Consider the following 72,089-nt stretch of genomic DNA (forward strand, 5'->3'; position numbering starts at 1 on the left):
AAAATGTTAAAAAGTATTTAAACAGTCGCATACCGCCACACCCGCACGAATGAAATACGGTATGCGCGCGCTCTTTAGTGAGAATCATTGATATAAATAAACAAAATATATTATATTTATATAAAATTATAAATATTTTTAATTAAGTTGTGTACATATGTGTGCAAGCTGTGCATCAGAAAAACGCCGCGTGACAAGAAAGTCCTACAACTCTGTTTCAGCTTTTTTCTTATTAAGGTACTAGCGTACCCCGTCGCGACGACGCTCAAAATATAGATGTAGCTTCACCCGCAATGCTTTTTTAATAACAAATTTATTTTTGTATAAATTAAAAATATTTAATCAGCAATATTATATTTAGATTTTCATTAAAACCTGATCAAACAGTAAATAAAAATTTTTATGAAAAATACTGAAGGAATATACGATAAACAATAAATTGTTGCCCAAAAGATAAATAAAGCAAAACAAAAAAAGGAATTTATGAAAATTAACAATATTTGTTAGACTATTCCATTTTATGAATGAATTAAAATAGTTCAATATAAAAGTCCAATAAAGATAAACAAAAAATTTATTATAATCCCAAATCTAGCACGCTCATCGGGGCTTCGCCCGTGCTCTATGGTTACTTACGCTTTCCATCACGATCAGAGGGTCATGGCTCGCTTCGCTCTCCCTTCCCGTTTGCCTTTCCTTATCCCGTTTCTCTTTCCCTTACTTTCCTTCCCCCTTCCTCTTTTATTTTTTCACTTTTCCTTTTCCATGTCCTTATCCCCTTCTTTCCTTTTTCGATTTTTCCCTATTTCCGTTTTCAGATTTTTCCCTTTCTCCCTTATTCCCCGGTTTTCGATTCCAGTTGGTTTTCGATGAATTTCGGTATAGGTTCATTTTGCCGCTAAGCAGAAATCATGGTAAAATTCTTTGTTATTCTTAATTTAAAAACGAAGCCTTTTCCGGATACATGTTTATTTAGAACTTTTTTCATTGTTTTAGACAGAGAAATACAGCTATAAAATTTAACGGCATTCTTCTGGAGCACTCACACACTCATTCTGTCGTTCTAATATTTGCGCGCACATCATGTATTAATATTACTTATTTAACAGATTTAATGAATTACTTCATTTCCATGCTTTAACTTCAATGCTTCAATTATTTGCTTTGCATATTCTAATTTTTTAATTCCATTTTAATTTAATTATTTATTTATTTTAAATTAAATTTAATATTATTTTGTTAATTTTCATTAAATTAATTTAATCCCCTTCATCTTCCCCGACTTCCCTTTCCCTCTTTCCGTTTTATTTTTTCTCCTTTTCCATTTCCTTTTCTTCGTTTCCCCCTTTTTTCCATTTTTCCCTATTTCCCTTTTTCAGATTTTTCCCTTTCTCCCTTCTTCCCTGCCCGTAAATCGGTCAAGTAATTTTTTCATCAATAGCGGACACACATATCGGAAACATTGCAATGCAATCGTAAAATATTTAGTACAGCGAATGTTATTTTTGCGTCCAACAGATAGCGCTGTTAACACGAAATTTAGTTTTTTATCGATTTGAACCCCTTAAAATAAAAATTTCGCAAAATCCTTTATCAGTGCACGCCTACTTAAAGATACGAAGGTACCCTGAAAATCTTAAGCCTCTACCTATAATAGTTTTGGCTGTACGTTGATTATGAGTAAGTGAGTCAGTTAGAACATTCTCTTTTATATGAGATCTGACTAAGTTTGATCAAAATCGGTTGAGTAGTTCTGGAGATATAAGGGGATTTATAGGGAAATACTGAACACACACATGTACGTACGAACATCCAAATTTTCATTTGGTTTTTTGGGTTGCCCCTCCAATATTAAAGCGACCATTGCAGGATGCCTTAATATGTAGTCTATACGTCTGTCTCTTCTTTTAATTTTATTTTTCTAAATGTGCTTCTTTCTTCATCAATTTGCCGCAACACATCTTCGTTTGTCACTTTATCCACCCATCTGATTTTTAACATTCTCCTATAGCACCACATTTCAAAAGCTTCTAATCTTTTCTTCTCGGGTACTCTGATCGCCCAAGTTTCACTTACATATAAAGCTAAACGAATAATGAAACGGCAGAACGGAACAGTAGAACCGACACCGTCTCTTATACTGACATTCAGTGTTCCTATTCCACTAGAGAAAATTAAAGTGGGTTACCTCTCCGTTCGGGTACGCCCACTCATACCCAACCCACGGCGGTGTTTCAGATGCCAAAGGTACGGTCACACTACAGCATCATGCTCGAGAACGGAGATCTGTGCTCGATTTGTTAACGAAGGTCACAATGACACTAACTGCGAGGAAAGTGTAAACTGTGCGAACTGCAGTGGTTCACATACGGCCCGCTTCCGATATTGCCCAACCTTTAAGGAAGAAAAGGCAATTCTCAAGATCTGTACTGAGCAGAAACTATCTTTCCCAGCTGCACGCAGGGAATATAGGAAGATAGTTAACTCACGGAACCACGTAAAAACAGATGTATCTTTCGCCACCGCTGCGTCAAAGCAAACTCCTTCAAATGTTCATAATCCGCAGTGCGGATCCTGCAATGAACTTAAGAAACTCGTTCAGATGCTTTCTGATCAAGTTACTTCGCTTACAGCCGTTATTTCAGAGCTGATAGATGAATAAAAAGTCTACATCGCAGTAAATGAATCCAACAGTGTGGTCCATACGAAAGTTCCTGCTCCCAAAGTACTGCCGGTACGGGCAGAGGCTACCACGTCTAGCAGTAAGCCAACTAACAAGCTGTCAATAGCGACATCCCATTCTCATAAGTCTCCTCCACCATCACCCCATATACTGGAGGATATGGTTGAAGAACTTCCCGACCCAAAGGCGTCGGAGTTATCTAAATTAAAGAACACGAAAAAGAAAACAGAATCACATACAACTAAATTTTATATGGTTTCCTAAGTATATTTATTATTATTATTTCTTTTTTTCTCTTATTTTTTTTTGTTTTTATTTTTTCCTTATGAACATTATTCAGTGGAATGTTAGAGGTCTACGGTCCTACATTGAAGATATTGGAGTACTGGCGCACGTACATGATCCGATAATCATGTATTTCCAGGAAACTCACCTTCTACGATATGACCCAATAGCACTCGTAGAATACTTCTGTGAGAGATACGACTGTATAGTAAACGGTAGAGGGAGTTGTGGAGTGGCTATGAAGGATGAGGTATCGGCTACAAGGATTCAACTAACCACTCTCGTTCCTGCTATTGCAGTAAAGATAGACTATATCCCCTTCAAGTTACATATCTGCAATCTCTATCTCTCACCGAACACTGAGTTCAGTGCTCTAGATATCTCAAACCTCCTCACACAAATACCATCTCCATCGTTAATAGTAGGAGACTTCAATGCCCACCATGTTTTCTGAGGCTCGACCTTCTGCTGCACTCGAGGAAATATAGTACACAGTGTGAGACAAGACGTAGACCTTTGTTTGCTGAATAATGGATCTCACACATTCATGTCTTTATCATGTGGTACTATGTCTAACATCGATCTCTCCATATGCTCACCGAATTTACTCCCTCATCTTGATTGGTTTGTTTGTGATGACTTTCACGGCAGTGACCACAAACCAATTATTATTGGTTTCGGTGGACCACGAGATTTAGAGAAGGCCACGGAGGTGGATTGTTGAAAGGCTAGATCGGGATGGATATCATAAAACCTTCCAATCACAGTATGACGGCGGTGCGAACATCCTTGAGCAATGTTCCTCTTTTACGTCCATGATACTTGGAACTTCCAGTAGATATATCCCACAAACATCGGGTAATCCTAAACGTCCTTCTGTTCCATGGTGGAATGATGATTGCAAATGTGCTATTAAGAATCGACGGCGGGAACTACGCAAATTCAATAATAGACCTACAACTGTGAACATCTAAATTTGTACCGCAGAGCTAGAGCGGTATGCTCTAGCGTTCAAGAAGACCCGACTTCTTGAACGCTAAGAGGAATTCATGGACGAAATATGTAAACACCATCTCACGTACTACTCCACGTCTACTGTGTGGAAAAAAATCCATGCAATTTTCAGATCGCCAAGGCAATCTATTCTCGGTCTCATCGATGAAGGAGAACTCCTTTTATCATCTTCGGCTGTAGCAAATACTTTAGCAAAATCGTTCCGCTTGGTGTCTCTCACTTTATCATATAGTAACGACTTTCAGAGGTACAAAGCACAGATAGAAATATTGGCGTTAAACATTGGTGATTCGGTTGGTGAATTGAACACTCCATTCTTATTTAAAGAATTGTTGCACGCACTAAGAACTCACGTGACATTTCCCCTAGACCAGACAACGTTCGCCTTTGTATGCTTTCACGCCTTCCTAACTCAGCACTACAGCATCTTTTGGATATTTACAATGGTTTATTCTCCGAACAAGTCTTTCCGTCCGGCTGGTCAGAGGCATTTATTATACCAGTACTAAAGCCTGGTAAAGACAAAACCGATCCTTCAAGTTACCGCCCTATTCCTTCAAGCGTGTTGTGCAAAATAATGGAGAGAATGGTAAACCGTAGGTTTACATAGTACTTGGAGAAACATGGCTTTCTTTCTTCGGAACAGTGTGGTTTCCGACAAGGACGATCTTCTATTGACCATTTAGTGTCAATGGAAACAGCCATACAAAACGCCTTCCTGAACCGCCAACACCTTGTTGCTATCTTCTTTGAAATAAAAAAGGCGGACGACACGGCCTGGCGACGTGGTATTCTTAACACCCTCAAGAGATGGGGAATCAAGGGCAATATGCTTGCTTTTATCCGGGGATTATTAAATCACTCAACGTTTCGTGTTCATGTAGACGATTCACTTTCAGACAGTATCGTCTCAGAAAATGGAGTACCTCAAGGTGTGTATTAAGTACCACCTTGTTTTCTGTAGCCATAAACAGCAATACCAATTGTGTACAGGCTCCTCTCTCAAGTTCTCGATTCGTTAACGATTTTGTTATTTACATTGCGAGCCGTTCAACACCCACTGCAGAGCGACTGCTACAGAACACTATATTTCGCCTTGAGGCTTGGTCCAGAACTACTGGTACACATTTTCATCCAACAAAACGAATTGTGTAAGTCTTTTCTCGGCTACGGAACCCTTCTATTCCGCGGGGTTTTCTGAACAGAGAGCTTATTGCTATCTCTCCTTACGTAAAGTTTCTAGGTTTCCTTTTTGATAGCCGTCGTACTTGGGTCAAACATATAAAGGAATTGAGGACAAAATGTTCCAAACTTTTAGATATGATGCGAGTCCTTAGTAACACCAATTGGGGAGCCGATCGGTCATGTATGTTACGTTTTTACTATTCCCTTGTTCGTTCCCGTTTAGATTATGGTTGTGTTGCCTACTCTTCAGCTCGTCAAACCGTGCTTAAAATGCTAGACGGTGTACATCATGCTTTTCTTCGGCAATCCGCAGGTGCGTTTAGATCAAGCCCTATCGCAAGCTTACTTGTAGACTGTGGCGAGCCATCACTTTGGGATAGAGGAGACCATCTTTTGTTACCTTATTTTGCCCGTCTCAAAGGATAGCCAAATCACCCGGCTTTTGACCCAGTTCTTAGGAATCCTAATTTAAGGAAGTATGAGGACCGTCCACGCTATGCTGCGCCTGTGAGTGTCCGTCCACGCTATGCTGCGCCTGTGGGTGTCCGTCCCCGACGTCTGCTGCAGCATATAAATGTTGACACTCCCTCGTTCTTTCCATCATGTCCGTGCTCAAATCCTACGGGGAGAATAAACCTTGTAAATTTTACATTTGACCTTACAACATGCGATGAACAATCAACACCATCTACTATTTTCCGGCAAATGTTTCGGTATATTCTCACCAAGACGAACCCAAACGTGGTGATATAAACTGATGGATCGAAACAAGACGATTCCGTTGGTTGTGCTTTTGTTGTCAATGAAAGAACTTATATGTTTGGCCTACCCGGTACTACGAGTGTGTTCGCCGCTAACTACTCGCTATAAATAAGGCTCTAAATATCGTTAACCTTAAATATAGAAACATTCTTATTTGCAGTGACTCGTGTAGTGCTCTCCAGGCGTTAGAAAACTTTTATTCCAAAACATCCTGTCCTCATTGAAATGTACGATGCAATCGCTGAGTTAGGTAATCGCAACACAGAAGTAAGTTTTTGCTGGGTCCCTAGCCACGTAGGGATTCCAGGTAACGAAATAGCGGATTAAGCTGCCAAAGAAGCGTGTATTCAACCTCCTTTCACCACCCGAGTTACTACCTTTGATTTTATTAATCGTGTAAAACAATCATTGAGAGCAAGGCGGCAAAGTGACTGGGCGACTACCGTCGAAAATAAACTCCGACGGATTAAAGATTCAGTGTTGCCATGGGGCTCCTCTTGCAGAAAAACTCGTCGTGAGGAAGTGGTCCTCTGCCGGTTACGGATAGAACATAAGAGGATCACACACGAATACCTAATGTCAGGAGGAGTCCCACCCCTATGCACACGATGCAACTGCCGCATGACTGTGCAGCACATTCGTGGACTGCGTATGTTATGCGGCGTTGCGTCGTAAGTTTAATCTACCTAGAGACATCCTTGATATCTTGTACAATAATAACGAAATTTTGGACCGGACGTATCTGTTTTTGCACAGTACCAGGATACTGCAAAATATTTAATATTATCGTATATAGTTTAATGCTAGAAGAGTTTTTGATAATATTTAACCTTTACTTTCAATTTTGATTTTTTTGGTTCTATGTCTTTAATTTTACTATCCGAAAAGGGGGCCTTTTGCACAACCCATCGAAATTAGGTAAGTTTTATAGTTTCTTAATTCCATCATTTTAACTTTTATATTTTAAAGACTTCGTCTGCGATATTAGTTTTGAGTTTTATTTTACTTTCTTGACTTTTGTTTGAATAAATTTTTATTATATGATTAATATTAATTTTACACCTTATAAGTTTTATAATTTTGGAGTTACTTAACCCTTGTATTAATAAATTTCCGGGCGATGATAATGCCCAGGCGTTTTTCGCCCACAAAAAAAACAAAAAAAAAAAAAAAAAAACAAAGCTACGTTCCAAACATATAATTTCAAAAATGTTTTCCTGATCTTTAAGTTAATTTTTGACGTAAATAGATTATATTTCTTATTGAAGGCACGTTTCGCCTGCGGTATTTGGCATTTTATATCACTCCTGCTTCGTCCATCTTTAGTAATTTTACTTCCCAAATAACAAAATTATTCTACCTTCATAATCTTTTCTCTTCCTATTTTCTCATTCAGTGGTTCATCTACTTTATTTCTACTACAGTTCATTACATTCGTTTTGTTCTTGTTTATTTTTATGAGGTAGTTCTTTCGTAGGACTTCATCCATGCCGTTCATTGTTTCTTCTAAATCATTTTTACTCTCAGCCAGAGTTACTATATCATCAGTAAATCGTAGCATCTTTATCTTTTCACCTTTTACTGTTACTCCGGATCTAAATTGTTCTTTAACATCATTAACTACTAGTTCTACGTAAAGATTAAAAAGTAACGGGGATATGTTACATTCTTGTCGGACTCCTTTTATTTTTACGGCTTGTTTCTTATGTTCTTCAATTATTACTGTTGCTGTTTAGTTCCCGTAAATTTTAGCAATTGTTCTTCTATCTCTGTACTTGAATCCTAATTTTTTTTAAATGCTGAACATTTTAATCCAATCTACGTTATCGAATTCCTTTTCTAGGTCTATAAATACCAAATACGTTGATTTGTTTTTCTTTAATCTTCCTTCTACTATTAATCTGAGCCCTAAAATTGCTTCTCTTGTCCCTATACTTTTCCCGAAACCAAAATGGGCTTCTCCTAACTCTTCTTCCACTCTATTCTCAATTTTCTGTACAGAATAATTCAAAAATAACGATAAAAAAAATATCAGAAGTTATTGATGAAATAAAATTCTACGTAATTTTCATTTATAAACAAAAGTGTATATGCAATGTAATATGCGTACAGAAAAGTCATATGGTTTCCACATCAGATTTTTATAAATGGAATATCAATTTCATCCGCAAAGATATATCATTACTAGTATCAGTATGTCGGTGTTATCAGTTTATTTGTGGTAAACTGTTTCGTATTTCTAAATCAACGGATGTGGAATGGATATATGTACTGATTACATACATAGAGAAACAGTTTTTTGATCATTTGTTCTAGTTATTATCGTTGCTAACAAATAGAGACCGGATTACATGCAACATAAAAAGCTTGAAATATGCATGAAAAATGCTTAAGTATACATGAAAAGTTTCAAAATATGCAACTTTAAATCATAACAAAAAATTGTAATTTTTAGTTTTATTTTTATTTAAAAATCAGCATACAATTAGAAAATAGTTGAATAACATATCGATAAATTCTATAATTAACAATTATTTAACATTTTTTTACTTTTGTAAACATAAACCATCAGATGGACTGTTCCGCGGCTGCTAAATGGACCACTCTTGATGACTGTCCGGGGACCCGTTCGTGGGTAATATAAAAAAAAGACCGAGACCTGGCTGGATCCCTCCCTAGGGAGGGGGCACGGTTAGAGGCAGGCATATAGAAGACCCAGTCCCGACCTACTGGGTGAACGACCCACGCGGGGAACGGTATAGCCGGGTCCCGCGGGATATCAGTAGAGGCAAAGGCAACCTCTGAGGGTATGCAATGTATTGCTGGCTCACCCTCCTAGCTATGGGAGAAAAAAAGTGCGTTCTAAGAGCCGTGCAGCTAAAAGGTTTAACCCACCGGCTTGGTCTGGTGATGAACGCATCTTCCCAAATCAGCCGATTTGGAAGTCGAGAGTTCCAGTGTCCAAGTCCTAGTAAAGTGAGTAATTTTTACACGGATTTGAATACTAGATCATGGATACCGGTGTTCTTTGATAGTTGGGTTTCAATTAACCACACATCTCAGGTATGGTCGAACTGAGACTGTACAAGACTACACTTCATTTACACTCAAACATATCATCCTCATTCATCCTTTGAAGTATTATCTGAAAGGTAATTACCGGAAGCTAAACAGGAAAGAGAGAGAGAGAGAGAGAGAGAGAAAGAGAGAGAGAGAGCTAATAGGTTTGGCCGCTAATAGATTAGGTAATGTAATCTTACAACGTAAGATTTCATTTATTAACAACGTACCTACCGATAGATATTGTTAATATAGCGAAAATATGCATAATCAAGAAAAATATTCAATAACCAGTGAGAATGGGGATAATATGCAAATGCATATAATCCTTTCTCTACTAACAAATGATTAAACTGAGCTGAATAAAATATATAAATAAATTAATAATTTTGTCTACGATAGATAATAAATACATTATATGATTCACGTCAGAAATGAATAGATTTCTTAATCCATGGATAAATAAAAAGGTAAATGCCTCAGCACTTATCTGAATAGATAAGTGCTGAGGCACTTATAATTTTTGATAATGTGATTTTATTTCAACGATAAGACCTGCATCAAAAAATTCAAACTAATAAAATAAGCCGGAAATGATATACATAACTTTCCCGGCCACGCTAATCAATTTAACAATTAATTTTTCAATTAAATTAATTGAATATAAATTTAAATCCATTTTGATTTTACGGTAAAACTTGCTAATATCGGACACTGGTCGGGAACATCATTCGTTCCGGTATTAGAGGGTTCCGTTATTCAAAAAAATGTAAATAAAATATTATGTTCGGTTAATGAACAGAAAATAAGTGTGAATGGAATATCAATGTTACGTATTTTTTTCATGTAAATTAGAATTAATAGAAAACAATAATTTTTTAATCAAAACGACTTTGTAAAAATTCAAGTTTTTTTTATTGTTTTTCTGAAAATATTCATCTATATTCATCTCTTATATAAAAGAGAATGTCCTGACTGATTCACTGACTCATAATCAACGTACAACCAAAACTATTATAGGTAGAGGCTTAAGATTTTCAGGGTACCTTCGTATCTTTAAGTAGGCGTGCACTGAGAAAGGATTTTGCGAAATTTTTGATTTTAAGGGGTTCAAATCGATAAAAAACTAAATTTCGTGTTAACAGCGCTATTTGTTGGACGCAAAAATAACATTCGCTATACTAAATATTTTACGATTACATTGCAATGTTTCCGATATGTGTGTCCGCTATTGATTAAAAAATTACTTGACCGATTTACGGGCAGGGAAGAAGGGAGAAAGGGAAAAATCTGAAAAGGGAAATAGGGAAAAATGGAAAAAAGGGGAAAACGAAGAAAAGGAAATGGAAAAGGGAAAAGAGAAAAAATAAAAAGGAAAGAGGGAAAGGGAAGTCGGGGAAGATGAAGGGGATTAAATTAATTTAATGAAAATTAACAAAATAATATTAAATTTAATTTAAAATAAATAAATAATTAAATTAAAATGGAATTAAAAAATTAGAATATGCAAAGCAAATAATTGAAGCATTGAAGGTAAAGCATGGAAATGAAGTAATTCATTAAATCTGTTTAATAAGTAATATTAATACATGATGTGCGCGCAAATATTAGAACGACAGAATGAGTGTGTGAGTGCTCCAGAAGAATGCCGTTAAATTTTATAGCTGTATTTCTGTCTAAAACAATGAAAAAAGTTCTAAATAAACATGTATCCGGAAAAGGCTTTGTTTTTAAATTAGGAATAACAAAGAATTTTACCATGATTTCTGCTTAGCGGCAAAATGAACCTATACCGAAATTCATCGAAAACCAACTGGAATCGAAAACCGGGGAATAAGGGTGAAAGGGAAAAATCTGAAAAGGGAAATAGGGAAAAATCGAAAAAGGAAAGAAGAAGAAAAGGTCATGGAAAGGGAAAAGTGAAAAAATAAAAGAGGAAGGGGGAAAGGAAAGTAAGGGAAAGAGAAACGGGATAAGGAAAGGCAAACGGGAAGGGAGAGCGAAGCGAGCCGTGACCCTCTGATCGTGATGGAAAGCGTAAGTAACCATAGATCACGGGCGAAGCCGCGATGAGCGTGCTAGATTTGGGATTATAATAAATTTTTTGTTTATCTTTATTGGACTTTTATATTGAACTATTTTAATTCATTCATAAAATGGAATAGTCTAACAAATATTGTTAATTTTCATAAATTCCTTTTTTTGTTTTGCTTTATTTATCTTTTGGGCAACAATTTATTGTTTATCGTATATTCCTTCAGTATTTTTCATAAACATTTTTATTTACTGTTTTATCAGGATTTAATGAAAATCTAAAAATAATATTGCCGATTAAATATTTTTAATTTATAAAAAAAGAAGTTTGCTATTAGAAAAGCATTGCGAGTGAAGCTACATCTATAGTGTGGCGAAGTCGTGACGGGGTACGCTAGTTACTTTTATATATGGGGTAATGATCCCATTAAATTTTCAACTTAAAAGGTCAAGGGGATGAGACTGTAGAGCAAGGTCACCCTCAGTATCTCAAGATTTCACCTAATTAAAGTCTTATTTTCTTAGGCACATATGTTAACAATTAAAAAGTAATAATATTTGTCCCTCACCCAAAAAAAAATGTTCTATACTAGTGGTTAATTGGGTATACTGCATCAATAGTATTCCCTGTCACCACAGTGAATGTTAGTGTAGTACTATGATGTTTAAGTTGTGTATCAATGTGTGTGTGGTCCTTCGGCCCGGAGGACCTAATATAATGTACAGCAATCACAGCCTCGATGTAATACCTTTTTTAAACTGTAAAATGAAGTAAGTACCGGATATACACAAATATTAATTGAACACTTCCTTTATTCACTTTAATTTACAATATCTTTAATTAAACATTACACTGAATTATATTATTTATATTTTGTAGTTAAGTGTACATATAAATTATATATTTAACATCCTGTCTAGCTAGAACAGTTATAATAATATGTTTTATTTAACATTTAAAAGGAAAGTGTCCATACAATTAAAGAAGTATAATAATGTTTAATATCAACTGGTTCAGTACATAATAAAAACATTATTTACATTAAGTAAGAAAATAAAGAAAATAAATTAATCTTAACATACGAGATCTGTAAATAAAATAATGAGACAGATTCAGACAAACCTTTAATTTACAATCCAATTATACATGGACCTTCGAAATAGTTCCCTTGGGAAGCCATGCAACACTTCAAACGGTTTTCTCACTCTTCATAGCAGTCTTGGACCTCAGAAACCGGAGTATCTTTCAGATGATCGGTTACATGTTTTTTTCGTTTTCTACTGTTCCAAAATGGTGTTTTTTGAGGTGTATTTTTAAAGTCGGGAACAGGAGAAAGTCTCAGGGACTCAATTCAGGTAAATAAGGTGGTTGAGGAACTATAGGAATGTTTTTCTTTACCAAAAACTCATTAATTGAGAGTGCAGATGTGACAAGGTGCATTGTCATCATGCAACATCCAGTTGTCTTTGATGGCTGGTCTCACGCGGCAAACACTTTTCTGCAGTCTTTCAAGAATTTCTCGGTAAACATATTGATTTACAGTCTGTCATCTAGCCAAAAACTCCTTATGGACAATGCCATTACATTGAAAAAACAAATTAAAAATGGTTTTGATTTGCTCATTTTTACTTTTTTGGGACGTGGTGAGTTTGAAGTGTGCCACAACTTGCTCTGGCGTTTTGTTTCTGGGTCATAGTGAAATATCCAAGATTCATCACCAGTAATAATATTATTTTAGAAAATCAGGATCAATTTGCCCTAAAAGATCGCGGCACACTTTCACCCTGTTGTTTTTCTGTTCAACAGTGAGGAGTTTTGGGATCAATTTTGCACAGACCTTTTTCATCTCCAATTTGTTTGTCAAAATTTATGGACTGTAATATGATTCACATTTAATTATTCTGCAATCATTCTGACAGTTAATCGCCAGTTGTATAGTATCAAGTCTCTGATTTGCTCAACATTGTCGTCACGTTTTGATACAAATATTCTTCCAGAGGGCAGATCGTCCGCAACTGATTCCCGGCCATCTGAAAATGCTTTAAACCACCAAAAAACTTGATATCGTGACAGAGCGTCATCTCCATTCGCTCTTTTCAATTTTGAAAATAGCATTTTACCGAGTTTAACACAAAACTTGATTGTACAATGTTGCTGGTAATTAGTATCATTCATTTTTGTAACGCACAACAAAAAGTCGTTTCACGAAAAGTTTGTTTACGTCTCAAGCAGCAACGATATACTAAAAATATTAATATATAATATAAATCAACTGTTCATATAACCATATGTTTATTAGTAACTTTTCAGTGTTGCCACTTTGTTTACCAAAAAAACTAGTCTCATTACTTTATTTACAGACCACGTACTGACTGAAAAAAAGTTCTTGTTTTTTGTAATAATAGAAGAATATCAATATAACTGAATTATCTGATAAGTTACATAAATATTATGGTAATACAAATATAAATTATACTAATAATATGATTCAATATATTTTTACAATGTAACAGACATAGATAAACGAAATATACTGTTATAATACAGTTTAATACATAGTAAATTTATTTTACATTTAATACCAATATGCATTATATAATAGTGATCACAAATTAATAATGATAATATATAGTAATAATAATCATAATGCTCATGATCATATTAACCTTGTTATTAAATACGTAAATATATAAACATTTTTGCATAATTTTGTACCTAAAATCATACAGACTAGGATTTCTTTAAAATATGTCGTTCGTGACGCACCTAATGCGAGAAGATGTGTCCAATGGCCAGAATTATCGTGATACCATTGGCTAATTAAGTGTAATAGTAATGTGTAACCACACCGGAGCACACCATATACCACTGTTGTAGGTGGGATGATGTTTAACAGGAGCTGGGTATGACTTGGCTTACTTCAGAGAGGACTCTGAGTTTCTACGGTTTCTAGTAGCCAGGCCTGGGGAAATGTGGAGAAGCTAACTTCTAGAATATTGGAGACAAAATTTCGTGACGGTTGGAACCTCGATCGTGTGGAACGGTGCGTGTGTTTAGTTAGGGAGGGCAGCTTCGATCAGGAGAGGACGGTTTGCCGAGGTGGGCCGTTCTTGATGAGGGAATGGGGATCCCCTGTGGTAGTTTTTGAATAATGACAACTGGAAGCTGGATAGTCTCATATAGCATCACTGCTTACGAGTTTCAATTATGAATTTTTTCTAAGTGCTGATGACTGTTATAAGGGGAATTTCTCATATACTTTTTATTCCTTTCCTATCCCCCGTGAAATTTTTTATTGCATTTTCGGAGGAATATATTTCACAAACCCCCTTACCTCCCCGACCGCTCTTTATAAGTGGTCATGTGGGGGGTACGGAATTGACCACCCCCATGAAGAATGTGTGTCCAAAACGTTTTTTAGATTTTTTTCGGAAGTGTGAGAATTAAACACCCCCCCAGAACCCAGAACTTTGGGGACTCAACTAGGTGAACCCCCTCGACATAAAGTGGTAATCTTGACCACAATTTTCCCCGCAAGCAGATGCAGTGAACCAAACCTCAACTGGGTTAACTGGAAAGACGTGGATGCTAAAAAACTTAACAGGAAGTGGGGTACTTTAATGGGTTTCTTACTAAATAATACGAGGGTAAATCAATTATTATTCGCAATTTAGTTATATTTTTGTTTATATTTGTTTGTTTTGTTGTCGTGTTGCGTAGATGACGCATGCGTGGTTTAATTGTTGTTATGTCTGTACAGGTTTGATGCTGCTAGGTTAGTTCCATTATCGCTACCCTGCCGTTAACCATGACTGCTCCGCTTTCTGTTTTCACCAAAGAAAAGTGATACGTTTTTTGAAAAGTGATACGTTCAGTGATACGTTTTTTGTGGTCGGAAGGTGTATCAGGGGCCGAAATTCATCGTAGACTTTCGGTACAGTACGGGAACAGTGTGTTGCCGCAACGGAATGTCTACGAACGGATTGAAAAATTCAAAATCGGTTGCAAAAGTGTCGTCCGGCTCCTTCGTCGTGCGTACGAAGGAGCCGGACGACCGTTTACCGCCACAAATGAGGAAAACATTGAGCGTGCAAGTGACATGGTTTTCTTAGACAGACGAGTAACTATTGATGAAATGACACATCGTCTGCAAATTAATCACGGGTCTGCCTACGAAATCATCCACAACAGACTTGGGTTTCATAAAGTCTGTGCAAGATGGGTCCCAAAACAACTCACACAGTTGCATAAACAAACGCGCTTGGACATCTGCCAAAAACGTCTGGATCGCTATGGTAACCAACAGGACATCTTCTTACACAGAATCATCACTGGTGATGAAACATTGATCCTTCATTATGAGCCAGAGAGTAAACGACAGATTACGGAATGGAAACATCCAAATTCGCCCTGCAAAAAAAGGTTAAAGACCTAACCGTCCGCAGGAAAACTGATACTTACGGTTTTTTGGGACTCACAAGGTCCAGTACTGGAACATTATGAGGAAAGGGGCACGACAATAAACAGTGCGCGTTACAGTGAGATGCTTACCGCCAAGCTGAAGCCTGCAATTCGAAGGAAATACCGAGGACTGCTGTCGAAAGGTGTTGTGTTGTTACACGACAATGCCCATCCACATACTGCTGCCCGCACTGCTGAAACGCTCCAGAAACTCAACTTTGAAGTACTGGCTCATCATCCGTGTAGTCTGATCTTGCCTCTTCTGACTATCACTTGTTTGGTCCACTCAAAGAGGCATTAAGGGGCTGTCAATTTACCTCGGACGAAACAGTGAAGAAGCGGTGCATTCCTGGCTAGCAGCTCAACCAAAAACGTTCTTTTATGAGGGTACTAGGAAGCTTGTGCAACGATGGACCAAGTACGTTGAAATCCAAGGGGACTATGTTGAAAATGATGTACATGTAAGTTTCCTATTTGTATTGCAATAAAATTTATAACTGCATTGCGGATAATAATTGACTTACCCTCATATAAAATAAACACCGACCGGCAGCCCGTCCTGCCATGCCGGACATACTGCCGGAAGGTGGGAAGGGCTGTTACAGTAGAAAGGACACCCCCTAGGCTGTTCTATGCTTAATTGCAAGTCCGGCGTAGGGAAGTAAGGAAAAAAGAAGTGTAATCTCTTGCGCCTAAAATCATATAGACTATATGATTTTTGGTACAAGATTATCATCGGAGAATTTCAAGAATTATATATTTTCTGGTCATCCGGCCTGGAGGACCAAAATATATATATGATCGAATAATATCCCCCTTGGTTAAGGTAATTATTTTATGTAATTACCGCTGGTTTAATTAGTAAATAAATATAAACAATTATCACTTTGTACTTATATATGATTCTTAAATATTTGAATGAATATATATAAGATTATTTTAATTGTAAATGAATATATAATATGCCGTTTAATGAATCCACAAATGAAGCATTGTTGAAGAATATGTGTAATTTACTATACGTACATGTTTACTGTATGTATGCTAAATTTCGAATAAATAACATTAGAATTAAATACATTGTTATTTTATTTGTATAAATATCAGCGGTTAACAGGCCAACTGAATTGTAACTTATATACTATACATGAATAGATTTTTTTTATTATTGTGATACGAGTTCAACATTTTCAGAATTTTTTTTAATGTTTGGATTTCAATAAAAATGAATTTTAAAAATTTTATTGACGTCAATTTTTTAGAATTTTATCATTTTTACTTTCTTGTACGAAGTAAAGGAAGTATTGTGATCGCGAAAAATTGCGGTTTTCCGATTTCAAAGAAAGTATCCAATTTGACCATCCCTGAATCCATTTTGACTAGTTTCGGCGTGACATCTGTACGTACGTACGGATGTATCTCGCGTTACTAAAAACGATTAGCCGTAGGATGTAGAAATTTTGGATTTACGACTGTTGTAACATCTAGTTACGCACCTCCCCTTTTGATTGTAATCGACTGGACCGAAGTATCCAAAAAATCCCAAAATCCTTGGATTTTGAACTTTTTCTTAACTGTAGTATTAGGCTTTATTGAGAGATTGTCAACAATATATCATAAGTGGTACTTATTTTCATTGGTTCCAGAGTTATAGCCAAATGAAATATTTATCTTACAAGGGGAAGATACATCGGTTCCAATCAGACTTCACCTCCATTTTTTTAATTTAAATGCATTGATTTATTAATAATTATTAACCTCTGATTGAAAAAGCAATTACGATAAATAATAAATCAATAATAACAATAAAAAAATGTATGAAAAAATATCAGAAGTTATTAATGAAATAAAATTTTATATACTTTTCATTTAAAAAAAAAATGTGTTTATGTAATTTAATAAGTAAACAAGGAAGTCATGTGGTTTCTACATCAGTTTATTTTTATTCAACATATCTTACATCATTTTCTTCAGAATTAAATTCTCTGCAAGTTGTTTTAATACCCATTTAACAAAGTTATCGTACGTCAAACATAAAAAAATAAGATTTTTACCCCAATTTATTGGGTTTCACCCCAGATTTCTCAAAAACTACTCTACAAACGGTTCTGAGACTTATTTTATTTAATTTATCAGATCAAAACCCATAAGAAATCACTAATATATATAAGAATTGTATCGTAATATATTGCAACACAGCTGAACAGTAATGTTACGAAATCAGTTCAGTTTAACGTTGTATGTAGGGCAAACACGATCTTACACGTGCGCACCAAAATAATGTCAAAGTGGCAATGACCTGCTTATCTTTAGCTACTGTTTGTGTTTAGTTACTATGAATTGTATATACCAGCGTTTCTCAATCTTTCAGTATTTGCGAAACAATTTTCAGTCATAATTTTAATTACCCCTCCCCTCTCATACAACAATGTATACATTAATAATGAATTTTGAGTATTTTGACGGTAGAGCGACTTTGCGATCTTAATTACACACCTTACAAATTATCAAGAATAAGTAAATTTATTGATATTTGGCAACACCGATCGCTGCATTGACAAAAACAGAATCGATGCCTCTCTATTGCTCTCTGTCTTACGTTCACTATATCGGACATTCTTCGCGGTTTCGCGAGAAGTTCCGATTTGTCTCGAACATTCTGGAATGTCTGAGCAAATGTGTATAAATGCTATACCTCGTTTCATTCCAGCCAGTTTTAGTCGAGTAGATCCTTCTATTGCTATCGAATCTATCGTGAATGTATATGTTGTAATTTTCGCGTTAATTGCAATGGAAGGTATTAAATATTCCCAGTATTACATTTATACAGAATTATGGGATAAATTTTTAAGTAGATATAAGTTACCATTAGACGATAGTGAATCATCAAGTGCACAGAGGAGCGTGGTTCTTAAAATAAAATCAAGAAAATATTTTCAAGTATATGTAAATTTTGGGTTTACCAGTACTGAAGTAAATGAAGAAGAAAGGCCCCCGTGTGTCATTTGCTGAAAACTTTTGGCAGCAGACAGCATGAAACCTAATAAATTTATATCACATTTAGAAACGCTTCATAGCGCGTACGTTAACAACCCCCCGAGAATTCTTCGAATTAAAATTAAAAATCATATGAAAAGCAAACATCATTTTTAAAAACAAAATTGTCTGTGAATGAAAAAGCTTTACGTGCCTCTTACAAATTTTACACCATTGGTTAAGAGTTTATTTTGCCAGCTGCGATTGAGATTACAGAAAATATGTTTGGAGATAATTTTTCCAAACAACTGCAGTCCATACCTCTTTTCTTTTTTGTTAAAAAAAAAATGGTGAAGGTACCCCATTTACGGGCGCCTAAGCAGTGTCGGGCTTGCTAACACGTTCCGCCAGTTATAACCAAGGGCGTATGTATAACTGCCCACTACCAGCTAATCTCCACTCCTAGCTTCCCCCATACTGGTACTGCTTATAAAAGCATTTTGTCAGAAGAAGTGGGAATTGCCCGTACACACAGTCTTAACAAACCAACAGATATCACACACAACACAAACAGCACCACTGGAAACAACACATACAGCACATCAAACACAAACACCGACAATATCATGCACAAGAATCATGCATAAAATAAAACAAAGCTTCTAACATTCACGCGATACACACTCACACAACAGTCAAGACAGAAATCTCAAACACTCATACCACGTACCAGTGGCCTTTACTTTACTTTCTCCTGTTTAGCCTCCGGGAATCACCGTTTAGGTGTTACATCAGAGGATGAATGAGGATAATATTTATGAGTGTAAATGAAGTATAGTCTTGTACAGTCTCAGTTCGACTATTCCTGATATGTGTGGTTAATTCAAACCCAACCACCAAAGAACACCGGTAATCACGATCTAGTATTCAAATCCGTGTAAAAATAACCGATTTTACTAGGACTTGAACTCTCGACTTCCAAATCAGCTGATTTGGGAAGACGCGTTCACCACTAGACCAACCCGGTGGGTTACTTACCAGTGGCCAGCATCAGATGCACGAACAGAATGTCCCCGGCATCATCGGACCCAGGCGACCACCACACGTATGGGGGACCCCCGAGGTACTCAGCCAAGAACCTGTCCGTCCCCGCGCCTCCGGTGACATTCTCCTCTGCGGGTCTCCTCATATAATTGGAGCTTCTTCATGACCATCCTCACCAATCTTTCCACAGACTTCCACTGTGCCTCGTAATAGGACTCGTAGGATATCTTCAGCGCGAAACATGTACTCACTTCTCAGGCTGCCGAGCATCTCTCTACGCTCTATGGCGAATCTATACCTTTATCAAATGATACTGTTACATGTCGAATTGGTGATGTATATAGCTGAAGATATGGGTGCAGTATATTCAGAGTTACTATTTTATTGCGAAGTAAGATGAATATCATGTGGAAAATTTTTGCAACTTATTTATCGCCATTTTTCTAGAAGAGAAAAACCGACCGGAAGCCGAGAAGTTTCGAGATGGTTTATTTGTGATGGAATTTGGCTACTTGGTCAAAATGTTCCAGAAATTAAATACGTTGAATTTTCAACTCTCTGGAACAAATACACATATAGCTATAGCTCTAAAAGGGAAAGTATTGTAATCGGTCCAAGTGGGTAAATGGGGGTTTTACCGGAACTTGTCATAATAATACCTAAAGAACCCAAAAGACCATATGGAAATTCTCCGGATGTTCGTATGTACGTGTGTATGTTCGGGTTTCACACCTTATATCTTTAGAACTACTGGACCGATTTTGACCAAACTTGGTCAGATTACTTGTATATATAAGGCATTGATGACATTAAATTTTCAACTTAAAAGGTCAAGAGGGTGACACTATAGAGCAAGGTCACCCTTAGTATCTTATCAAGGTCTTAGTATCTTCAGATTTCGTGTAATTAAGGTCGTGGTTTTCTTAGGCACATTTATTAACAATTAAAAAATAACATATTAGCAAAAAAAAATTTGCAAAATCACACACCTACCCCAAAAAATGCAGTTGTAATTTTATTAATGAATAATATTTAAAGTGTAAAAAAGTATCTCGGTCTGGCCGGGTTTCGAACTCGATCGCCCAATTGACTCGGTACCTGGTGGGTTAAGCCCCAAAGATACATCAATCTGCCGACCTTATTAGCGAAATTTGTTTTATGTAAGTTGTGAAACTACATTAGTTTAGTTAGTTCCGACCGCCGCCGGTAGTCCCGCCACACCTGCGCGTCTTAAATATGGTGTGCGCGCGCGCTTTAGTTAGAATCATTGAATTAAATCAAAGAAAAACTATCATATTTAAAAAAAATGAAAAAATATTTAAAATAACTTGTGTGTGTAAGCCGTACATCAGAAATAACTGTGTTGTCAGCTTTTTTTTAATTTTTAGCTTTTGGAAATGTATTTACGGTTCTTCAGGTAGCTTATTATTAATACATATATATATATATGTGTGTGTGTGTGTGTGTGTGTGTGTGTGTGTGTGTGTGTGTGTGTGTGTGTACAAAGTGATTCAGGGAAACGGAAAATTTTGAAAATTAAATTTTCTTATGAAAAATTATATTAAATAAATCTATTTTTAAGATTTAAATAGAAATAATCTGATGTAGACAACACATGACTTCCTTGTACGCCTATTAAATTACATATTCACTTTTTCTTTTTAAAATGAAAAGTACATGAAATGTTATTTCATTAATAACTTCTGATATTCTTTTATTTTTTATTTTTTTCATTGTTATTATTGAAATTTTAATTATCGTATTTTTTTTACAATCAGAGGTTAATAATTATTAATAAATCAATACATTTAAATTAAAAAAAAGGAGGTGAAGTCTGATTCAAACCGATGTCCTTTCTTATAAGATCCAAATATTTCATTAATTAAAATTTCATTTGACTATAACTCTGGAACCAATAAAAATAAGTACCACTTATGATATATCGTTGAAAGTTCTGAATGAAGGCTTATTACTGCAGTTAAGAAAAAGTCCAAAATCCAATTTTTTTGTATTTTGGCCTTTTTTTGGATACTTTTGGTCCAGTCGATTGCAATCAAAATGGAAGTTGCACAACTAGATGTTACAACATGCTAAATCCAAAATTTTAATATCCTACGGCTAATCATTTTTTAGTTATATACGGGATACGTACATACGACACGCCGAAACTAGTCAATTTGGATATAGGGATAGTCAAAATGGATATTTCTGTTGAAATCTTAAACCGAAATTTTTCGCGATCATAATGGAAATTATGTTTGCATCAAATCTCAATCATGTTTGGAGCTTTTGCTCCAAACAAGGAAGTAAAAATATGCGATTTCAATGGCCGTAATATAAACACAGAATTTAATTTTTTCTAGATCTTCCGGATGAGAACAGAGCCGTCTCTTCGTAGAAATTTCTGTAGATGTTTCGTCGAAACATTTCAATACGAATTTCAGCAGTTTCTCTTCAGATCTTGAGACTTTTATTGCTTCTGTCATAACAATATTAACCTTTGGTTTAAGATGATTTCATAAGAAAAAATCTCCTACCGACAAATCAGGAAACCTGGGACACCATGCGAAGACACAATTTTTCGAAATTGTAAGATTACCAAACGATTGGCCTATTTATATTTATAAGTTTAAAATATTTATATTAAATATTTGGCGTTGAACCGTTTTGTTGAAACCAAGCGTTTACGGTAATATGTGAAAATGTCTATAATTTTTATGTGACTATAGTCGTGAGGCCATTTTCAAAAAATAAGGGCCTACTATGTCATACAATGGCACAGTACACCGCGCGGTAAACTTGTTTTTGTGTAGTGGGCGCTGATGTATCTGTGTAGGATTTTCTTGTACCCAAAAACGAACATTTTGTTAATGATAAGCAGTTTTACTATGACTGTCCCTGTGCGGATATTTTTTCCGTTAAAGCCCATCATGGCTTTGAAAGGGGGGGGGGGGTTGTCTCGACCGGAAGTATAAAAAGGCGGGTGTCTTTCCCTGTGGTGTTGGATGTGCTATTTTTTTTAACGAATTGCTGCAAAATTACAGAAAAAGTATTAGTTTTCAACGAAGTGATTTTAATAATTTTGATATAATATTGTGTAATTTTATACACAGACACATTATAAGGAAACAAAAACCAGAAACATTAATAATTATAAACTATTTAGTATCATTATACTAATGTAAAATTGATGGACTATTTATAGGTAATTAATTTAAACAATAAGATAAACACGCACGTTTTAAAGCACGTTTCCGAGAGTATATTAATAAAACACCGACGAACAGGCTAACCTATCAAGCTGGCGCACTCTATACTTCTTTCAGACAATGTTTATTTACGAGATATTATGTAATAATTAGAATTTAACACGAGGACACACTTTAAATAATCTTTAATATTTTTACGAATTATATCTTTATAATATTTAATACTATAACAATGTATTAAGAAAATTTTTATACGTTAAAATGATTACTGGTTAATTATTAAAAATATGTCGTAGATTTCCCAGTAAAATATCAAAGAGACTAACGCTAACCGGCCGGCCGGCTTGAAGCCTCTGACGTCACAACAGTTGCGAGTAGCTGGGGTTCTACGACTTCCGTTTTTATTCAACATTCCCGTATAAATGAACATCTTTCTCGATATTGCTGCGCACGTCTATATGACGTCATTTGACTGTGGAGGGGATTACTACTCTCGATGAAATAGTATGCAGTAAATATTTCTCGTTCATACGAAATCGAGACGTCTACTGGTTTATCAGAATTATATTTCATAAAAGTTATCTTATTATAAGTTTTGATATTCGACTTTTGTAACGAGTGGGCTTTATTCTGTCGCGTACTATCTCCAGATTTCTTTTTTTTTATACAGAAGCCATTGAATCTTTATTTCTTGTTAATATTGGTGAGTAATTCTTTGTTATGAAATACCATTAAATTTTATTAATTAATAAATTAATGTATTTTGGATAAATGGGGCACATGTTGTTATAAAATAATTATTTTTGATGTAATAATGAATACGATATTTTTTTTATACGGTAGGCGTGGTAAGAAACGTGCTCGATGTTGCCAGATTGTATTGAGGTTAAAAGTGCGTTGACTAAGAGTCTAGTCATGTGGTTCTATATATATGTCAATGCCCCTCATTCGTCATAGAATAAATATGAATAAAAAAAACAGATTGTATCATAACCTCACCTTTTAATCAGCTTTACAAAGGTGATTTTACGATGACAAGTTAAACACTAGACCAGCTGGGAAATAAAATATAATAAGCGAGTCAATACCGTACCTTTAAAATAATTTTTCTTAAAAAAAGAAAAATAAATTTATAATTTGTACTTGCTTTTATGTTGATTTTCGTTTACGTAGTCCAAGATTAAGTAGTCGTTGAAAGAATCTAAGTAGAATCATGTTTTTTTTTTGCTCCAACCAGACCATAGCGATAGACCGAACTGGTTTGGTCTAGTGGTGAACTCGTCTTACCAAATCAGCTGATAGCCGAGAATTCCAGCGTTCAAGTCCTAGTAAAGACAGTTACGTTTATACGGATTTGAATCCTAAATTGTGGATACCGATGTTCTTTGATGGTTGGGTTTAAATTAACCACACATGTCAGGAATGGTCGAACTGAGACTGTACAAGACTACACTCATACATATCATCCTCTGATGTAGTACTTGAACGGTAATTCCCAGAGGCTAAACAGGAAAAGGAAAGAAAAGATCATAAATGATAGATAAACATTCATGATCTTTTTCGTGTAACGGCTCGGATGCAAATCATTATATCATAGTTTATACTTGATCAATTAATGTGTTACAATATTTTCAGAAGTTAATTAATTTAATACAGCCCTAAATTTACGTACAGTATATTTTTTCCTATAAAAAATTGTAAAAAGTAAATTTAAAACCCAATAAAAGTAAATATCGATAAAAAATATATTTTTCGTTGAAGCAAAGTTTATTTGATTATTATTTTTACGACTGCCCAAAAAGTAGTGTAATGTATTTAGGGTATATGTATGTTTGTTGTATCGTAACAGCTCAACGGCTGAACCGATTTAGATGTATGATTCCGCGCTGGAATCCTTACGTTCCCGGGAGTGTCTAAGCTATATATACATACACACAGTGTAACCCCGCTACAACACGGTTATGGGGGGGGAGTTGCGTGACACCCGCGTTATAGGTTAACCGCGTTATTTTGAGAAGTAAATTTTAAATCACAATGGGTGATTTAATACCCATCCTTTATACGGATTTTACATCCTTATATGTCCTGAAGATCGGGTGAAAACCTCATATGCCCAGAATCGACAGATTACAATAGCTCCTTCTAGAGCTATAGCGCTATCGAGACGGGAAAGTTAAAACGCTAATATTATGTAATATGTGAGCGCATGAATATTTCCTACTGAGTTGAAGCAGTGTATATAATCCATTGTTTCAAAGTAGAAAATTTAATACAATTTTTTTAATGTTTTTATCAAACATCCATATCCATATCATGTATGAAAAACATATAGCATATAAGTTTAACAAAAGTCATAAAGCAATTAAAAGCTGCAGTCTGTTTAGAATATAGGCAAAAAAAAATCAAGTAATAATGATTAACAGAAAATCTAATAAATTAACCAACGTAATAAAAGTTAACGATTCTGATAAAAACAGTAAAAGCAGGTCGGAAAAAATCAATATTTTAATAACATGCAGATACCGTGTACTGTGCCATGTACAGGCAGCACATTGATACCCACCAGGTTGGCTTAGTGGTGAACGCGTCTCCCCAAATCAACTGATGTTTGGAAGTTGTGAGTTCCAGCGTTCAAATCCTAGTAAAGGCAGTTACTTTTATACGGATTCGAATACTAGATCATGGACACCAATGTTCTTAGATGGTTGGGTTTCAATTAACCACACATCTCAGGAATGGTCGAACTGAGACTACAAGAATACACATCTCATTTACACTCATACATATCATCCTCTGAAGTAATACCTGACGGTGATTGCCGGAGGCTAAACAGGAAAAGAATAAAGATACTTTTTGTTATTGCATAATATTTATCGTTAAATAAGAAATTGAAAAAAAGTTGGGGGAAATTCCGAAGGAGTACTATCTTTAGTAGTAATCAACCACAGAACCACTTTTTGTAAAATTTGTGGATATTATTCGTTCATTTCCTAGATATTTAGCCTCAAAGTTGTTTATAGTTAATATTAAATAGTCTAATTCAATATTATTTAATCATTTTCACTGATAAATTAAAAATTATAAATATTGAAAAACCAGTACGTTCAAAGATTAAAAATAAATTATCTATAACAACTTCTAGTTAATTAATGAAAAATATTTTTTTACTTAATATCATATATTAATTATTGTCTCGTTTATTTAGAGATAACTTATCGTTTACAAGCCCTGTTCGTATAAAATAACTGACTTTATTAGGACTTGAACGCTGGAACTCTCGACTTCCAAATCAGCTGATTTGGAAAGAATCCCAACATAACCAAAAAAAAAAAAAATTAATATAATCTAATAAAAACATATTGCAATCATAACTTCAATACCAGTGAACCAATTTTTATTTTATTTGCGCCAAATTACTTATCATTCAAAGAACCTTCCAATGAGCTGTCTGTCACAAGCTATATCGTCTCATTTAAAAAAAAGAAATTTCAACCCTTGAAAGTTTAGAAAACATTAAGGGAGAAATTTTGTGTTGGTAATTAAAAAATAATTTTTACAGGTTTAATTCACAGATTATGATTATTTCAAAAGGTTTAAGAAGTTATATCACGTTATAGTTATTTTCGTTGGACTGGAATTTAAAAAAGAAGTTCCCCGTTTGTTTTTTCGCACCTACCGCGTGAAGGGGTGGGCGGATTTTAATTTTTTTACCAAAATTCATTATTTTTTTCGGATTGTCAAGTAATGTAATCAAATATTACCATTGCCATTTAAGATTTTTGATTTGAGGTAGGTGTAACGGAGAGGGTGGGTTCCACCTCTTTGAAAATAGTTTTAAAAACGTTCTCCCCGAGAGTTACATACATGCTTGCAAATAGAAATACGATGGGACTGATAATTATCGAATAATAAATGTGGTAACTTTTCAAATGGTCACCCGGTATATTATACAGCATCGGGAATATTATAATTCTGTATCGTGCATCATATTACATGGTTTGATGTCGGTTCCATTTTTTAAAAAAATTATTATATTTTATTTTCGATGATTCATTCGAAAAAAGTTCCTTACATTATACAAGTTCTTGTAATATTTTTTTTTGAAACCAACTTTATCGTTCAAGCAATCATGAGCCTCGCATAATAATCCTTATATAGGTTTTACAACCTTATCTTACAATTTCCCAATACTTCATTCGAACTCTTGCAGCTTCCCTTTATTCCTCTAGGTAGCCCAATTCTTCCTCTTCTGTTACTATGCTGATAACCTTCAAAATTTTGACTGTTTCTTTGTACCTTCCTCGCTTTAGAACATTGTTTGTTCTTCAGTTTGCGTCACTAAATCAGTATACTTGTCATTTTCACAAAAGTCGTGACCAACGAATAAAATGCGTTCCTCTATCGAAAAACTGTAACGTTTTTCGCAACTATTCCGATAAACGGAAAAACACGAAACGAAGCACAACTCAAAAACTGACGTCTTGGTTTATTATTGAGCAACACCCAACGTACCCACAGGGCAACCAACGTTTTGTCAAAGAATAGAAGGCATCACATAATTCTAAAATATACTGCACAGCGACTCTCCGAACGCTCTGTATAAATAAAGTTTTTATTTCTCGAATTTTTTTCCAGTTGAATCGCGAAAATAAAATATTACAATTAGATCATGGTAAACAGATGTAAAGGTTTAAATTTAGTAAATGTGTTGCAATTAAATTAAGCGAATTTTTTTCACTTTAAAAAAGGTATCTAATTTTTATATAAACCCTTTTTTGGTAGTATTTTTAAAAAGAAAATGTGTTTTTTTCTTCACCTAAAATTACATGATCAATAATTGTAATATAAAATTGTTGATTCGATAACAACTGTATATCAATTTTAACTGCTTTTTCCCGTTGAATAACTCTGAATAAGTTAGAAATATTTTATGTTGAACAGGAAAAAAAAACATCTGATAATTCAATAAAATTCGAATAAAATTGATAGTATTATTATTTAATAGCAACAATATAAGAGTATGAGAAAGGGTGAAGATGTATATTTTAAAATAATTTGTATATTTATGCTTATCGCGTGGTTAGAACGTCCAGTTAATAATACCTGGTTGACGAGCCCAAGGATACGTTACCTGGTATTCCCTTTCCAGTCCTCTCGTTCTTTCAATACCAACACACGCGCATACGTATATATATATATATATATATAGAGAGAGAGAGAGAGAGAGAGAGAGACAGAGTGTGTGTGAGGGAGTAAGTGTGTAAGGTTGTGTAAAGCTCAATAAAAATAATGTTTTTTCCTTAACGTTTCCATTCCTTTATCGAAAAGTATCGGTTAACCTTGTAATAGCCAATTCTAAATTTATCTCAAAAAGATCTTTCACCAGACTGTACCAGACTAACTTTTTTTTTTTTTTTTTTTTTTGTACCAGACTAACTGGTTATTTTATTCGTCACGCTACGTACATCCGACCCTACTCATTATCGGTGGCGACTTATAGCAAAAATTAGTGGGCGTGCTGTTTCAGGAAATTTTTTTCTGTTCCTTTTTAAGGCCACGGTTAAAGTATTCTGTAATAAAACAACCGAAAAAAATATGAATCAAATAGAATTGCTGGAAGCAGGATAATAATCTAATTGTACACTTTATCACATTCAAGAATATGGTACACGGTTTTTAAATATTATTCGTTTTAACCGAATAAATAATAAAATGTTAATACAGATAATATTTTCTAGTATTATTAAATAATAAGAGTTTAATAAAATGTCCACTTAAAAACAATATAGTCCATCGGTGCTTAATTTAAATTTCTATGTACAAAGAAACAAATACATAATTAGTTTTTACTAATTGCCTTCTCTTTCGCCCTTCAAGCGTATTTTTGGATAGATTTGGCGATCAAAGAGTCCTTGCTTTACGCCATCTTCTGATCGCTACTGAAAAAAAAATTACTAAATCGCTTTCATATTCTTTCCACTGTCTAAACTAGAAAAGGGAACGAACAAGGAACGTTCCATACACTCGTGGAGTAAAAAAAAAATTCCTTCCACCAGCACGTTAGGGTCGCCACTGTGGGAGCGACAGTGCTCTCACTCCCTTGCAACCTCGCATGCAACTTCCTATGCGCACAAAAGTCAAACACCACCCCGCTGGAACTGTGAAGCGAATAGTTCTATACAACGATTTTTGTATCTTTTCATAAACTGGGTATGGCTACTGGCATTAAGCTTAAGGATTATACATTTTACAAGTATAAAGAAAGAATTAAATAAATAAGGACTCATATTAAATGTTATCAATAATATCAAGTGGAAATAGGGGATGCTGCAGTTCCACAGTGCCTATACGCGTGCCGCCACTGGCCACATGTCACACGTCTAATGAAACCGTGCATTTCTTGCACGGTTTCGCAGCATTTCGAGTTTTTTGGCTCGAAAGGAGTTTTTATCATCTCTAAAGGATTATGGCTCCCCACGTTCATCCAGTTTGATGTATCCAGATTTCTTCCTTTGGGGTTATCTTAAAGAAAAGGTTTATAAAAACAGGCCACACACACTGGGGAAATTAAAGATGATCATAACAATGGCGATTAACAACATCATTAAACATGTGTTCCACAGAGTGGCCTCAAAACTTGCTAAAAAGAGTTCATACACGGATTACTGAACGGAGCGACCATTTTGAGCATGTGTTGTGAAAATAAATAAATCTTTATATATGATTACGTAATTTTTTTTTTTTTGCTTGGGTGTGCGGTAAAAACCCCTGCATTTCACATATATATTTTTAACTAGTGGTGAACGCGTCTTCCCAAATCAGCTGATTGGAAGTCGAGAGTTCTAGCGTTCAGGTCCTAGTAAAGTCAGTTATTTTTACACGGATTTGAATACTAGATCGTGCATACCGGTATTCTTTGGTTGTTTTTTTTTTTTTTTTTTTTTTTGTTGTGTTTCAACTAACCATACATCTCAGGAATGGTCGAACTGACATTGTACAAGATTACACTTCATTTACACTCATATATATCATCCTCATTCATCCACTGATGTATTATCTAGACGGTAATTACCGGAGGCTAAACAGGAAAAAGAAAGAAAGGTTGAATAAGAGGAAATACTATTTTTTTATTCCCTTATAAATAGATTTTATTTATTTCAATTTTTAAAATTATATTTTATACACTCAGTATAACCGTAATTCATTAGAAAATTTTAGGTGTGTATCTCTTTCCATCCAACCTAAAATTAATTAATAATCTTAAAATTACACTGATAGATAAAAAAATTTTTTTAATGTTTCTCTAAGTGTGATACCATTTCAAAAATTGATTTTGTGCGTACACATTACAGATCTGTAAATACAATTTTTCTACCATCCTTCGTTTTAAATAAATCATTCTGCAAAAAAATTCAGGGAAAATATAGTTAAATCTTTAAAATTTATAATTTTGCATGACCATACCTGTATTAGTATAATTTCAGTGATGCTTTTCTTTTATAAATAGCCTCAGGCACATCCCGAATTAATATTCAACAGTAATCGGCTAGCATGTTAGTTTTTCCATTTCCTTTTATAGCGGCTTTCCATGACCGAAATGTCTTGGTAAAAACGTTCACTGTGTTCGTCACTTACGTCTCCCAGGCTGTCCGGGAAAAAATCCAGATATGAGTGGAGAAAATATATTTTCAAAGATATATTGCATGACATACCTCTGCATGAAGTAAGAAGTTGATTAACAATATCGTGGTAATTGTCAAATTTTTTTCAAACGTCTTGAAGTGAAGTCCAAGCTGCTGTTTCTACATTATTTAACATCGAGTTAAATGCATCATCTTTGACCAAATCTCTTATTTGAGAACCAGCAAATATTCTTTCTTTAATTTTTCTTTCACTTACATTCGAAAATTTCTGCCTGATGTACAAAATTCCGGGACTACCCTTCATCATTGCTTTTACAAAATTTTTCATTAGTCCTAGTTTGATATGTTGAGGGGGTAAAAATATTTTTTTGGGTTCAACTGAGAGCTCATGAATAATATTTTTTTCCATTTGGAGTTAAGTTGTCTCGTTTCTTTGGTAACATAATGTTTATCTCTAGCTCGGCTGCCCCATTCGCAAAGAAAACACACGTACTTAGTATAGCCTAACTTCATGCCTAATAAAATAGCTATAACGTTTGAATCATCACATATGTTCCAGCTATGTTTTTTATAATGTTTGTTTCAATAACGTCTTTCATCAAATCGTATCTTTTTCAAATTAATACCATAAACGATTGGTATAAAAAAAATTATTTTCATCAGTAAAGAACTGAGACAGTTCTTTTTGTCGGCTTCGAAAGCCCGAATTTTTTGTATTCTTTTTTAAAGTAAATTCCAACCTTGCGGCCTTGATCCTAACAGTTTTGCTCGATTTTTTGATAAATTTAAATTCCTAACTAAGTCATTTAATTCACCGTGTGATATAAGATGTGGCTTATTGGAAGATAATTCAAAATCAAAATCATTGTCTCTTCACTACTGCCTGATTGTTCATCGCTGCTTTCGAAACATACATTCACAGGTGGCTCAGAAACTTGAATAATTTCACTGTGAGGTACAGGCCTGATTGCAGATTGCAATGAAGGATATTTTACAGTATGTGTAGATTTTTTAGAAATTACAATCACACTTGTTAAACATAAGGAACAATCCTTTAATAAAAATTTGAAACTTTTCAAAAATGTTGGGTGATAGAAAGATTCTAAGTTCATATTCATTTACGACATCAAAAAACAAATTAAAATCATGTATTGCATGATAGGAAACAAAAATTGTGTTTATCAGTGCTATTTATATAATATTTTTGATCAATAAATTAATTATTATAATTTTTTGCAAAATTTGAAAAAAATTTCTTCATTATTTTATTATAAACTGTTATTTTTATATTCAAGGCGTTTTTTTAATAAAGTTATGGGAGAAAAAGATGTACTTGAAGTTTTTGGCGGGAATAAAAGATATCGATTGTTTCGCTTGCTGTATAATGAAGAAATGACATGTTCTTCATTATACATGTCATGTGGAACATTCCCCTCATTCTATTCTCTTGATGTAACCTTTACTACATAGCTATTATGCGGTAAAAACTTGACTACCATAATGCAATGACCTTGATTACTTAACATCATAGCTTTAAGTGTGCACTGTTGTATATACTATACAGTACTGTTTAATTCCATTTTATATACTTCTTTATTTATTCATAAAATTAACATTTTTAATGAAATTAATTTTATTTTTAATTTAATTAATAACTACTTAGTATTAAATAATTTGTTCTCTTCTCTTCCATAGTTGTATATACTATTCTATTTATTTTTTTTTTGGAAGGTAGATGATATCCATTTATAAATTACTTTTTTAGTACATTCACCAATATCATTGCGGCTATAAAATCAAACAAGATTTATATATTTTTATATTTATTTCTTCTCTCTCTCTCTCTCTCTCTCATTCTTCTCTTTGTTACACACGCGCGCGCGCATGATTTTAATAAAGTATGGGACTTCTTAGATAAATTGTTAACAGTTAAATATAGAAAAATAAAATTTAGCATACGCTCCTACAACGTTCACTCAATGTTCGTATATAGAATGGATCTATTTTTTATACGAGACCACTACATTCCAAGCATCCAGGGTGTGGCCCCATTGGTGGGGAACAACTCTCAGATATTTTGTATATATTATTATTATTATTTTTTTTTTTTGGAAGGTAGATGATATCCATTTATAAATTACTTTTTTAGTAAATTCACCAATATCATTGCGGCTATAAAATCAAACAAGATTTATATATTTTTATATTTATTTCTCTCTCTCTCTCTCTCTCATTCTTCTCTTTGTTGCACACGCGCGCGTGCATGATTTTAATAAAGTATGGGACTTCTTAGATAAATTGTTAACAATTAAATATAGAAAAATAAAATTTAGCACACGCTCCTACAACGTTCACTCAATGTTCGTATATAGAATGGATCTATTTTTTATACGAGACCAGTACATTCCAAGCATCCAGGGTGTGGCTCCATTGGTGGGGAACAACTCTCAGAAATTTTGATGCAGAATAATTTGACATATGATATTTATGAAAATGATGGTAATTGAATATTTTTACAGCTAGTTTCAAAAGTGATGTACAGGAAATATATATGTACACCATTCTCAGAGGGACCCTTTTTAAAATTATTTTAAAAGCGGTAGAACCCAGGGTGGGTCCTCCGCTACATCCACCCCAACTTAAAAATCTTAAATGGTAATGGTACCATTTTTTAATTGCATTAATTTACAACCCGAAAAAATAATGAATTTTCCTGAAAAGAAAATTAAAATCCGCCCACCTGTTCCCTCGGTAAATGCAAAAATCCATTTGGGGTAATATTTTTTAGGTAGATTTCATAAGAAAGCTACCTATTATAATGGGAACCATGATGAGACTTCCGGAAAATTTTGACATATCTTTGCGTTTCACATCCCCCAGACCCCAAAACCAACGTCAGCTCAAAAGTTTATATATACATTCATATATATATATATATGTCGGAGAGGCGAGGAGATTTGTCAGGGATTCAACGTTTTGTGTTTCACTCATTTTTATTATTAAAAGTGGAGAATATATAAGATTATAATAAAGTTCAATTAATAAAAATGAGTAGATAACTCGTACAATGAAATAATTACAAATGATAATTATCACTTATCAATAACTCAGTAGTACACGAATTATAATATAAGATTAATTCAATTTAGAATTCAAATAATATTAAAACAACTTGCGATAGACCGAGGCTCAGGGAAATAACGAATTCGCGATCACCAGGACGTCTGTTCGATCTGGGTTCCAAAGCAAGACTACCTTTTCTCAATATTCTCAAATAATATGCCTACTGCATATTTCCTTTTCCTTATTAATTTTATGATACCCCTATCGTCCTGGGATCCCGACTACGTTGACAACCATGTGCCTACCTAGGCCTAAGCCTACCGCAATAAAACAATTTAAACCTTATTTTACAAAATATTACAAGTAATAGTACATTTCTTGAAACTACTAAAAATACAGATATTCTAAAGAATATTCTCATCGTTTTGTCGGAAGATACTCCACTGTACTTTATTCTCCGACACGGCCATTCTGACAATCACACGCCCTCGGGTGTATCTAAAACATTGAGTTACAGTGGTATTTTAATTTTTGTTTTCAACTGACCTCGGTCATTATATAGCATTTTACAATAGTTTGATTTACAAGTACAAAGTTTGATTCATTTTACAAGTACAAAAGATTGATTCAGAAGTCCTCTCGAGTAACAGAAATCCATTAATTATTCATTATCCTAAATAGTCATCGTACAGTACTCAAGAGATCGAAAAGCCATCAATCATTATTCCTTATCATTTAACTGTCAAATAAGATTTTATTTCCTCCACCAATAGACCTCTGCACTATCTCTAGGCTACCCTGTATGCCACATACAGTATCATACATATTCTGTAGTTGCCACAACTACCTGCCCGACACATCATCAGGTGCCCATCGCGCCCTGATCAAACTAACATTAGCCACTAATTTAGTTTGCAGTTACGACTACACACTGATGCATGTGCGAAAAATAAAAATGCCAGGTCCACGACCTGCTGCCAGCCATTAGTGCATTGCGTCATTGGTGGTCTCTTTTTAAACCATAGTCCCTGTTTCAGGACCAACATCAACAGTCTCCTCGGCACAACTTTCATTGTCCGAGGAAACATCCAACTCATTAGGAATATAATTCTCAGGCATTTCTCTCAACTTATCATGACTATACTTATAACTTCTACTACTACTTAAAGATTTTAGTGTGTACCTGTCGTTATCAAGTAATTCTGTTACTACGAATGGACCTCTAAATTTCCTATCGAGTTTCGTTTGATTACGTTCTTCGTTCTTAATCAAAACGTGATCTCCTATTTTAAACTTATTAACCTTCGCTTTATTTTTATCAAATCTAATCTTCTCATAATTAGCATTTTCCTCTATACTTTCAATCGCTCGTTGTCTTACATTAGAGATATCAATTTCATTTTCGTTGTCATCAACTAACAACCCGTAAGGTCTTGCCTTCTTACCAATTAATAATTCTAACGCACTAAATTTGGTAATACGATTCGCGGTTGAGTTTAAAGCTAGCTGAACTTCACCAATGGCGTCTTGCCATGGACGATTATTAGACTCAACAGCAGTGAACATATTTTTTAACGTACTCATTACACGCTCTACTTGACCATTTGCCCTACTAGTACCTGTAGCTATTAAATGTAAATTAATATTTAAAGATTTACAAAAGTCTTTAAAATCTTTCCCAGTAAAACATCTACCTTGATCGGCAATCACACGAGCGGGAACTCCCAATATAAATATTGAAGCCTTTAAAGCTTTAATAACACTATTACAGTCAATTTTTCTGGTGTGATGTAAATAAACATATTTGGTAAAACCATCTATAATAACAATAATGTTTTCTTTAGTATTATTTTTACCGCTCAATTTACCTGTAATATCTATATGCACAGTATGCCAAGGTATGCGGGTCTTAGGGATGGGATGTGATTCAGCTTGAATTTTACCTGACTGAGCTTTAGAGAGTTTACAAGTAATACAATTGTCAACAAATTTACGTACGTATTTAGACATACCTTCAAACCAGTAATACTCATAAACCTTATCGAGTGTTTTATCCCAACCTAAGTGCATAACAGACTCATGTATATGGTTAATGACGGACCACCGAAATGCTCTGGGTACAATCGGCAAACAAAGGGTTTCGCCTTTTCTCTGTATTTTCCGGTATAGCGTACCGGCTTTAATTTCATAAGATTTTAAGAGATCTTCCGATAGCTCATCGCTTTGCAATTTGGTGACTATTTCCGAAATTTCCGAGTCACGCTGTTGTTCAGCAAGAAGCCAATCAACCGATATTTCCGCGAGGTTAACGCGTTTCTCTTCAATTTTATTAACCTGTTTTGGTAAATCGGACAAAGGGTTTCGAGAGAAGAAATCCGCGTGCGACATACGTTTGCCTTCTCTATAAACTATATCGAACTGAAAAGCCTGTAAATAAGCCCACCACCTATGGACTCTATCATTAAGATCAATCTTATTTTGAGAAGATTTCAATGAATTACAATCAGTTACAACAGTAAATTGTCGTCCATGCAAGTAATGCCGAAAATGTTTAATAGATTTAACAACGGCCATAGTTTCGAGTTCGTAAGAATGATACCTGGACTCGGCTGGGCTTGTCCTTTTACTAAAGTATTCAATAACTTTATTTTTACCGTCTACTTTATGCATGAGTATTGCTCCGTACCCATCGGAACTAGCATCGGTATGCAGTTCTATAGGATAATCCGGGTCAAAGATAATTAAGACGGGTTCGTTGGTCAAAGTATGAATTACTTTTTGTCGGGCGTTTTCATGTGTCTCAGTCCACTCAATATATTTTTTACCTGAGGTAAGAGCATATAATGGTTTCATGATTTGTGAAAACTTAGGGACAAACCGTCGGAAATAAGATGCAAGGCCAATAAACTGTCTAAGCTGAGTAACGGTCCTTGGAGCGGGTAACATTGTTAAAGAGTTTATTTTACGAGGGTTTGGACGAACTTGTCCTTCTTGAATCTCATACCCAAGGTATGAAACAGATGTTTTGAGAAAAGAACATTTTGAAAAATTAAATGAGAATCCCGCATCTATAAGAATTTTTAATACCACTCGAAGTCTTTCAAACGCTTCTTCTATCGTATCTGCAATTATCAGTACATCGTCTAGATAAACAACAACGAAAGTGTACGCAAGCTCACCCAATGCCTTTAAAATTGCTCTTTGAAAAACCGAAGGAGCATTTTTCAAGCCGAATGGCATTGTTAAAAATTCAAATTGACCATCAGGAGTAACAAATGCCGTACGTTCTATAGATTCCGAATGTATAGGAATTTGATGGAAACCACTGGCCATATCTAAACTAATGTAGAATTTAGGCTTTCTAAGTCTCGGTATTTGATCTAAAATAAGTGGCAAAGGAAATTTGTCTGCAACTGTATTTTTATTTAATTCACGATAATCGACACATAAACGATCCGATCCGTCCTTTTTCTTGACTAGTAAGATAGGACTAGCAAACGGTGAATTGCTAGGACGAATAACATTAGCTTCAAGTAACTCATTTATTCTTTCTCTAACTATTTGTCTCTCTTCTACACTAAGTCTATATGGTCTTCTCTGTACCGTAACGTTTGTATCTATTAAACGTATGTCAAGTTCACCACTGTTGACGCGAGTACGAGGAAAACCCGTAATAAAAGAACTTTCATACTCTTTTAAGATTGAAACTAATCTTATTTTATCATTTTTATCAACATTATCAAAATTTATAATTTCGAATTTACTACATTCATTTACTACTTTAGATTTACAGATTTTAAAATTATTTTGAGAAATATTTACTTCAAAACCCAAGCTCAAAATTTCTCGACCAATTAAAACATTATAACTCAAATATTCATCTGGGACAACGTGAAAAAGAATCTCTAATGTAAACAAATCCATAATTACAATAGATAAAATTTGCATGCTACAATTTACTACAACATTTCCGATGCCTTTCAAAATTATTAATTCATTAGTTCTACGTCCAGAAAACTTAATCGCTATCGATTCCTTTATTAATGAGCATTCCGCTCCTGAATCAAAACAATATGGAAACGACTCACCAAGATGGTTTAGAATACCAGTAGGAGCTGCAACTGTGCAAAGATTCACACGGCGTTCGACGCTACCATTCTCCTTGTTGTTCCCTGGACCGCTACGGCTGCTACCTGGAGCCGTACAGTTTGGCGCAATATGACCAGCTACCCCACATTTGAAACACGTCACATTGCGCGATGAAGAGGATGATTCTTTGGAGCCACGATGGTTACTGCTTTGCTCCGCTTGCTTCTTCTTAAGTTTAGGACACTCAAACTTTTTGTGACCTATTTCCCCACAGAAATGGCACTTCCCTGAAGCTGCTGGCTTAAAACGCTTCAAATCGGATGTAGATGAGTTATCTGAAGCTGATATTGGTCTTTTTCGGGTGTAGGAAAAGCCTCGCATTTCGCTCAAAAATTCGGCTTCCGTTTTGATGTCGCTAGTTAATGCTACGCGCTCCACTCGATTATCAATATGGGTCAATCGCGCAAGCACAACCGCATTAACTATTTCGTCAACTGTTAAAGACCTCCAGCGGGCCTTTAGCGATGATCGAAGTCGAATGCCAAAGGCGCCGACACTTTCATCCTTGGTTGGTGCCTCCTGATGAATTTTCAGCACAACCGCTGTCGCAGTTTCTTGTCCCCCGAAGCGTGACACAAAAAGTTCTTTTAATTGAGGCCACTGTATACCCGGAATTGCCACTTGGGATAGCCACTGAGCTGCTGAACCTTCCAAAGCTTTGCTAAGCGCAGATGTCAATTCACTGCCTTGAAGAGGATTTTCTAATAGACACAGTTCTGCTGCAGAGCACCAAGCAACAGAATCCGATCCCGCACTCTCTGGATTAAATCGTGGTAACGCAACACTTTTCTTTGTCGATAATGGCTTTTGCATACAACACTTCATAAACTCAAACAATGTATCACATTACCTAAAACATTGTCTTGAAACAATTTTTGATAACCCTTACATCAAGGGATAACTAAAATGTTACTGGAATTGTAGGAAGATAGGGCTAAAAATGAGATATACGTTATTTGGTTCAAGAGAAAAGTGTACCAACGTTAGCATTGTATTTAATGCATAGGGAACCACAGTGCTTAAAGGTCAACAACAATGGAGGATAGTTGAAAACCTAGTCACGGAGATCCTAAAAACTAAAGAGACAGATGTAAGAAATGGATGAGAGACTTTAATATCGAGATACAATAAAAAAAATGAGATAAAAAGACCGTGACTCGGCCACTGGGTGGGGCCCGGGAACAACATAGTCGGACCCGGTTCCTCCCGCCTGGCGGTTTGAGGCAGGCATAGGGATAAATAGCATAAAGTGTATAGACGAAATCCCGGCCGCTAAGGAGGGACCCGGGAACAACATAATTGGGCCCGGTTCACCCCTCTACGGTGGTTTGGGCAGGCGATTCGAAGAATCAAAAGATCCCGACCGGCGAGCCGACCTGCCTTGCCGGACATATTGCCGGTAAACGGGAAGGCTTGTTTGAGTTAAAGGATACTCTCCTGGGTTGAGCTAAACTTGATTGCAGATCCAGCCCAAGAGAGCAGAGGAAGAAAAAAGGAATCCACAGTGCCCTTAAGAGAATAGAAAACCGAAAAGTCTCAATTATTGTTATTGCCGTCTCAAAAACATTATCAATATACGAACAGATTTTATACTATATATTACTTCATACGACAGACTTTTTTATCTATCTGGCCGTGTTAATTCACATAAAACGAGATACTGGATGACTAACCCACTGAGTTGGTCTAGTGGTGAACGCGTCTTCCCAAATCAGCTGATTAGTAAGTCGAGAGTTCCAGCGTTCTAGTCCTAGTAAAGTCTATTATTTTTGTACGGATTTGAATACTAGACGTGGATACCGGTGTTCTTTGGTGGTTCGGTTTCAATTAACCACACATCTCAGGAATGGTCGAACTTCAGACTGTACAAGACTATATTTGCGCTCATACACATCATCCTCATTCATCCTCTGAAGTATTATCCGAACGGTAATTACCGGAGGCTAAAAAGGAAAAAGAAAAGATATTGGATGACTGAAAATCCATACCGGAGGTTTGAGTATTCACACTTCATGAAAAAGCCCCGACGGGGAGTCTTATTCTTTAAGACTTTGGAGGTTGGCATCCCCACGGGCCTAGCCTCCGCAGCTTTTCTTCCCACTATACAATGAGCTGCGGAACACTTTACATTTTACACATATACTACACCAAGAACACTACATAAATTACAACATACACACATACACAATTACACAACAAAAACCTACACTGATATTTCTTACATTTACACTCGGTGGTGTTGCGACATCTTACGAAACGCAACCGTAACCCAAGGTGGGAACAAATCGTGCCGATGGGTGAATGGCTCTACGTAGTGAGTCCCGAACGATGTCCTCTGGGCACCAGGGCGAACCTAGTTGTATTTAGCTCTAACTCCAGTACGCGTGCGCTCTGCTGGAGTGGTCCATTTTTCGCCGGTACTCGTGGGACCAAAATTTCAGTTCCAACAATTAACACAATGATGGTTGGTGGTCCATCTGAAAAAACCACCAATTCAAGTCTTGCGAAGAGACCTCGATCAGCTTCGTCTGACGAGGATAAAAGTCCTACAAAAGAGAAAGAATCAAAATATAAAAATATTAGATTCGTTGTTCTCAGAAATAGTCAGGAAGGTGGCTCCCTTCAAAAGGTCTCACCGTTTTTAATAAACAAAACCATAACAGGTGCAAGTGGCTCCCCGAAGAATATCAGGAAATTACGCGACGGATCGATTCTGGTTGAAACATTCAACGATGAACAGAGTCGATCTGTACTATACCAGTCGATCTATACCACCCATATTACGTCTCCGTAATATGGGTGGTATAAATATAAGTACAGAATGCCACAAAACGTTAAATACGAGCGGGGTGTAATTTTTTGTAGAGACCTTCTAGATATAGATATCTCGGAAATAGTTGATGAGCTTTGCCACCAACATGTTGTTGAGGTGAAGCGTATAATGAGACGGCAGAACGGAACAGAAGAACCGACACCGTCTCTTATATTAACATTCAATCTCCCTGTTCCACCAGAGAAGATTAAAGTGGGTTACCTCTCGGTTCGGGTACGACCATTCATACCCCACCCACGGCGATGTTTCAGATGCCAAGGTTTTGGTCATACTACAACATCTTGCATGAAAACTGAGATCTGTGCTCGATGTGGTAAAGAAGGTCACAACGACACTAACTGCAAAGAAAGTGAAAAATGTGCAAACTGCAGTGGTCCACATACAGCCCGCTCCCAAGATTGCCCAACTTTTAAAGAAGAAAAGGCAATTCTCAAAATCTGTACGGAGCAAAAAATATCTTTTCCGGCTGCACGTAGAGAATATAAAAAGATAAACAACTCACGGAACCTGGTTAAACCAGACGTATCTTTTGCCACCGCTACAACTAAACAAATTCCTACAAATGCTAATAATCAGCAGTGCGGATCCTGCAATGAGCTTAAAAAACTTGTTCAGATGCTATCTGATCAAGTAGCTTCACTTACAGCCACTATCTCAGAGCTGACAAAAATGAATAAAAAGTCCTCCGTCGCAGCTAGTGAATCAAACAGTATGATACATACGAAAGTTCCTGTTCCCAAAATCGTACCGCCACGAATAGCGACTATCACAGCTGGCAGTAAGCCACCTAATAAGCTTCCCATAAAGGGAACCCACATAACTATCTCTTCTGGGATGTCAACTACAGCATCCCATTCAAATAAATCTCCTCCACCATCACCTCATATACTGGAGGATATGGTTGAAGAACCACCCGACCCTAGGGCATCGGAGTTCTTTAAAATAAAAAATACAAAAAAGAAAAACCGAATCACGTACAACTAATTTTTATATAGTTTCCGAAATTTATTTTTTTATTTGTTTTTTACACTTATGAACATTATTCAGTGGAATGTTAGAAGTATTCGGTCCCGCATTGAAGATATTAGAGTACTGGCGCACACACATGATCCACTAATCATGTGTTTCCAGGAAACTCACCTTCTACAACATGACCGAATTACTCTTAGAGGATACTTCTGCGAGAGATACGACTGCCTAGTAGACAGTAGGGAGAGTGGTGGAGTAGCGATTTTCATGAAGAATGGGGTGTCAGCTACAAGAATTCAACTAACCACTGTCATTCCTGCTATTGCAGTAAAGGTCACTATTCCCTTCAAATTGCATATCTGCAATCTGTATCTCTCACCGAACACTGCGTTCAGTGCTTTAGATGTCTCAAATCTCCTTACACAAATACCATCTCCATCGTTAATAGTAGGAGACTTCAATGCCCATCATATTTCCTGGGGCTCAACCTTCTCCTCCACTCGAGGAAATATGATAAACAGATTGAGACAAGATTTTGACCTTTGCCTACTGAATAATGGATCACACACATTTATGTCCTTATCAACTGGTGCTGTATCTAACCTTGATCTTTCCACATGCTCACCGAATGTACTCCCTCATTTTAATTGGTCGATTTGTGATGACTATCACGGCAGTGATCATAGAACAATTATTATTAGTTTCGGTGTAGACTGCGAGATTAAAAGAATGCCACGGAGATGGATTGTTGAAAAGGCAGATTGGAACGGATACTGTAAAGCATTCCAATCTCAGTATGACGATGGAGCGAACATCCTCGACCAATATTCTTCTTTTACGTCCATGATACTTAAGAATGCCAACAGGTATATCCCACAAACATCGGGTAATCCTAGACGTCCTTTCGTTCCATGGTGGAACGATGAATGCAAAATTGCTATTAGGAATCGACGGCAGGCACTACGTAAATTTAATCGTAGGCCCACAGCAGAACATCTAAATTTATACCGCAGGGCTAGAGCGGTGTGCCGTCGAGTATTCTTGGACGCTAAGAGGAATTCATGGACGAAATACGTGAGCACTATCTCACGCACTACTTCCACGTCTACTGTATGGAAGAAAATTCGTGCAATCTTCGGATCACCGAAACAATCTATTCTTGGTCTTATTGATGAAGGAGAACTCCTTTCATCATCCTCGGAAGTGGCAAATAGTCTAGCAAAATCTTTCCGCTCGGTGTCTCTCACCTCATCATATAATTACGATTTTCAACGGTACAAGATACAAATGGAGGTGTTGTCGTTAAACATTGGTGATTCGGTTGGTGAATTAAACACTCCATTCGTATTTAAAGAATTGTTACATGCACTTAAAAATTCACGGAACACTTCCCCTGGACCGGACAACATTCGCCTTTCCATGCTTTCACACCTTCCTAATTCGGCACTACAACAACTTTTGAATATTTTCAACGGTTTATTCTCCGAACAAGTCTTCCCACCCGGCTGGTCAGAAGCATTTATTATACCAGTACCAAAACCTGGTAAAGACCAGACGAACCCCTCAAGCTATCGCCCTATTTCATTAACAAGCGTTTTGTGTAAAATAATGGAGAGAATGGTATACCGCAGACTTACATGGTACTTGGAGAAACATGGCTTTCTATCTCCAGAACAGTGTGGTTTTCGACAAGGACGATCTTCCATTGACCATTTAGTGTCACTAGAAACAGCCATACAAAACGCTTTCCTCAATCGGCAACACCTCGTCGCTATCTTCTTTGATATAAAAAAGGCGTATGACACAGCCTGGCGACGTGGTATTCTTAACACTCTCCAAAAATGGGGAATCAAGGGCAATATGCTTGCTTTTATCCGGGGATTCTTAAATCACCGAACGGCTCGTGTTCGTGTAGATGATTCGCTCTCAGATAGTGTCATCTTGGAGAATGGAGTGCCCCAAGGTAGTGTATTAAGTGCCACCTTATTTTCTGTAGCCATAAATGATATTACCAAATGTGTTCAGGCTCCTGTCTCATGCTCTCTATTTGCTGACGACTTTGCTATCTACATTGCAAGCCGTTCGGCACCTACAGCAGAGAGACTACTGCAGAACACTATATATCACCTTGAAGCTTGGTCCAGGATTACTGGTTTCACATTTTCATCCGAAAAAACAAAATGTGTAGTTTTTTCTCGGCTACGAAACCCTTCTATTCCGCAAATTTTTCTGAACGGTGAGACTATTACTATCTCTAATTACGTTAAGTTTTTAGGTTTAATTTTTGATAGTCGTCTTACTTGGGTCAAACATTTAAAAGAATTGAAAACAAAATGTTCCAAAATTTTAGATATGATGCGAGTCCTTACTAACACCAACTGGGGAGCCGATAGATCATGTATGATACGTTTTTACTATTCCTTTGTTCGCTCCCGTTTAGATTACGGTTGTGTGGCCTACTCATCAGCTCGTCAAACCGTGCTTAAAATGCTGGATAGTGTACATCATGCTTTCCTTCGGCTTGCCACAGGCGCGTTTAGATCAAGTCCTGTCGCAAGCTTACTTGTAGACTGTGGTGAACCATCACTTTGGGATAGACGAGACCAGCTTTTATTATCGTATTTTGCTCGTCTCAGAGGACAGCCAAATCACCCGGCTCTTGAGTCAGTCTTTAAAAATCCTAATCTAGGAAAGTATGAGGATCATCCACGTCGTACTGCACCTGTAGGTGTCCGTACCTGGCGTCTGCTGCAGCATATAAATGTTGACACACCGTCATTCTTTCCTATGTACCCTTGCTCATATCCTCCATGGAGAATAAGCCTTATAAATTTTAATTTTGACCTGACTACATGTAATAAACAATCAACACCATCTATCGTCTTTCAGCAGATGTTTCAGTGTGTTCTCTCCAAGACGAAACCAGACGCGGTTGTATACACTGATGGATCGAAACAAAACGATACGGTTGGGTGTGCTTTTGTTGTCAATGAGAGAACTTATATGTTTGGTCTCCCCAGTATTACGAGTGTGTTTACCGCTGAACTATATGCTATAAATAAGGCTCTAAACATCATTAACCCTTAATATAGAAAAATTCTTATTTGCAGTGACTCGTGTAGTGCTCTCCAAGCCTTAAAGAACTTTTATTCCAAACATCCTATCGTCATTGAAATTTACAACGCAATCGCTGAGTTGAATAATCGCAACACAGAATTAAGTTTTTGCTGGGTCCCTAGCCACGTAGGGATTCCAGGTAATGAACATGCAGATTCCGCTGCCAAAGAAGCATGTAACCAGCCTCCTTTCACCACCCGAGTTGCTACTTCTGATTTCATTAACTATGTAAAACAATTATTAAGAACAAGGTGGCAAGGTGATTGGACAGCTACTGTTGATAATAAACTCCGTCAGATTAAAGATTCTGTGTTACCATGGAACTCCTCATACAGAAAACCCCGGCGTGAGGAAGTAGTTCTCTGTCGATTGCGGATAGGACACACGAGAGTCACACACGAGTACCTGTTTACAAGAGGACAACCACCTCTATGCGCAAGATGCAACTGCCGCGTGACTGTGCGCCACATACTCGTGGACTGCATATGTTATGCGGCATTGCGTCGTAAATTTAAATTACCTAGTAACATCCGTGGTATCTTGCGTGACGATAAGGAGGTTTTAAACCGGATGTTTATATTTTTACATAGTATAGGGTTAATGCAAAAAATTTAATAAGTATGTGTTCTTTCGTAATTGTATGTATTGTCCTATGTATTGTTTTTGTTATCCGAGTAGGGAGCCTTTTACACTCCCTATCGGATTTTTTTTTGTTTTTTTTTTGTTTGTTTTTTAAATTCGTCTGTGATATTAGTTATAAGATTTTTGTGATATTAGTTTTAAGTTTTATCTCCTTTTTTAGTTTTAAGTTTTATTTATTTTTAATGTGATATTTTTTAACATAGTTTTAAGTTTTATTTATTTTTAATGTGATAGTTTTTAACAGAGTTTTAAGTTACATATTAGTGTTTTTGTTATCCGAGAATGGGCCTTTTACACCCATTCCGGATTTTGTTTCTGTGATAGTAGTTTTAAGTTTTAATTTTATCTAAAAACCTTAAATTATTTTTATTTATTTATCTATTTATTTATTTAATTTATTTTCCGGGCGATGATAACGCTCAACCGTTTTTCGCCCTTAAATAAAAAAAAAAAAAAAAAAAAAAAAAAAAACTTCATTAAAAAGAAAATGAATGAACGTTGTGCTGTTTCTGTTAATCTTATAGCTAGCTAATATTTTGTGACCGGACTGTCATTACAAAAGTATTCCGTATAATTTTCGAAGAATTCAACGCTCAGTTTGTGAAAAACTGAAAACAGATTGTGAAAAAAGTTACGGCTTCTTCCAACAAGACGGAACAACGTGTCGCCTATCAAACGATTCGCTATCACAGTGATTTCCAAAGCTTTTTAATCGAGAACCTCTAAGAAGAAAATAATTATAACTTGTACCCCATTTAATATAGTACTATATATATATATATATATATATATATATGTTTGTGTGTGTGTGTGTGTGTGTGTGTGTGTAATCAAAAATCAAATTATTTATACTACTTCTTTGGTGTAACTCTAAGTACCACTTTGCGTACTCCAGAAATTTTGAGAACGCGTTCTCCAGATTTGTCTCCAGGTTCTCAAAATTTGTCTAGTTGCAGTTTTTTTTTACTTGGGGGTTATTTGAAATATAGAGTTTTCGAACTGACTTATAAGCTTTAACTTGCTCTTTTGGTATAATAATATTCGTAATAGAATATTGCTTTTGTTTTGACTGTACTTATGATTCATGACAATTCTACCATTACTACTATTACTACTACTACTAGCACTATGTTGTAAGGTCGTACGAAAAAAAAAAACTTGCTGGAGGGGAATGTAAGTAAACCTGTTCAAGAGCAAGGTTTTTATACTACCATCATTACCTCACCCCACCAACATTGTTGGCAGACTTCCCCTCACATTCCATAGCGGTTCTTGACACTAATACTTTACCCATATTTTAACACGTAAAAGTTGACCTAATTTTTTACCTTCTGATTAGATTCGTAAAATAATTATAAAATTAAGTTCATTAAAGTATTTAAAAAGTAATTAATCATTTGACTACTTAATTAAAAATTCAGTTTTTACTAGATATGTTACGGTTTTGAAATATTTAGTTGTATATCTTTTTCGATGAGTTAAATGATTAATTATTTCCTTCCCTTCATAATTATAAAAAAAAAAAATCTCGGGTAATATTTTTAATAGTTTTCGCTTTTATTGATCTACCTCTCTACGAGTGCTTTTCAACCAGAAGGTTTTGTTTTAAATCTCGATCAGACTTGACTTTTGTTGAAACGGTAATATGTTGCCTTTATTTTGCACCACCTTCATAAGACAGTTAACTTGTCATCATTATTAAATATTTATTATCATTATGTATACTCCTGTTTGAAGTAAAATATTATCTTTTGGGACTCCCAAGAAAAGGAATTTTGAAGATATAAAAAATGGACTTTTAAATCGTTATTTAACAGATCATAAGTTAATAGATCATAAGTATGAATTTTTTAGACAAATATTTAAAAAAATTAGAAAATATTAACTTTTAAATATATATTTTGTCTACTTGGTGAATGTTAAAAAAAAACTTACAACCCAGTTGTAGGAATTTTCCATCACGCGGATTTTTTCTGTTGTACGGCTTACACACACTACTTTATTTAAAATATTTATAATTTTATTTTAATACTATCAGACCCGGCAATGGTTCGCTATTGCTAGATTTGTATTTATGTAGATAATATTTTTTGTAGATCTGTACGTCAGTTCTACACTAGCGCTTCTTGTGGTGACAGGGGATACTATATACCCACTTAGCCGCTAGTTTATTTATAGCATTTTTTGGGGATGGATGCGCGATTTTGCAAAAATGTTATTTTGCAAATATTTTTTAATTGTTAAATAAATGTGCCTAACCAAAACAAGTTCTTAATTAGGCGAAATCTTGAGATGATGACCTTGCTGTACAGGTAACTTTGCTGTACAGCCTCACCTCCTTGATCTTTAAAGTTGAAAATTTAATGGCGTCAATACCCCATATATAGAAGTAATCGATTAAGTTTGGTCAAAATTGATCCAGTAGTTACGAAAATATAAGGTGATATAGAAGCCAACACTGAACATACACACATACACGCGCGCTCACACACACACACACACACACACACACACTTACATACGAATGTTAACATCTGGAAAATTTCAATCCGGTTTTTTGGATTCCTCAGGTGTCAAAAAGTCAAGGTCCGTTGAAAACCCCATATTCCCAAATTAGACCGATTACAATACTTTCCCTTCTAGAGCTATAGTTCTACTATAACAATATCTAGATGGGAAAGTAAAAATTATAGGAAAAGTTTAATAATTTACAATTTTCAATCTTGCGCAAAATTTTAAAAAAGACGGATCTTTTCGATTATATGACAAGAAACGATCATTTTTCATTATCGTTTGTGATTTCTTTAATTTATTTCATATGATATTAATAAGAAAAAAAATTAACACCTAGTTAACTTATTTTTAGGGGGGTAATAAATCACAGCTATACGCTACCTGTATTTTGTTTTCAGTGTCTCATTGAAAAGTGAATACAAGTCTACGAGCGATTTACTTGTGCCGCACTTTTTACGTAGATTTCATAAGAAAGCTACTTATTACTGTACTGGGTATCACGATTCGACTTCCAGAAAATGTCAATATATCTTCGAGTTTCACATCCTCCAGACTCCAAAACCACTGTCACCTCATAAATTTATGTATACACACACACACACACACACACACACATATATATATATATATAAAACACGGTAACTGCCGTAATTTGCGCCAATCACATTCAAATTGATACATAAAATATAACGACCCAAAATCTCGGTCAAATTCGTTAATGGGCAAAATCGGACCCAGTCCGAGTGGAAATGAGGGGCTTTTTCGAAAAAATAAAATATCGCTACAACTTTCTTATTAAGTAAAATGTCGAATTGGTTTAAAGTTCATACTATTCTTTGGGTAAGGTCCTAAAACGTATCTAAGTAAAGTTTTCTGATATCACCAACAATACCCCAGGAGGTAGAAAAAATGGGGTTCGAAGACAAAAAAAAATCATACCTCCCTTAATTGGCACAGTATCGAATCGGTTTAAAGTGATCGTTAGTCCTCTAAACGTTACCTAAAAATTTTGTCTAAAATAATTTTTGAAATGACCAACCCCCTTTTTTGATTTTTGGTTATCCCTTGTCGTAATAAGGGATGAACAAAATATTACTAGAATTGCAAGAAGATGGTGCTTGTCGTATGTTAAACATGGGAAACTTTTTTCACATGCAATCATTGTCGTATTGAGTAAATTTGAAGTTTTTCTTAGCTTTAAGGTGGAAATCTTTTTTATCCTATACTTAACGGTGAAATCTACCTCAGGCTTTCGACGTGCCGAAAGGGATTTTTTTTATTGTGGTACTTAGGTCGGGGTTCTATGATCTGTAAATTATGTCTTGTATAATCAATACTTTATGACTAGAATTAGCTGCTAAAAAGAGGTGGTTGCTACCTCTGTAATAATACAGCGCTTAGAAAAATGTTCCGTTTAATTTTTTTCAGATCTGTGCGCACAAAAATCAATTTTGGCCAAAAAATTTTCAAAAATCAATTGATGCAAAATTTTTTATTGTTATATATACATATGAATAAATTATGAAATATATTCATATATGTATTCATATTTAAACGAAAACAATTAGGTAACTTTTTTTATTTTAGATTAACATTTTTCTTAACTTTTTAAATTTTTTGTCTTCTGTCTTTCATAGAAATCTATTTTTTCTCAACTTCATTTAATTCTGATGAGATCAATCAAGTGTTCATTTTCGAGTCTGTTTCAGTATATCGTTTTTATAGAATTTATTACAGAAAATCCATGTTCGCAGACTGCGCTGGATGCTTGAAAAGTTCCCATAATATTATATAGATAGGAAAATTTAGATAATTCAAAGATAGTTTGAACAAAGGTTAATGTATCGCTTAAAGTCTTTAACAATCCTAGTTTAGTCTTCTCTAGCATTATAAATTTTAATTCTGAATATTCGTTCTATATTTTATCTATATCAACATTTTTATTTTCCATAAATTTTTAATATTTTTTTTTTTGAAAAGTTGTATTATAATTTGCATTCAGAAATTTTGTCCTGCTTTTACAATAATTTCATTATCAAATGCTTACCAGTCTTTTAATTCTTCATCTGGAAATGTTCAAGGCTACAAATAATTTCTTATAAGAAAAAGAAAAAATACCTTTCGGCATGCCGGTAGGCGGATGTAGATTTTCTTATAATTCCAGCAACATTTTGGTCATCCCTTGCCGTAAGGGTTGATCATATCAAAAATTGTTTCAAGACAAAGTTTTAGGTAATGTTTACGGGACTAACGACCACTTTAAACCGATTCGATGCTATGCCTATTAAGGAACGTATGATTTTTTTTTCGAAACCATTGTTTTTCATCCCCTCGGCCAATGGTTGGTGATATCAAAAATCTTTACTTAGGTAAAGACTACTGGATCACTACTGCTACTGGAGACCAGTACTGGATCAAATATGTGAAATCAAAGATCAACACACAGTTTGAGATTACGGCCCCCGCTCTAAAAGAGCGCGAGCAGGACGAAGGGTAAAGACCCCTTTGCTCGTAACAGGGACTTGCGACCAGGATTCGTTGCCACTCTTTTCGCTGCGATGAGGCGGGTGCTCCAACAAATCCTGCGCCAAAATCTCCGAATCCCCACGAAAAGGTGTATGAATTGTTTTAACAATAAGGGCAAAAAAACCGTTGTAACAGTTTTGAGACAGCAAGATTGTGAAATTGGGGAAAGTACACACTCGACCACCAGCTCAAAAATAGCACTGAAAAAGACTTTATACAACGCAAATCTCTGCTCGTGAAAAGAAACCAGGGACTGTAGGCCGGGGAAAGAATATTAAATAATCTAGGAAAAGGGTTCATTTGTATTGGACCAATAATGGATTGGTAATCGAGTCTGTCGAGTAGCCAGGCATAAAACAGTTGTATAATTGTGAACAAACACTTCTTAAGGTATTCTGTACGTAAATGCCGGAGAGATCCAAGTATATTTTTTTGTACTGTTTACTTTTCCTTGTGTATTGTAGTGTATCTATACTAACTTACTATAGTGTAGTATAAGCTACACTAACTAACAGTAAGGTAAAGTATACTAATCAGGTCAAAATGTTCTTGTGGGGGTTTTTGCATACCCACATCTGAATGTTTTTTGATCAACTTATAATCAAAAACACAGTTTTAGAATTGAAAAATTCGGGAAGGATGGATGTAAGTTGGGTAGATAAATATGGATGAAATTTGGCACGATAATTTCTAAATATGAATATTTAATTAAGGTCAAAGGGACAGGATAATACGGATTTCTGATAATAATCAGATAGAATCTTGTTTCTCAACTGTTTTTGTTAGTGGCTGCTGGCATATAGGCACTGTGGAACTGCAGCACTCCCTATTTCCACTTAATATTCTCGGTAACATTTAATATAATGTTACCTTTTTTCTTTAATTCTTTCTTTATACTTGTATAATATATAATCCTTAAGCTTAATGTCCGAAGACATCCCCCAGTTTATGAAAAAGACACAAAACTCTTTGTATAGAACTGTGCGCTTCACAGTTCCAGCGGCATAATGTTCGGCTGTTGTGCACATTTACCGGAGGTCGTCTTTAGATTCTCTAACTGATTACACCTCACAGTCATCAACTAGGCCTCGGTCGGGATGCCAGCGGTGTAAATGCGTCGGAAGACATTTGTATCAGTAAAGTACAAATTTTTCCTTCACGTAGGCCTCAAACGGATATCTTTACATCCAACCTAACACGATTCCCTCAAACTAACTAACCGAGACCGCGGACCCCGGACCTAGTCTAAATTTGACAACACCATTCGTGACTGTAAATACCTCAGAAAACGAACGAGTTGTAAGCTAAATCAGTGCTACACTCATACCAATCAAAATTATGTATTATGTATTACAAGGGATAACCAAAAATCCAAAAAGGGGGTTGGTCATATCAAAAATTATTTTAGACAAAATTTTTAGGTAACGTTTAGAGGACTAACGACCACTTCAAACCGATTCGATACTGTGCCAATTAAGGGAGGTATGATTTTTTTTTGTCTTCGAACCACATTTTTTCTACCTGCTGGGCTATTGTTGGTGATATCAGAAAACTTTACTTAGATACGTTTTAGGACCTTACCCAAAAAACAGTAGGAACTTTAAAAAAATTCGATATTTTACTTAATAAGAAAGTTATAACGATATTTTGTTTTTTCGAAACCGCGACCACCTCAATGGTCCGATTTTACCCATTTTTAAACTCTACCGAGATTTTATGTCGTTATATTTTATATAATTTGAAAGCGATTGGCGCAAAATTACGGCCACAAATCGTGTCCACAAATTATAAATGTATATATAAACTTTTGAACTGACTAAATATGTGTATTATGGTCTGCAGAATGTGAAACGCGAATATATGTCGAAATTTTCCGGGAGTCGAATCATGGTTCCCATTACAATACGTAGCTTCCTTACGAAACTCACCGGGTTGGTCTAGTGGTGAACGCGTCTTCCCAAATCTGCTGATTTGGAAGTCCAGAGTTCCAGCGTTCAAGTCCTAGTAAAGCCATTTATTTTTACACGGATTTGAATACTAGATCGTGGATACCGGTGTTCTTTGGTGGTTGGGTTTCAATTAATCACACATTCAGGAATGGTCGAACTGAAAATGTACAAGACTACACTTCATTTACACTCATACATATCATCCACATTCATCTTCTGAAGTATTATCTGAACTGTAATTACCGGAGGGTAAACAGGAAAATGGAAGCTTTCTTACGAAATTTATCTAAATGTTTATTGAACAACTTTTAAGAGAATATTTATCTGAATTTCTTAATAATTTATAATTCCTCTTAGCCTCCTTTATTTTTTATTTCTCATATTTATTTTTTAATTAAATTTTTCCAACCTCTTTCATTATTAAAATATGTGTAAAATTATAAAAATTATATTTCAGTTTTGTAATTTTAATTTGTTGCAGAAAATAAGAAATGACTGTACAAGCACCTAGCTGGTTAACTGAAGGTTTCATAAAAACAGCATTGGAACGCGATGAAGATACAAAAAATATATTATCATTTGAAAACATGGTCGTTAATACACCGATTCCTAGAGGTAACAACGAAACTTGTTTGATATATGGAGTAAAAGGAGATTATAAATTAAAAGACGAAAAAGAAATAAAAAAGATTTCTTTAATTATAAAAGTTCCTACTAAAAGCGGCTGGCATAAATTTTTAATGGATAAAGGACTTTATAAAAAAGAAAATCTTCTTTATAATATATTAATACCAAAATATAAATCGATGTTCGGTGATAAATGGCCGGATATGGTACCAAAATTGTATCATTCGACCGAAGAAGATGTTGTAATATTAGAAGATTTGAAAGTTAAGAATTACGAGATGGTAAGCAGAGTGGAACAGTTAGGTTACGATGAATGTGTATTAGCTTTATCTAATTTAGCTATTTTTCACGCCGCATCGATTAAATTATACGAAACCGAACCGGAATTTATAAAGAAAGTAGGAGATGAAATGATGTTTTGTAATGATATGAAAGATTGTTTCGGCGGTATGACTAAAAGTCTTGTCGATAAAGCTGCTGATGAATATGAAAAACGTCCTGATTTGCAAAAATATGTTAAACCTTTAAGGAAAATTGCTGATATTTCATTTGATACTATAACTGAGTTATTTAAACAAAAAAAAGATGAATTTAATGTATTAAATCATGGTGATTTTTGGACTACAAATATGATGTTTAAATATAGCGATAATAAACCGGTTCATATTAAACTTATCGATTTACAAGTATCTCGATATGCATCTCCTACATGTGATTTAATATACTTTTTTTATGGAAGTGTAAAAGAAGAAGTTAGAAGTGAAAGATTTGATGAATTATTGAATTTGTATATAGATCAATTAAATAAATATCTTGAAATATATGGTAGTGAAAAAAGATTGAGTAAAAAGGAATTATTAAAAGTTTTAGATGATCGTGCTATTTACGCTATCAATATTTCAGTTGGTTATTTACCGTTTTTCTTAGCCGATCCAAATAAATTAGAAATAGTAAAAATGCAAGAAATGTCTTTAGAAGAATTCAATAATATGGGCCATGATGGGACAGTGAGTGGTTATTTTGAAAATGAAAAATATTTTGAAATAGCTAAAAAACGAATGGAAGAATTTGAGAAGTTAGGTTATTTTTCAAGATATCAATGAATTATACTGTTACGTACTTATATTTTCATTCCATTTCTGTAACGTAAAAAATTAAAAAAAATTGTTTGTAAAAATCACAAATATTTAGTTTAATATACAGAGTACATAAACTGATTTTTGTATATATTTAAAATTGGATTTCTACGCTAATATCCCACTATAAATTAAGTATTTATATACATTGAAAGAAATTAAATTACTGGAAAAACAAAAATAAATTAATAAAACGATTCTTTATTTTTATATATCCTTTTCCTTCTTTCTTATTTATAAATTTCCTCGTTTTTATAATTTTTTTTTTTTTATTTCCGTAGGGGAGGAAAAAGCTCTGCCATGGTCGTCAGGCCCGCAATAACATCAGTGCGGGGCTCGCACCCGTTAAAAAACCTCTCCTCGTATCATACAGGGGCGGATCTAAGCCATATGGTATATACAGCCACTGCATGATCACCCAGACACTCTACTATCCGAATCTGTATGACCAGAAGGCGTCCCCAGGGGGCGATCGACAACTCCGAGGAGCCCCCGCCGCCCACTCTCAGAAGCTAGCCCCCTTTGATCACTCGTCATCGTACTCCATATATCTATCGATCCGCATCTCTTCAGCCTGTTGTTGCCTTTCCTATCATTGATGTGATCGTAGTCGAGACCCATTCCCATTTGTCGCTATTGTTGAGCATCACCTCGATTATATTGTTGGCCCCCTACATACTCTGATTCTCGAACATTACTTAAGTCGCACCATCTTTCTTTCTTTTTCCTGTTTAGCCTCCGGTAATTACCGTTTAGATAATTCTTCAGAGGATGATATGTATGAGTTTAAATGAAGTGTAGTCTTGTACATTCTCAGTTCGACCATTCCTGAGATGTGTGATTAATTGAAACCCAACCACCAAAGAACACCGGTATCCACGATCTAGTATTCAAATCCATGTAAAAATATCTGGCTTTACTAGGACTTGAACGCTGTAATTCTCGACTTCCAAATCAGCTGATTTGGGAAGCCGAGTTAACCACTAGACCAACACGGTGGGTTAAAGTCGCGCCATCTAGGACAAAAGAACATTACATGCTTTGCTGTATCTATCCGCAATCATGACAGCGACTTGTATGGTATCTGTCCATCCTGTACAGATAGTCCCGGAAACATCCATGTCCAGACAGGAACTGGGTGAATTCGTAGCCTGTGTTATCATATTTTCGTTCCACCCAGTTCCTGACGTCGATGATGAGGCTATAGTTCCACCTTCCTTTGTCCGAATCCTACCATCTGGTACGCCAAGCCATGTAGAGACCGTCAGTTGCTTCCTTTCTGTTCCGTCTGGCCATAATTAAAGTTTTTTTATTTTTGCTTGTAAGTCTATAGACGGCATCTCAGCTACAACCGATGCCGCCTCGGCGCTGATCGTACGATACGCTGCGATGACACGTATATTTAGCTTACTTGTTGCATAACCAAACGCCTCACATTCCTGACCCTCAACAACGCTCCCTGTCATACAAATTATTATAATAATGAATATTTATTTAAAGAAGTAACCATAAATATATATACTTCTTTCTTTCAACAAACAACAAGCAGATTATGACTCCCAGTCAATTAAACGTTTTGGCACATTATCACAGCTTTTCTTAAGAAATCGTTGGATGTTGTAATGAAAACATCACGGATTCAATTCATCAAGAGTTCTTGGACCAATCCTGTAAACGTCTTCTTTGACTCAACCCCACAAAAAAACAGTCAGAAAGTGCTAGAAACATGGCTTCAAACCGGCCACTGTACCTCAGAAAATGAACGAGTTGTAAGCTAAATCAGTGCTACACTCATACCAATCAAAATTATGTTTTACCCAACATATAATTCAGACCTTTCTTTCTTTTTCCTGTTTAGCCTCCAGTAATTACCGTTCAGATAATACTTCAGAGGATGATATGTATGAGGGTAAATGAAGTGTAGTGTCTTGTACAGTCTCAATTCGACCATTCCTGAGGTTTGTGGTTAATTGAAACCCAACCACCAAAGAACACCGGCATCCACGTCTAGTATTCAAATCCGTGTAAAAATAACTGACTTTACTAGGACTTGAACGCTGGAACTCTCGACTTCCAAATCAGCTGATTTGGGAAGATGCGTTCACCACTAGACCAACCCAACGAGTTATTTAGTTCATACCTACATTGAAATAAGTTAACCAAATTAGGTCACCTAACAAGGGGAACGTAACTACATTCTGGAGCCGGGGACAAACTCCTACTACTACCCGGTCCCTTCATGGAGTCTCGCTCGGCATTTCTAAGTCCCATCTAACGCACTGGAAAAAATAGATATTCAGCTGTGTCTCTCTGACCACAATATTGGTACTCCGGATTATCTACCTTGTGTCATCCGAACAGGTAGGTTTGGAATGAGGCGTGACTGGTTACGAATAGGGCGAGCTAATAATTCAACTCACAAAATGCCTTTCCGATCCACATATCTCACATATTAAACGCCGGGTCCATAGGTGACCCACCTTGTCTGCCATTCTATTAACAACTCACGTTGCGCGTCTTCTTTATTCATCCATTCATCTTCTTCTTTGGTGGTTGGGTTTCAATTAACCACACATCACACAAATGATCGACCTGAGATTGTATAAGATTACATTTCATTTACATTCATACGTATCATTCTCTGAAGTAATCCTGATGGTAGTTCGGGAGGGTAAACAGGAAAAAAGAGAGGTATTATATTGAAATTACAGACTTATTTAAAAATAATGGAAGAATTCTATGTATAAAAAAATTAATCTACAAAATAACAAACAAAATAAATGTAAATTTAAAAAAATATCTATTATGATTATAAAAGAATTATTGTTATATAATCACTTTAAAATGCTGCGAAGCCACTTAATGTAATTGGTTAGTTTAAATCGTATGTTTTTATCAGCCAGTTTTATATTTTAAGTGGCAATATATTTTTCCTTCAGCCGTGAAATAGATAGAAGGTAAGACAATTAACTTTATTAATGTTTTTTATTTCTATTATATCTCAAATAAAATATATTCAGTTTATAATAGATCGAGTAACAAACGTAATTATGAATCAACTGGGAATAACAAATGGTCCATGCGACTTGGCAATTCTCTTTTAATAATGCTTTCTAATGACAATCGGTACAACTAGATATGGTCCACCATAGTATTTTATAATGAAATCCCACCCACACTTTCCTTTTTCGTCAATATTTGTTATTTTAATTAAATTTTAAATCATTTTTCTATAACTTCCTGATTGAATTAATCTCACGAACATAGCTTTAAATAAGTGAACATGTGAAGTAGTGATATTAAATGGTTTGAAATTTAACTGGTAATTGTGAACCTGAACATCCTCAACCTTAATCTTTTTCAAACTGAAGTATATTGAAAAATATGTTATTTAACCCTTAACCTCCTGCTTTATTTCGCGCACGAATCTAGATTTCGGTAAACGTTTGTTTATCTCGCTATTACTGAACCGTTATTCATCCAAAAAATCTGAAAAAATTGGAGTATGTTAACAATGTGTTATTAATTTATATTGTTCAACAAAAATTAATTTTTGTTAATATTTTATTATGTTGCGCGCGCATAAATATGGTATATAAAATTACAATTTTTTTTAGTTTTTGATTTTTTTTTTTTTTAATGATCAGTGACCTTTGTTTTTTTTTATATTTACATTAACTATAGACTTTTTTGGTTAATTTGACGTAAAATGTATTTATATCCGATAAAACTGATTATATAGATTAAAAAAAACTCTACATTTCAGAAAATTGTAACTCAAAAAAAAATTGAGATTTCGGTAAAGGTAAAGGAGTATACGTGCGTATGTTTGTGTCATTGAACCAATATAAAATCTAACTTTGATAAATATAAATGTTTTGCTTTTGATACATGTATAAAAATATTTTGAATAAAGAAAAAGTATGGTTTAAAAAAAACATTTTAAATTATTGCTTCCTTTCATAAAAGTCACGTTCACTCGTTATTCAGTTGAATTTGCGTTTGCATAGCAATTATATAAAAGATAACAAACCGCTAATGTATATAAGAATAAAATAAACAAAAAAAATACCAAAATACTACGACTTAAACAATGACGTCAGTGAAAAAAAGTACTGTGTGTTTGATCCCTTGTGAAATATCTACACTATAGACGGCTGTTATGGTTATTGCATTTTCTCATAACTCAAAGCGTTGTGATTAAATCCATATAAAAGTCTTTTTTCTATGCTAAATGGTTCGTGAGAAATTTGAATTTGTAAAATTGATTACCGGTGGTTAATATAGTGACCAGCGGGAGACAAGGGGTTAATTAATTAAATTATAAGTTTCAAAAGTCGGAAGAATGAAATTACTTCATTATTCTTCCACAGAATCTGTAATGGAGTTGTTATCAGCTGTTTTTGGCAACTCCATCATATAGTCAGGATACAGTGAAACAATACTGGACCATAAATGATGTACTCGGGTCTTGTAGTCCCTATATTTTCTTTTGAAAAAAAAAAACTCTGCGAGATGCCCGTGCAAGTGATGCTTCCAATTTTCTACCGAGGAACGTTTGAACGCTCGTCTGGCCACGCACGCTCGATTGTGTGTATGAACTCCCGTGTCTGTATGTATGAAATTATATTTGTGGTTCATCGCTAAGTGTTGGTACCCTTCGTGTCGCAAAAAATTATATGTCTTCCAATTATTGTACCGGAAAGAATATACTTTTGTATGATAGGCAATAAGGTGGTGTGTGTGATACCTGGTGTTGCTAACTCCACAAGATATTGTTAAAATTGATTAACGAAAAAAGATCTGAAACAGTGATTTGGATTTACGGGGTGGACAAAAAAAATATCGGTACTTTTCGGTTATACGGAGCCCCTACTGAGATACAATTGTTTGCGTATATAAAAATAGAATCACCTATACGTATATTATATATAATTTTTATTTTTAACGTTAATCAGAAGAGGTTAGCGAACTTAGGTTATGTTTGATAGGTTATACTGATCTCGTATAATGATGATCGCGCACTATATCAATATAACCTTTTTTTTCCCGCATTTAAAAGCCGAAACCTTTATACTATAGGCGATTCAAAGTCCGATAAACAAATACTGATAAACCTTTTCGTATGACGGCCCTAAATGAACGTCAATACATCATAACTCAAGCTTGACTGATTTATGTGTTTTCATCAATTTTTTCAGATGTTAATTTTATAATTAGTTTAATTCAGGCCTAAATTAAGAATTATTTGTGCTTTACGAACTGTAAACCCAATAAAAACAACGATAGATAAAAATACAATTCCAGTTAAATCAACGCTTTATTTGAATAGAACAGGTGCCCCAGATAAAACGCAACCCATCTACGAGGGTAAGTCAATTATTATCCGCAATTTAGTTATATTTTTGTTTATGTTGGTAGTACTGCCGTGTTGCGCAGACGGCGCATGCGTAGTTTAATTATTATATCTATAGGCTTGATGCTGCTAGGTTAGTTCCATTATCGCTGCCCTGCCGTTAACCATGGCTGCTCCGCTTTCTGTTTGCACCAAAGAAGACCAACGTTCAGTGTTCCGTTTTTTGTGGTCGGAAGGTGTATCAGGGACGGAAATTCATCGAAGACTTTCGGTACAGTACGGAAACAGTGTGTTGCCGCAACGGAGTGTCTACGAATGGATTGAAAAATTCAAAAACGGTCGCACAAGTGTTACGCACGACGAAGGAGCCGGACGACCGTTTACCGCCACAAATGAGGAAAACATTGAGCGTGCAAGTGACATGGTTTACTTAGACAGACGAGTAACTATCGATGAAGTGGCACATCGTCTGCAAATTAGTCACGGTTCTGCCTACGAAATCACCCACAACAGACTTGGGTTTCATAAAGTCTGTGCAAGACAGGTCCCAAAACAACTCACACAGTCGCAAGAACAAACGCGTTTGGACATCTGCCAAAAACATTTGGATCGCTATGGTAACGAACGGGACTTCTTCTTAGACAGAATCATCACCGGTGACGAAAAATGGATTCATCGTTACGAGCGGAAGAATAAACGGCAGAGTATGGAATGGAAACATCCAAAATCGCCCTGCAAAAAACGTTTAAGACCCAACCGTCAAAAAACCGTAAGCTGATGCTTACGGTTTTTTGGGACTCACAAGGCCCAGTACTGGAACATTATGAGGAAAGGGGGACGACAATAAACAGTGCGTGTTACAGTGAGATGCTTACCGCCAAGCTGAAGCCTGCAATTCGAAGCAAACGCCGAGGACTGCTGTCAAAAGGTGTTCTGTTGTTGCACGACAATGCCCGTCCACATACTGCAGCCTGCACTGCTGAAACGCTCCATAAACTCGACTTTGAAGTACCGGTTCATCCTCCGTATAGTCCTGATCTTGCCCCTTCTAACTACCGCTTGTTTGGTCACTCAAAGAGGCATTAAGGGGCCGTCAATTTACCTCGGACGAAACAGTAAAAGAAGCGTTGAATTCCTGGCTCGCAACTCAACCGAAAACCTTCTTTTATGAGGGCATCAGGAAGCTTGTGCAACGATGGACCAAGTGCGTTTAAATGCAAGGGGACTATGTTGAAAAATGATGTACATGCACGTTTCCTATTTGTATTGCAATAAAATTTCTAACTATATTGCGGATAATAATTGACTTACCCTCGTATATAATCCTTAAGCTTAAATGTCGGTAGCCATTACCCAGTATCCTGCTTCCAGCTATTCTATTTGATTCATTTATTTTCGGTTCTTTTACCTTACAGAAAACTTTAATCATGACCTGAAAATGCCCAGAAAAACATTTTCTTGAGCAGCACCCTCTCTAATTTTTGCTACGAGCCTTCCCACTGGGTCTGAAAAACGGACAGCAGGATAAATTAACTTTTCTTATTTTATATTTAGTGTGAACCGAAAAAAATCAATCAAATAGAATAACTGGAAACCGGATAATAATCTAATTCTACACATTATCACATTCAAGAATATGGTATTCGGTTTAACCGAATAAATAATAAAATGCCAATACATCTAATACTTTTTAGTATTATTAGATAATAACTTAATAAAATGTCCGCTTAAAAACACTATAGTCCAACGGTGCTTAATTTAAATTTCTTTGTACACAGAAACAAATACATAAATAGTTCTTACTAATTACCTTCTTTTTCACTCATCCAGCGTATTTTTGGATAGATTTGGCAGTAAAAGAGCCCTTGCTTTCCGCCATCTTCTGATCACTACTGAAAAAAACAACTAAACCGATTTCATATTTCTTCCACCGACAAAACTAGAAAAGGGGACGAACAAGGAACGTTCCATACACACGCGGAGTAAAAAAAAATACCTTCCTCAAACACACCAGGGTCGGAACTGCGGGAGCGACAGTGCTCTCTCAGCCGTCGCGTGCAGCTTCCGATGTGCGCATGCGCACAACAACCAAACACCACGCCGGTGGAACTGTGAAGCGCACAGTTGCATACAAAGATTTTTGTATCTTTTTCATAAACTGGGAGATGCCTAATGACATTAAGCTTAAGGATTATAGTATATTTTATAAGTATAAAGAACTAATTAAAGATAAAGGACTCATTATATTAAATATTATCGATAATATCAAGTGGAAATAGGGGATGCTGCAGTCCCACAGTACCTATACGTGAGCCCCCACTGTTAAAACTAAAATAAACAGTTAAACTATCTACGTATAAGTAAATTGAACTTATCCGTATTTGGTTTTTTAATTTTGATTTTTATATCATTTTTTGTATATGAGTTTTGATCAATATCCTTATATACAGTATCTTCTTTGATTAACATTTTTGTAGCGTACATTGTTTTTTATTCTATTTCAATATATAACAGTAAGTTATTCTGAATTTTATTGGTCGATTACAGGTGTACAGTAAATTTACTTTTCCGTCTAGTGCTATAGCAGAGCTTTAGAAGGGAAAGTATTACAATCTATCCATTTTGGACATATGCGATTTTTTCCAGATCTTGACATTTACTACCTAAGGAACCCTAAAAACCGGATGGAAATTTTCTGGATGTTCTTATGTACATGTGCATGTTTGATGTCGCGCTTTGAATCCTGTTATATCTTGAAATACTGGACCGACTTTAACCTTAATCAGATTACTTGTATATATAGGACATTGATGCCTTTAAATTTACAACAAAAATGTCAAGCGGGTGAAGTTGTAGAGCAAGGTCACCCTCAGTATCTCGAGATTTCGACTAATTAAGGTCTTATTTTTCCTAGGCACAAGTGTTAACAATTAAAAACGATAATATTTGCAAAAATATTTATTTGAAAAATCGAACTTCCACCCGAAAAAATGTCTAAATAAACTAGTGGTTAACTGGGTACATTGCTCATTAGTACTCCTCTTGCCACAAGGAACGCTAGTGTAGTAGATTTACAGCTGTTGTAGTCGTCTACTATGTTATGACGTCATAGCTGAGCGATAAAATTAATAAATAAATAATATTTAAAATGTTAAAAAGTATTTAAACAGTCGCATACCGCCACACCCGCACGAATGAAATACGGTATGCGCGCGCTCTTTAGTGAGAATCATTGATATAAATAAACAAAATATATTATATTTATATAAAATTATAAATATTTTTAATTAAGTTGTGTACATATGTGTGCAAGCTGTGCATCAGAAAAACGCCGCGTGACAAGAAAGTCCTACAACTCTGTTTCAGCTTTTTTCTTATTAAAGTACTAGCGTATCCCGTCGCGACGACGCTCAAAATATAGATGTAGCTTCACCCGCAATGCTTTTTTAATAACAAATTTATTTTTGTATAAATTAAAAATATTTAATCAGCAATATTATATTTAGAATTTCATTAAAACCTGATAAAACAGTAAATAAAAATTTTTATGAAAAATACTGAAGGAATATACGATAAACGAAGAATTGTTGTCCAAAAGTTAAATAAAAAGTAAAATAAAGCAAAACAAAAAAAGGAATTTATGAAAATTAACAATATTTGTTAGACTATTCCATTTTATGAATGAATTAAAATAGTTCAATATAAAAGTCCAATAAAGATAAACAAAAAATTTATTATAATCCCAGATCTAGCACGCTCATCGCGGCTTCGCCCGTGCTCTATTACTTACGCTTACTTACGCTTTCCATCACGATCAGACGGTCATGGCTCGCTTCGCTCTCCCTTCCCGTTTTCTCCCGTTTGCCTTTCCTTATCCCGTTTCTCTTTCCCTTACTTTCCTTTCCCCCTTCCTCTTTTATTTTTTCACTTTTCCCTTTCCATGACCTTTTCCTCTTCTTTCCTTTTTCGATTTTTCCCTGTTTCCCTTTTCAGATTTATCCCTTTCTCCCTTATTCCCCGGTTTTCGATTCCAGTTGGTTTTCGATGAATTTCGGTATAGGCTCATTTTGCCGCTAAGCAGAAATCATGGTAAAATTCTTTGTTATTCCTAATTTAAAAACAAAGCCTTTTCCGGATGCATGTTTATTTAGAACTTTTTTCATTTTTTTAGACTGAGAAATACAGCTATAAAATTTAACGGCATTCTTCTGGAGCACTCACACACTCATTCTGTCGTTCTAATATTTGCGCGCACATCATGTATTAATATTACTTATTTAACAGATTTAATGAATTACTTCATTTCCATGCTTTAACTTCAATGCTTCAATTATTTGCTTTGCATATTCTAATTTTTTAATTCCATTTTAATTTAATTATTTATTTATTTTAAATTAAATTTAATTTTATTTTGTTAATTTTCATTAAATTAATTTAATCCCCTTCATCTTCCCCGATTTCCCTTTCCCTCTTCCTCTTTCCTTTTTATTTTTTCTCTTTTCCCTTTTCCATTTCCTTTTCTTCGTTTTCCCCTTTTTTCTTTTTTCCATTTTTCCCTATTTCCCTTTTCAGATTTTTCCCTTTCTCCCTTCTTCCCTGCCCGTAAATCGGTCAAGTAATTTTTTAATCAATAGCGGACACACATATCGGAAACATTGTAATGTAATCGTAAAATATTTAGTATAGCGAATGTTATTTTTGCGTCCAACAAATAGCGCTGTTAACACGAAATTTAGTTTTTTATCGATTTGAACCCCTTAAAATAAAAATTTCGCAAAATCCTTCCTCAGTGCACGCCTACTTAAAGATACGAAGGTACCCTGAAAATCTTAAGCCTCTACCTATAATAGTTTTGGTTGTACGTTGATTATGAGTCAGTGAATCAGTTAGAACATTCTCTTTTATATGAGATCTGACCAAGTTTGATCAAAATCGGTTCAGTAGTTCTGGAGATATAAGGGGATTTATATGGCAATACTGAACACACACATGTACGTACGAACATCCAAATTTTCATTTGGTTTTTTGGGTTGCCCCTCCAATATTAAAGCGACTATTGCAGGATGCCTTAATGTGCAGTCTATACGTCTGTCTCTTCTTTTAATTTTATTTTTCCAAATGTGCTTCTTTCTTCATCAATTTGCCGCAACACCTCTTCGTTTGTCACTTTATCCACCCATCTGATTTTTAAAAGCTTCTAATCTTTTCTTCTCAGGTACTCTGATCGCCCAAGTTTCACTTACATATAAAGCTAAACGAATAATGAAACGGCAGAACGGAACAGTAGAACCGACACCGTCTCTTATACTGACATTCAGTCTTCCTATTCCACTAGAGAAAATTAAAGTGGATTACCTCTCCGTCCGGGTACGCCCACTCATACCCAACCCACGGCGGTGTTTCAGATGCCAAAGGTACGGTCACACTACAGCAACTTGCTCGAGAACGGAGATCTGTGCTCGATTTGTTAACGAAGGTCACAATGACACTAACTGCGAGGAAAGTGTAAACTGTGCGAACTGCAGTGGTTCACATACGGCCCGGTCCCGATATTGCCCAACCTTTAAGGAAGAAAAGGCAATTCTCAAGATCTGTACTGAGCAGAAACTATCTTTCCCAGCTGCACGCAGGGAATATAGGAAGATAGTTAACTCACGGAACCACGTAAAAACAGATGTATCTTTCGCCACCGCTGCGTCAAAGCAAACTCCTTCAAATGTTCATAATCCGCAGTGCGGATCCTGCAATGAACTTAAGAAACTCGTTCAGATGCTTTCTGATCAAGTTACTTCGCTTACAGCCGTTATTTCAGAGCTGATAGATGAATAAAAAGTCTACGTCGCAGTAAATGAATCCAACAGTGTGGTCCATACGAAAGTTCCTGCTCCCAAAGTACTGCCGGTACGGGCAGAGGCTACCACGTCTAGCAGTAAGCCAACTAACAAGCTGTCAATAGCGACATCCCATTTTCATAAGTCTCCTCCACCATCACCCCATATACTGGAGGATATGGTTGAAGAACTTCCCGACCCAAAGGCGTCGGAGTTATCTAAATTAAAGAACACGAAAAAGAAAACAGAATCACATACAACTAAATTTTATATGGTTTCCTAAATATATTTATTGTTATTATTTCTTTTTTTTCTCTTATTTTTTTTTTGTTTTTATTTTTTCCTTATGAACATTATTCAGTGGAATGTTAGAGGTCTACGGTCCTACATTGAAGATATTGGAGTACTGGCGCACGTACATGATCCGATAATCATGTATTTCCAGGAAACTCACCTTCTACGATATGATCCAATAGCACTCGTAGAATACTTCTGTGAGAGATACGACTGTATAGTAAACGGTAGAGGGAGTGGTGGAGTGGCTATAAAGGATGAGGTATCGGCTACAAGGATTCAACTAACCACTCTCGTTCCTGCTATTGCAGTAAAGATAGACTATATCCCCTTCAAGTTACATATCTGCAATCTCTATCTCGCACCGAACACTGAGTTCAGTGCTCTAGATATCTCAAACCTCCTCACACAAATACCATCTCCATCGTTAATAGTAGGAGACTTCAATGCCCACCATGTTTTCTGAGGCTCGACCTTCTGCTGCACTCGAGGAAATATAGTACACAGTGTGAGACAAGACGTAGACCTTTGTTTGCTGAATAATGGATCTCACACATTCATGTCTTTATCATGTGGTACTATGTCTAACATCGATCTCTCCATATGCTCACCGAATTTACTCCCTCATCTTGATTGGTTTGTTTGTGATGACTTTCACGGCAGTGACCACAAACCAATTATTATTGGTTTCGGTGGACCACGAGATTTAGAGAAGGCCACGGAGGTGGATTGTTGAAAGGCCAGATCGGGATGGATATCATAAAACCTTCCAATCACAGTATGACGGCGGTGCGAACATCCTTGAGTAATGTTCCTCTTTTACGTCCATGATACTTGGAACTTCCAGTAGATATATCCCACAAACAGCGGGTAATCCTAAACGTCCTTCTGTTCCATGGTGGAATGATGATTGCAAATGTGCTATTAAGAATCGACGGCGGGAACTACGCAAATTCAATAATAGACCTACAACTGTGAACATCTAAATTTGTACCGCAGAGCTAGAGCGGTATGCTGTCGGGTCTTCTTGAACGCTAAGAGGAATTCATGGACGACATATGTAAATACCATCTCACGTACTCCACGTCTACTGTGTGGAAAAAAATCCATCCAATTTTCAGATCGCCAAGGCAATCTATTCTCGGTCTCATCGATGAAGGAGAACTCCTTTTATCATCTTTGGCTGTAGCAAATATTTTAGCAAAATCTTTCCGCTTGGTGTCTCTCACTTTATCATATAGTAACGACTTTCAGAGGTACAAAGCACAGATAGAAATATTGGCGTTAAACATTGGTGATTCGGTTGGTGAATTGAACACTCCATTCTTATTTAAAGAATTGTTGCACGCACTAAGAACTCACGTGACATTTCCCCTAGACCAGACAACGTTCGCCTTTGTATGCTTTCACGCCTTCCTAACTCAGCACTACAGCATCTTTTGGATATTTACAATGGTTTATTCTCCGAACAAGTCTTTCCGTCCGGCTGGTCAGAGGCATTTATTATACCAGTACTAAAGCCTGGTAAAGACAAAACCGATCCCTCAAGTTACCGCCCTATTCCTTCAAGCGTGTTGTGCAAAATAATGGAGAGAATGGTAAACCGTAGGTTTACATAGTACTTGGAGAAACATGGCTTTCTTTCTTCGGAACAGTGTGGTTTTCGACAAGGACGATCTTCTATTGACCATTTAGTGTCAATGGAAACAGCCATACAAAACGCCTTCCTGAACCGCCAACACCTTGTTGCTATCTTCTTTGATATAAAAAAGGCGTACGACACGGCCTGGCGACGTGGTATTCTTAACATCCTCAAGAGATGTCAAGGGCAATATGCTTGCTTTTATCCTTGCTTGATTTTATGATTATTAAATCACTCAACGTTTCGTGTTCATGTAGACGATTCACTTTCAGACAGTGTCGTCTCAGAAAATGGAGTACCTCAAGGTGTGTATTAAGTACCACCTTCTTTTCTGTAGCCATAAACAGCAATACCAATTGTGTACAGGCTCCTCTCTCATGTTCTCGATTCGTTGACGATTTTGTTATTTACATTGCGAGCCGTTCAACACCCACTGCAGAGCGACTGCTGCAGAACACTATATTTCGCCTTGAGGCTTGGTCCAGAACTACTGGTACACATTTTCATCCAACAAAACGAATTGTGTAAGTCTTTTCTTGGCTACGGAACCCTTCTATTCCGCGGGGTTTTCTGAACAGAGAGCTTATTCCTATCTCTCCTTACGTAAAGTTTCTAGGTTTCCTTTTTGATAGCCGTCGTACTTGGGTCAAACATATAAAGGAATTGAGGACAAAATGTTCCAAACTTTTAGATATGATGCGGGTCCTTAGTAACACAAATTGGGGAGCCGATCGGTCATGTATGTTACGTTTTTACTATTCCCTTGTTCGTTCCCGTTTAGATTATGGTTGTGTTGCCTACTCTTCAGCTCGTCAAACCGTGCTTAAAATGCTGGACGGTGTACATCATGCTTTTCTTCGGCAATCCACAGGTGCGTTTAGATCAAGCCCTATCGCAAGCTTACTTGTAGACTGTGGCGAGCCATCACTTTGGGATAGACGAGACCATCTTTTGTTATCTTATTTTGCCCGTCTCAAAGGATAGCCAAATCACCCGGCTTTTGACCCAGTTCTTAGGAATCCTAATTTAAGGAAGTATGAGGACCGTCCACGCTATGCTGCACCTGTGAGTGTCCGTCTACGCTATGCTGCACCTGTGAGAGTCCGTCTACGCTATGCTGCACCTGTGAGTGTCCGTCCACGCTATGCTGCGCCTGTGGGTGTCCGTCCCCGACGTCTGCTGCAGCATATAAATGTTGACACTCCCTCGTTCTTTCCATCATGTCCGTGCTCAAATCCTACGAGGAGAATAAACCTTGTAAATTTTACATTTGACCTTACAACATGCGATGAACAATCAACACCATCTACTATTTTCCGGCAAATGTTTCGGTATATTCTCACCAAGACGAACCCAAACGTGGTGATATAAACTGATGGATCGAAACAAGACGATTCCGTTGGTTGTGCTTTTGTTGTCAATGAAAGAACTTATATGTTTGGCCTACCCGGTACTACGAGTGTGTTCGCCGCTAACTACTCGCTATAAATAAGGCTCTAAATATCGTTAACCCTAAATATAGAAACATTCTTACTTGCAGTGACTCGTGTAGTGCTCTCCAGGCGTTAGAAAACTTTTATTCCAAAACATCCTGTCCTGTAAGCCTCAGCACTTATCTGAATAGATAAGTGCTGAGGCACTTATAATTTTTGATAATATGATTTTATTTCAACGATAAGACCTGCATAAAAAAATTCAAACTAATAAAATAAGCCGGAAATGATATACATAAGTTTCCCGGCCACGCTAATCAATTTAACAATTAATTTTTCAATTAAATTAATCGAATATAAATTTAAATCCATCTTGATTTTACGGTAAAACTTGCTAATATCGGACACTGGTCGGGAACATCATTCGTTCCGGTATTAGAGGGTTCCGTTATTCAAAAAAATGTAAATGTAAAATGTAAATATTATGTTCGGTTAATGAACAGAAAATAAGTGTGAATGAAATATCAATGTTACGTATTTTTTTCATGTAAATTAGAATTAATAGAAAACAATAATTTTTTAATCAAAACGACTTTGTAAAAATTCAAGTTTTTTTTATTGTTTTTCTGAAAATATTTCTCTATATTCATCTCTTATATAAAAGAGAATGTCCTGACTGATTCACTGACTCATAATCAACGTACAACCAAAACTATTATAGGTAGAGGCTTAAGATTTTCAGGGTACCTTCGTATCTTTAAGTAGGCGTGCACTGAGAAAGGATTTTGCGAAATTTTTGATTATACTAAATATTTTACGATTACATTGCAATGTTTCCGATATGTGTGTCCGCTATTGATTAAAAAATTACTTGACCGATTTACGGGCAGGGAAGAAGGGAGAAAGGGAAAAATCTGAAAAGGGAAATAGGGAAAAATGGAAAAAAGAAAAAAGGGGAAAACGAAGAAAAGGAAATGGAAAAGGGAAAAGAGAAAAAATAAAAAGGAAAGAGGAAGAGGGAAAGGAAAATCGGGGAAGATGAAGGGGATTAAATTAATTTAATGAAAATTAACAAAATAATATTAAATTTAATTTAAAATAAATAAATAATTAAATTAAAATGGAATTAAAAAATTAGAATATGCAAAGCAAATAATTGAAGCATTGAAGTTAAAGCATGGAAATGAAGTAATTCATTAAATCTGTTAAATAAGTAATATTAATACATGATGTGCGCGCAAATATTAGAACGACAGAATGAGTGTGTGAGTGCTCCAGAAGAATGCCGTTAAATTTTATAGCTGTATTTCTCAGTCTAAAACAATGAAAAAAGTTCTAAATAAACATGTATCCGGAAAAGGCTTTGTTTTTAAATTAGGAATAACAAAGAATTTTACCATGATTTCTGCTTAGCGGCAAAATGAACCTATACCGAAATTCATCGAAAACCAACTGGAATCGAAAACCGGGGAATAAGGGAGAAAGGGAAAAATCTGAAAAGGGAAATAGGGAAAAATCGAAAAAGGAAAGAAGAGGAAAAGGTCATGGAAAGGGAAAAGTGAAAAAATAAAAGAGGAAGGGGGAAAGGAAAGTAAGGGAAAGAGAAACGGGATAAGGAAAGGCAAACGGGAAGGGAGAGCGAAGCGAGCCATGACCGTCTGATCGTGATGGAAAGCGTAAGTAAGCGTAAGTAATAGAGCACGGGCGAAGCCGCGATGAGCGTGCTAGATCTGGGATTATAATAAATTTTTTGTTTATCTTTATTGGACTTTTATATTGAACTATTTTAATTCATTCATAAAATGGAATAGTCTAACAAATATTGTTAATTTTCATAAATTCCTTTTTTTGTTTTGCTTTATTTATATTTTGGGCAACAATTTATTGTTTATCGTATATTCCTTCAGTATTTTTCATAAAAATTTTTATTTACTGTTTTATCAGGATTTAATGAAAATCTAAAAATAATATTGCCGATTAAATATTTTTAATTTATAAAAAAAGAAGTTTGCTATTAGAAAAGCATTGCGAGTGAAGCTACATCTATAGTGTGGCGAAGTCGTGACGGGGTACGCTAGTTACTTTTATATATGGGGTAATGATCCCATTAAATTTTCAACTTAAAAGGTCAAGGGGATGAGACTGTAGAGCAAGGTCACCCTCAGTATCTCAAGATTTCACCTAATTAAAGTCTTATTTTCTTAGGCACATATGTTAACAATTAAAAAGTAATAATATTTGTCCCTCACCCAAAAAAAATGTTCTATACTAGTGGTTAATTGGGTATACTGCGTCAATAGTATTCCCTGTCACCACAGTGAATGCTAGTGTAGTACTATGATAATTAAGTTGTGTATGAATGTGTGGGTGGTCCTTCGGCCCGGAGGACCTAATATAATGTATAGCAATCACAGCCTCGATGTAATACCTTTTTTAAACTGTAAAATTAAGTAAGTACCGGATATACACAAATATTAATTGAACACTTCCTTTATTCACTTTAATTTACAATATCTTTAATTAAACATTACACTGAATTATATTATTTATATTTTGTAGTTAAGTGTACATATAAATTATATATTTAACATCCTGTCTAGCTAGAACAGTTATAATAATATGTTTTATTTAACATTTAAAAGGAAAGTGTCCATACAATTAATGAAGTATAATAATGTTTAATATCAACTGGTTCAGTAAATAATAAAAACATGACATTACCTTATTTACAATAAGTAAGAAGATAAAGAAAATAAATGAATCTTAACATACGAGATCTGTAAATAAAATAATGAGACCGATTCAGACAAACCTTTAATTTACAATCCAATTATACATGGACCTTCGAAATAGTTCCCTTGGGAAGCCATGCAACACTTCAAACGGTTTTCTCACTCTTCATAGCAGTCTTGGACCTCAGAAACCGGAGTATCTTTCAGATGATCGGTTACATGTTTTTTTCGTTTTCTACTGTTCCAAAATGGTGTTGTTTGAGGTGTATTTTTAAAGTCGGGAACAGGAGAAAGTCTCAGGGACTCAATTCAGGTAAATAAGGTGGTTGAGGAACTATAGGAATGTTTTTCTTTACCAAAAACTCATTAATTGAGAGTGCAGATGTGACAAGGTGCATTGTCATCATGCAACATCCAGTTGTCTTTGATGGCTGGTCTCACGCGGCAAACACTTTTCTGCAGTCTTTCAAGAATTTCTCGGTAAACATATTGATTTACAGTCTGTCATCTAGCCAAAAACTCCTTATGGACAATGCCATTACATTGAAAAAACAAATTAAAAATGGTTTTGATTTGCTCATTTTTACTTTTTTGGGACGTGGTGAGTTTGAAGTGTGCCACAACTTGCTCTGACGTTTTGTTTCTGGGTCATACTGAAATATCCAAGATTCATCACCAGTAATAATATTATTTTAGAAAATCAGGATCAATTTGCCCTAAAAGATCGCGGCACACTTTCACCCTGTTGTTTTTCTGTTCAACAGTGAGGAGTTTTGGGATCAATTTTGCACAGACCTTTTTCATCTCCAATTTGTTTGTCAAAATTTATGGACTGTAATATGATTCACATTTAATTATTCTGCAATCATTCTGACAGTTAATCGCCAGTTGTATAGTATCAAGTCTCTGATTTGCTCAA

The 72,089-nt window shown here is 35.5% G+C and overlaps 2 protein-coding genes across 2 annotated transcripts; one reads left to right on the forward strand and one right to left on the reverse strand.

Moving 5' to 3' along the window:
* Positions 1–23,201: 23,201 nt before the first annotated feature.
* Positions 23,202–54,072, forward strand: LOC142322325 (uncharacterized). Its single transcript, XM_075361274.1, has 2 exons — positions 23,202–23,417; positions 52,601–54,072. The coding sequence occupies exon 2, from the start codon at positions 52,611–52,613 to the stop codon at positions 53,847–53,849; it is 1,239 nt and encodes a 412-aa protein (XP_075217389.1). The 5' UTR covers positions 23,202–23,417; positions 52,601–52,610; the 3' UTR covers positions 53,850–54,072.
* LOC142318189 (uncharacterized) lies at positions 33,859–37,989 on the reverse strand. The gene is made up of 2 exons (XM_075354741.1): positions 37,509–37,989; positions 33,859–33,918 (listed from the first exon to the last, which is right to left on the reverse strand). The coding sequence occupies exons 1-2, from the start codon at positions 37,888–37,890 to the stop codon at positions 33,899–33,901; spliced, it is 402 nt and encodes a 133-aa protein (XP_075210856.1). The 5' UTR covers positions 37,891–37,989; the 3' UTR covers positions 33,859–33,898.
* Positions 54,073–72,089: the final 18,017 nt, after the last annotated feature.

The sequence above is a fragment of the Lycorma delicatula genome, chromosome 1 (genome assembly GCF_047948215.1).
Source record: "Lycorma delicatula isolate Av1 chromosome 1, ASM4794821v1, whole genome shotgun sequence".
NCBI lineage: Eukaryota > Metazoa > Arthropoda > Insecta > Hemiptera > Fulgoridae > Lycorma > Lycorma delicatula.

Coding starts and splice junctions, on each gene's coding strand:
- LOC142318189 (XM_075354741.1), bottom strand. CDS start 37,890: ATGCGAGGCTTTTCCTACACCCGAAAAAGACCAATATCAGCTTCAGAT. Junction 33,919..37,508: donor TGGTATTCTAAACCATCTTG/GTGAGTCGTTTC, acceptor TCAATGTTTTAG/ATACACCCGAGGGCGTGTGA.
- LOC142322325 (XM_075361274.1), top strand. CDS start 52,611: ATGACTGTACAAGCACCTAGCTGGTTAACTGAAGGTTTCATAAAAACA.